This window comes from Beta vulgaris, chromosome 2 (assembly GCF_026745355.1).
Source record: "Beta vulgaris subsp. vulgaris cultivar EL10 chromosome 2, EL10.2, whole genome shotgun sequence".
NCBI lineage: Eukaryota > Viridiplantae > Streptophyta > Magnoliopsida > Caryophyllales > Amaranthaceae > Beta > Beta vulgaris.
Genome location: NC_079203.1, coordinates 17,225,300 through 17,297,388, shown reverse-complemented (window position 1 = coordinate 17,297,388; position 72,089 = coordinate 17,225,300). Strand labels below are relative to the sequence as shown.

Here is a 72,089-nt window from a genome sequence, read left to right as displayed (position 1 = left end):
AAGGGAGTTGGGGGAAATTAGTGTCATCAATCTGAGCAATACCCTGCGGGGTGAGGCGAGGGGTGGCCGGAAAGCGACGGTAGGGCCGTCTGCCTCTGAAAGAGCCTCTGAAGGACTGGACGCGGGGTTTACCCCGCCTTTGAGGCTTAACAAACAGCCAGTTAGCATCAAGGTTAGAAGGAGAGGGAGGGTCCAAAGAGCTAGCCTCCAACTTAGCCACCACAAAATCCAAACAAGCAACTGGTTTTCTAGGGCATAAAGATAAAACATGGTCCTTGACACCACACAGCGGACATACTTCATGGATACCCTCATACGTTAGAAAAAATTCAGAACATCCATGCTCACTAACCATGGAAATGGACCTCGGAACAGGCGAGGTGATACTAATATTAAGATAAACCCTAGCATATTGAGCTTTATCATCATTTTGAAGTGTAAACCAATCCAATTTTATTAAGTGACCTATCTTACGAGTCAGTTTAGCTAGGTAAGGTCAGGACCAGTATTCATTAGGAAGGAAGGGGATCCTCACCCACTGATTAACACGGGTGACAGAGCAAAGGAAAGGTTGAAACATAGGGCGCCAAGGGTGGAGGACGAAATTGAGGCCTTGGATAAACCAAGGACGCCTATCCTAGACCTCGGCTTTATCCATGGGGTCGATAAACTTGATGAGAAACCAACCATTTGAGATGTATCGGATAGATACATCTCCAATAATGAAGGACCAATCACGCCTCAGGCGGGTAATAATGGCAGTAGAAGGGATGGGATCACCCCAAATCTTCCCAAAGAGGCATGACGCCTCGAGGGTAGAGTGGGTAGTGTCATCTAGAGAGGGAGGGCTCTACAGTGACACTGGGGGAGTTGGATCCCCTGGTTGAAAGGCAGAGGGAGGTGGACTGTGACTGTGATCAACCAGACGCTCCGTTGTCCCAGAGGTTGTGGAATGATTCGAACTAGGATGGTTATCCATAGAGGTAGTTGCAGTGGATATGGTCCTATCAGGGTAAGAGGGAATGGGATGAATAAGGCGAGGGGACTTGAGGACATTTGCGTAAGACTCATTGGGGGGACGTCTGACATGAGGGAGGGGACACCAGCAGGAAAGAAGGAAGGGAAGCAGGAGGGTGGAGTAAGATTAGAGAAAGTTGGCTGGGTAAAAAGGGTTTGGATGGTCGGAACAGTTACAAGGGAGAAGTATTTATCGGCAAGGCATCCATGGCCATAGAAAAAGGCCACACTACGCAGGGTGGAGATTAGGGGCCATTGGGAGTGAGCGTAAGGTAGACGAAAGAGCATATTGTAATTAGCGAAGGAGGGCATAGAGAGAAACAGACAAGGGAAAAAGCCAAAATAATTTCCGGTGAATTAAGCAAATAAAAAGGGTGCATACAAGAACGTTAAGGCAATAACAAAAATAAAATGGAGGACAGTAACGAAACTTCCCTGGATTGGGTGAGGGGAGATCTGACAAAGGAGCTGCGAAGGGCAAGCGACACGCCAAGGAGTAGCCCATATCAGTAGGGATCATAATGTTAATTTTGTTGAAAAGCAGCCCAATTAATCCCATAAGCACTCTTAATTGCGCTTATCTCTAGAAAACCAATGCAAGCAAGGATTCCATCCATTGGATCGAAATCATCACCCCTTGAACTTCCAATACTCCAAATCAATGGGAGATTGGTGAGAGGTTGCAAAATAAAATAAAAAAGAGAAATATTCTTGGAAAGATAATGTTATTTCCCTAGGAACACTACAAGAGGGGGGGTGAATTGTAGGTGTAGAAATAAACGTAACTTTTTGCGGAAATTAAAACTTAAACGAATAAACAAGCTAAAGGAACACAAGGGATTTTTACGAGGAAAAACTTCTTGGGCCCAACAAGAAGAAACAACCTCGACCACTAGGGATTTTAAACTCAACACTTTCACTAATTAGGCCAAACAACTCTGTTACAACTTAATTCTAACTCGAGCCACACCTTGAGTTCCTAACCTCAAGTTCCTGAACCACTGTTCCCTTAACAGCAGTTCCTCTCAACTTCACTCGAAGTTTTCTCACACATACAAGCTTCACTCAAAGCCTTTCTCTTACAGAACTTCACTCAAAGTTCCCTTACCCCAAAAAACCAAAAATACAATTGATCGAAATAAGCTTAGTGGAATTAGAGTAAGAAGGCAAAGAACAATGGCTATTATGAGAGAATGAAGGCACTGACACTTAATAAGTTAAACTCACTTAATTACTTAGTCAGACACACTTTGGAACTTATCTAGACTTCTATATTTATAGTGTTAATAATAAAGATCGTGGGATTAATGTTAGAGTACACGTTTTAATCCATTTACCCATGATGTTCCTTCCCCTAAGGAACACGTTTTACATCATGTCCCATGATCCCATGAACTATAAATGAACGTGGATAAAATGCAGCCATTACTCCTAAATAATAGGAGTTCCTTGAGCATTATCCGAAAATCAGTTTTTATAAACTCTTTTTATCTTTAAATCTGAATTTCTATCTTTAAGAAAATAATATCTTTGAAATAAAATCTTTCTAACAACCGGATATTTATTTTCTTATTTTCCGAAAAATAAAATCTTTTCCAAAACAGATTTTCTTTTTAAAACTGATTTTATCATTTGAAATTAGAAATAACTAATTTCCTATAATCTAGGCATGACTTACTCCATTATCTTTTAACCGTTACACGCCTAAGTCTAGTTCCTTATATTAGTTCAGTTCCTTTAACATATTTGCTAAGTGCCACTGAGTTTGTTCCTTACAAAGGAACAAACGCTTCATTCTCAAATATTCTGCCACAGTTCCTTACCATTCTTTCTTTGTTCCTTTACATTGGAACTAGAAAATAAAACGCCTAGCTTCTATTATTCTTGATCCAATGCTTGCTCCAGTATCAACATAGAAACTTCTTTACTTAGCCTTTGAAATCCTCTCTTGACTTCTTCATTGACTTCGTATTCTCCCAGTTCCTTGCATTGATACCTTAAACACCATACACTTAAATAATTCATTAGTTCACTACTTAGTTTGTTCCTTTGTTTCTTTGTCATTATCAAAACTAGGGTTCAACAGATAAAAAGGCCATCATTATGATTAATGCTTAGAGGATAAGGCAATTTTTGTGAGACTCTTGAGGGAAAGGCAGGGAAGAAGGGAGTACAGGGGGGAGATGAGCGGATGAAGGCACTGGGTTTTCGTTATTTCTTTCGCTTTTTCTTCCTCGTTCTCTCACTAGAAATCCCTTGCATCGTATTGTTTCTCTATAAAATTAAGAAATTGCATAGTATAGGGTTTGATCCTGAGACCTCAAGTACATATACTAAAGTTCTAACCACTACGCTAAGTTGTATTTGGTACGCCTGGTTATCGTGTACACTTGATTGTAGGTAGATATGCTTATGAATGGTAGGTAATTTACCGGCCACATTGAAGCGAGCGTAAGCATTTCAAATCTTATCCCACAATGTTGCTGAAGGGATGTATTTTTAGAGAATTAGTTGGACCACTTCGTGCATATATTAATATACATTATAATTACGTAAAATCTGGAATAATATTTTGCATATAATAATCTATAATTCTTTAGTGATAGGTATATTTATTTATATTATACAGATGTAAAAATTGCATATAATAATCTATAATTCTTTAGTGATATATAGGTACATGTATTTATATTATACAGACGTAAAAGCTAAAAATTTAGTACAATTACATATGGGCTAAGATATAAGTATCGGATAAAAAAAACATAAATTATTATATTATATTGTTTAAATTTGTTTATATTATATCACAACGAACCGAACAGAATCTGTTTAAATTTGTACTTGCATCACAGACAATATTGTTAAATTCCCAAGGAATGCTCAACACTTTCGTAATCGAGTTAATAAACGTCATATTATCGCCTTCAATAAGGATGTCCGAAATACCCAAAAAAGGACCCCTCTAATGCCCTCCCGAATTCCCCAAGCTTCGGCTTGAAGAGTTGAGAGCGAGGAACCAATGGCTTGGGAACCTGCTAAAAGCACCTGACTAGTCGCATTCCGAATAACCAACCCAAAGGTAGCACTGCCATCACTAAGTTTAGAACCATAATTTAATTTGAAAACACTTGTGGGAGGGGAGGACCAAGTAGCCTTTGGGCCGAGCAGCAAGGCTCGAGACAGCGGACCTCTTACACTAGCGATGGGAACATCCGCAACTGAATCTACACAACTTGACTTGAGCCAATTGCTGGAAAATTTATAAATGAGACCAGCCCCTTGAATGTGAGAGACATGCTCATCTCTGAAGATCAGATTATTCCTGCAAAACCAAATGAACCACCATCTAATAGAAAACAATGATAACTCATTTTTGGCGACCAGCTCATTACTTCGAATAAGAAGGTCAGTAAAAAGAAATACTAGTCATTGACTGTAGACAATTAGGGAGGGGGGAAACCATGATGAACATGAAGATGAGAAAACAAAGGGTAATGAAAGCATAAAGGGCCGCAAATTCTGAGTGAAAATTACAAAAAACACATTCCTGAGGAATGAAAATATAACTTTTCTCCAATCGGGACTTCGTGGGGAGCCCATCATTACAGGCCTTCCACAGGAAATTCTTAAACTTGGGAGGAACATGGAGTTTCCAAATCCAATCAAATGGAACTCTGGAAACACGCTCATGAGAAAGGCCCTGGGCTAGTAGCGCTCCCGACCTAACCGAATAAGCCCATCCCCAGATAGTCCCTAAACAAGGGTATTAGATTAAGGATTGGACGAGACAAAAAGAGAAGAGATTTTAGAGACAAGAACTGGGAGAAGAAAATACTCTAATTTTGGCTGGTCCCAGGAACCACCCGGGTTTAAGAAGTCATAGACTCGCATATGCTGAGAACCAGGAGACGGGACGACCAAATCCTTAATAGGATATTGGAGAATCCGGTTATCAAACCAAAAGCTTATCTGAGTAACATCACCCACTTGCCATCTCAATCGTTTGCAAAAAATAGGCTGCAGTCTCATTAGGTGTTTCCATTGCCAGGATGCTACATTAGAATGTTTATGGGACATCAGACTTTGGTTTTTGACATACTTTCTTAAAACTAGTTTGACCCACAAAGTATCCTCATCCTTAAGAAGCTTCCAAAGAAGTTTAAGTTGCAGAGTAATATTATTTGTATCCGCCTTTCGAATGCCAAAACCACCAAAACACTTTGGTTTACATATATGATTCCAACCAATGAGGTCTGTTGAAGAGCAGAGGGGGTCTTTGTTCCAGAAAAAATTTCTATAGGTCTTATCAAGCTTTTCAAGAATAGGCTTAGGAAGGTAGAAACTTTGCATTTGGAAATTGGCTTTTGTGGTAAGATTTACCTGAATCAAAATCGTATGTCCCGCTTGAGAGAGGGAGTTAGCCTTCCATTTAGGGAATTGGGTGGTAACCTTATAAACAACACTACTAAATGTTTTTATCTTGACCTTAGATGCAATAATAGGACAACCTCGATAGGATCCCAAATCATTAGATTCCTACATGCCAAGAATTTCAGAGAAGAGGAGCTCATGACTATAAGAAACGTTGTTAGTAACTTGGAAAGAAGACAAATGGTAGTTTACGAGTTGACCAAATATTGTACAATATTTATCTAAAATAGAACGGATCATCTTACCGCTCTCATTTGTGGCCTTCGCATAGTATCATCTGATGTCAATACAAGAATTCTAATACCGGATTCGCCAATTGAAACACCCACAAGTTTATCTTGATGGCAGCATGCTGCAGTGAGTTGGCGAGCCAGGAGTTCTGCGCATAGAATGAACAAATAAGGAGACAAAGGATCCCCTTGGCGAATACCCCGAGAGGGCCGGAAAGACGAACCAGGCACTCCATTTACAAGGACTGAAAACGAGGGAGAAGATATGCATTCTTTATTCCAAACCGGACAAAAGCCCAATTTTTCTAACATGGTTAATAAGAAAGGCCATTTGAGCCGATCATATGCTTTTTCCATATCGAGCTTGATGGCAATCCACCCTGATTTTTCCCCCTTTCCTCTTAAAGGAATGAAAGATCTCATGGAATAGCAGAATTTTATCTCAGATAAGGCCTTCTGGCACAAAAGCACCATGGAGTGGTGATAACTTTGGAAATGATTTTATATATCGAAGAGCAAAGACTAAATGGTATAAAATGATTAGCACAAGAAGGGTTATTAACTTTAGGAATGAGCACCAAGAATGTATGATTAATTTCTTTAAGCATCTTCCTAAAATGAAAGAAAGCTTGGACAACACGAATAACTGAATTACCCAACAAAGGGCAATACTTTTGGAAGAAAAAAAGAGGGAAACCATCCGGTCCTGGCGATTTATCTGGAGCTAGATCAAAAAGAAGCATTTTTTATTTCCTCCCCTGACACCACGTCAGAAAGTAACTCATTGTCTTCATGGGGGATGATTGAAGAGATAAGATCGAAATCCTCCAAGCTAATGAAAGAGAAACTCGGGTTAGAAACAAACCTTTGCGTGAACTCAAACGTAATTGCACTAGAAATTTCTGTTGGGGACGAAAAATGTTGTTATATGAGAGGTGAACTCTAAAATTTGATTTCGGTTGCGGCGGATTGAAGCATGAGCATGGAAATAACTAGTGTTAGCATCTCCCAATTTTAGATAGTTAGTTTTACTATTTTGTTTCCAATATTTATGACTAAAAGCAATCAGTTTACTTCTCTTTAAAAGAAGAAGGTCTTGCTTTTTTAGGAGGGCTAAATTAAGTTGATCTAAAATCAGCTCAGCTTGAATGGTGGCTAATTTTAAGTCGTGATTTCGAATTTGTCTAAAGATGTTACCGAATTGAGTTTGATTCCAAATTTTAGATTTAGTTTTGAGAAGTTTGCATTTACTAACAACACGAAACATATGGGAGCCCTCAAATTGGGTACACCATGGTTTTTTACTAGATTGTCATAATCCTTACGGGAACACCACATTTTTTCAAATCGAAGGGTGGGGGGAGGGGGTTAGTTATGCCTGGATTATAAAAGGCTAATGAAATGCAACAATGATCTGATGAAGTAAACTTATGATGTTGTACTTTAGCTTGAGGGAACTTTGCTAGCCATGAAATACTACCAATTGCTCTGTCTAGACGTTCAAAAATATTATTCGACCCTCCCTTCTTTTCCCTCCAAGTGAATCGAGAACCAGAAAAAGGAAGATCAACACAACTTATTTGCGAGAAAATATAAGACAACATAGATCTAGATGACGAGAATGTTGCACCCCCCAATTTATCTCTAGAGCAACCTATTTCATTAAAGTCTCCAACTATAAGAAAAGGGGTGGATAAAGAGTTAATATACAAAATAAGTTCTTGCCAAAAATCAAGTTTTTGTTCTTCACTAGCAGGAGAGTAAAAAAAATTGTTGTATGATTAAAATCATGAGAGAGTAAATTAATATTGCATGCTATAAATCGACTAGACTTGTGAATATCATGCAAGCGAAAAGGATTAACATTACAAGACTTCCAAAACAGCCAAATCCACCCGCAAAGCCTTGCGTTGGAACATATCAGTACAAAAGGAGGGAGGAGATTGAGCTTTGACTTCATAGAGCATAATGATACTAATGTGGCAGCTCATACAAAAGTCCTTCACCTTGGGAAAGGCATTCTTTCTACTAGTTCCACGAATATTCCAACAGGCAATTGACGTTTTAAAAAACTAACAAAAATCATACCATTGTAGGGGGGGCTAAAAAAATTAATTTCTTTTCCTCTTCAAGGCTGAAAAGGCATCATCACTCTCCATGTCTTCTTCCCTGCGCCTAGTAGAGCTAGACTGGGATGAGAGAAGGACTGGACGAGTTGAATCCATCCCCATCTGCTCAATATGCTTCACAATAGAGCTATCAGAGTGAAGAGAGTGAAATGAATTTTCAGCAAATGAATTCAGGTCACCCATGCTACCTGAGTCAGTGTTGTGTAAGAGAAAAGTAGTATCATCGTTCTTATTAGTAAGAGAATAGAGGAGCACATTAAGGCCAGCGGCCTGGAGAACCAGATTCTAGGGAGCAGGAGAGCAAGTAGGGGAGTGACTCTCACTAGCCACTTCAATCTCAGGACCAGTTGACTCAAAGCGGTGCAGGGGGACTAGAGGTGCCAGTAATGTAGCCTCATCATCAGAGGAGCTATCACACAACACAGGATGGGCTACAATTAACTTACCCTTACCTTTACCATGAACAGGAGGAGGGGCAAGATGACCAGCAGCAGACATACCAGCATGAACATGTTCTTTAATTATAATACATCTCCCAAGGGGAGTAGGTAGAATACCAGCTTGGGAGGACTTGTCATCTTTCTTGAATGAGGGTAAAGGGGGGGGGGGTAAAACCACTTTTATTAGCATACTTAGACTTGGCATGAACCACTCTTGCTTGCTCAGCAGTGGGTTCATGCATTTCTTGCCCAGACGCCTTGGCCATAGACATAAAAATATCTTTCAGTTTTGGATTTTTCAACAGTTGCACTATAATTCATTCTTCGGAGCATTCAACAAAGGACAAACATCTATCACATGAGCAATCTCACCACAAAAGGAACAATCCACTGAAAAATCCTCATAATAAATCACATAGCCATGAACCAGATGGCCAACACGATAAATTTCAGCAAACTCAAGGAGAGGGGCTTGAATGTTAACTCTCACACAAGCCCTCGCAAAACGAATTTTATTCTCAAGCAAATAACTTTGATCCAACATAATCAAAGCCCCAATATCATTAGCAACTAAAAGGTTAGCAATAGAATCAAAGTGTAAAAGCTCATTTGGGATACGGGGGATTCTAACCCATAAATCTACCCACTGAATCTCTTCAAGATAGGGGTCGAAAAAAGGTCTCCAGGGTTGCAACACCAGTAAGTCACATTGAATATGCCAAGGTCTTTGGGATCACACAAGGGAGAGGTCTTGGGGATTAGCAAATCTAAGTAACCGAGGGAGCTGATCCATGACAAGAGACTCAGGGAAGGGGGGGGGGGGGGGGGTCCTGATCAGACTCAAGACATATAGAAGAGCTTGGGGGACAATAGGATGGGGAGCTGAAAGGACAAGGATGGGCTCATGCTCATTTAGAACAGCAGCATTACCATTTTCAATAGAAACAGACTCAGAATTAGGGTTAGGGTTTCCTATCAAAATTTCTTTAAATGTAGAAGGGTGAGCCATAATAAATTCTAACAACCAGAATAAGTAATAAAAGCCCGATAGAGGGAATGAGAAAGAATAAATGAGACTATGATAAGGAGATGTGAAAAGAAATATACCAGACTTTGCCTTTTATAGGCAAAGTTAACTACCTGAAGAAAAAAAAAACTCCCAATAAGGGATCCAGCTACCACGTTGATCCATTCTATCGCATTAGATGCCATATAAACTTCAATGGGCAAGAGAAAATTCAAGTTCAGAAGCAAAGCCTCTAAAAGACCTCCAACCGGCACAAGAAACCAACAATCATGAACAACATTAACACCATTGCAGCACACAAGGGATGGCAGAGCAAAGGAACTCTCATTCTCATCAAATGCAAGAACCCAGAGAACCCTAGCTTCACTCCAATTTTTGAATTTATAGCAGAAATAATAAATCCATCGAATCCAATTTACAGCTTTTTGAGAGGCTCTATAAAGGGGAAATGAAGCATCAACACGCTAAAAGAACACTTTGGTAGGCTGACACCCTAATTGCAATGATTTATTAGCCGAAAGTCTATGCAATTGATTTGAGGAAACGAAAAGGACGCCTATGAAGAGTGAGATTTCAAGTAATCCTACCACTAGTTTTTTAATAGGGATACGTAAAGCTGAACTGAAGATGATGCTGAGAAAACCATAAAGAAAAATTTGCTTACAGGGGGAGGATTTAGGGAAATCGATTTGGGGGTTCTTTAGTTTTTAAGTCAGTTTGAGTTATAAACACCTTAAACATCATATATAAACTTAGTTTAATGTGTTCCATTCTATTTTTGCTTGAAATTGCAAAATATAGAAAAGTTAGAACCAAATATAGGCCAGTAAGCTCATTTTAGGCCATATTGCTTGAAAATGAATGAGTTTGAGAAGTTCTAAGTTTTTTTTGAGTTATAAACAGCTCAAACAGCAGGTGTATACTTAGTTAAATATGGTCGATTGTAGTTTTTCTTGAAATTACAAAATATAGGCAAGTTAGAACAAAATATAGGTAATTTCAGCTCATTCTAGGCAAAAATATTGCTTGAATATATATGAATGAATTTGAGTATTCTTAAGTTATTTTGAGTTATAAACACCTTAGTGACTATATATATATACTTAGTTTAATGTGTTCGATTGTAGTTTTGCTTGAAATTACAAAATATAGGCAAGTTAGAACCAAATATAAGTAATTTAAGCTCATTTAAGGCCATATTGCTTGAATATGAATGAATATGAGTAGTTTTAAATTATTTTGAGTTATAAACGCCTCAAACATCAGATATACACTTAATTTAATGTGTTAGATAGTAGGTTTGCTTGAAATTAGAAAATGTTGACAAGTTTGAACCAAATATAGGCCATTAAGCTCATTTTAGGCCATATTTCTTGAAAACGAATGAGTCAGAGAAGTTTTAAGTAAGTTTGAGTTATAAACACCTCAAAAATCATATATATACTTAGTTTAATATGTTGGATTTTAATTTTACTTAAAATTAAAAAATATAGGCAAGTTAGAACTAAATATAGGTAATTTTAGCTCATTTTAGGCCATATTGCTTGAAAATGAATGAGTTTGAGAAGTTGTAAGTGAGTTTGAGCTGTAAAATCCTCAAACATCAAATATATACTTAATTTAATGTGTTAGATTGTAGATTTGATTTAAATTACAAAATATAGGTGAGTTAGAACCAAGTATAGGACATTGAGCTCACTTTAGACCATATTGCTTGAAAATGAATGAGTTTGAGAAGTTTTTAAGTTAGTTTGAGTTATAAACACCTCAAACATCATATATACTTAGTTTAATTTGCTTAATTGTAGTTTTTATTAAAATTACAAAATATAGGCAAGTTAGAACCAAATATAGGTTACTTAGCTCATTTTAGGCCATATTACTTGTAGATGAATGAATTTGAGTAGATTTAAGTTAGTTTGAGTTATAAAACACCTCAAACATCATATATATATACTTAGTTTAATGTGTTTTATATATACTTACTTATAAAGCAAATGATGGATTTGTGTTATAACAACATCAAGGAAGGATAAGAACAGGTGCTAAAAAGGGGTTTACAAAGTTAAAGTTAAAATAAGGGAATTATAATTAGGGAAGCTATGGGTAATAATATAGAGATAAGTTGGTGGGTTACAAAACTTATAAATTCTGGAAATCAAACCTCTCAAGAATAATATGGATCTCAGGGAAGCATTAGTATAAAATGGGCGGTCCAATCTTGCTGCAAAAACGGGCCAAAAATAGAAAAAAATATAAGATGTAGCTTAAACGCACAATCTAACTACTACTCCCTCCGTTTCCTAAAGATCTTCCCTCTTTCCGTTTAAGTGTGTTTCCAAAAGATCTTCCCTCTTTTACTTTATTCCTTATTTGGGATTTTTTTCCCTTTTTACCCTCTTATGTCCATATCATATGGTCCACCAATACATTATTAATTCAATTTTACTCCCTTTCTTTCTCCTACTTTAACCTCTTTTTATTTGTTTATTTATATTAACCCCTTTCTCTCTCCTAGTTTACCCACCCCACACAAATTAATTCTCATTGGTATCTGTAGTAATAGTAACAAGGAAGATTTTTAGGAAGCGGAGGTAGTATATATATATATATATATATATATATATATATATATATATATATATATATATATATATATATATATATATATATATATATATATAATTTAGTCAAGTAATTTATAAAATATATTTACATATATTATTTATAAAGTTGAAAAAATATAAATAATATGATACTTTTAAGAAGTAAAATACTCAATTTTAAGAACATAATAATTAAGGGAGAATAAGCTGAAAAATTAGGAGCGAATTATCGGGATGTTACATTAAAAATCCAAAATTAGGAACGAAATTAACCAATTGATTGCGATCATAATAAAAAATTGGATCTTTATTAAAGAAATTCGAGCATTAAAACATATAAATCAATTTTTTTTAATTTTAATCAACATAACAACTGTAAATATAAAACATGATCATATGAATATTATGTTAATTAGGCAAAACTTATACCATATGAAGAACTTATGGATGCATATATAACAAAATTACAAGAAACTATATATTTATTTCCTAACATCTATATAGGATCACATACATAATGAAACATATGAATCAATCATTAGGGATTTGATATATAACCTTTGAACCGTGAATTCCCTAGTCAGTCCGCAAGCGCAGTTGAACACCAATAATATCTGCTAGAACGGAAGAGAAAATCTATAACTTTTGGTGGTTATAAGCGCCAGCTTTAGGGAAGGTATTAGGGTTTTTATAGCTCTCTATTTTGTGTAAAAATACGGTTTAATAATGTGATACATATATTTCTACATCACATACTCGATTTTTGATTAAAAAGGGAAAATAGTCAAAACACAAACATCAATTTAAAGAATAAGTTGGATGTTCAGTTTCACTCAAAAAGGGTAACATCTATAGCGCAAAAAGGAAGACTTTTTGTATCTTGGAGTCGTGGCCTCGTGGGAGTATGTCATATGGGTTTAGATAGGGGAAAAAAAATAGGTGAGAAAAGTTATTACTTTTGATACTCCTGAATCCCTTAAAGATAGTCTCATGTAGTCATTTGACTGAAGTATTTAGAGTGAATTGAAGTTAATTTATCTCAACTAAAACGAACTGAACTTCCATTAATGCAGTTCAAAAGAACGTGAGTTTAGATTTGGAAAATAAAAAAAAGAAGTTGAAAAAGCAATTCATTATTTTTGGTACAAAACGTTTACCCATATTTTTCTGTTGAATTTACCCATTAAATGCAGATCAAAAACAAAAAATCGACGAAGAGGCACGAGCCCCCACTACCACACTTTTCTCTCTCCTTTACATTCCCTCAACCGTAAGGCTCTCTCTTACCTCCCCTAAACTAGACTGAAGTACCTTAGCAACTGTCTTGGAAGGCCTAGCATGGCCTCCACATGGAAGGGAGTGGGAGTGCTTCAGAATTTCATGTACATCTTGTTCTGGGATACATCACCTGTAGAGGGTGTCAGTACAAATCTTATAAAGGACAGGATCATCCCAAAAGTAGTTTTTAGCCTCATGGAGGAATTTCTTCCCCTGCTGGTAACTCAACTCTGGGGAGTCTGTCTGCTCACCCAGAAGTTGGCGAAGTCCGCATACCACGGGGTGACTGAAGTGACTGACAGGAGCTTATCATCAGGATAAGAGTCATCAATGGGTAGACCCTCTTCCATATCCTCATACTGTAATTTGGACAAGTGATCAGCCACTACATTTTGTGCTCCATTTTCATCTCTGATATCTAAATGGAATTCTTGGAGCAGTAAAGTCCTCCGAAATGAGTCTAGGTTTTGCCTCCTTTTTGGCTAGGAGGTACTTAAATGCAGCATGATCGGTATAAACAATGACCTTAGACCCGAGCAAATATGGCCTGAACTTGTTCAATGCATATACCACAACTAGAAGCTCTTTCTCTGTTATGGCATAGTTAACTTCAGCTTTATCTAGTGTCTTGCTAGCATATATATTGCATGAAGGGAGTTGTCCTTCCTCTAACCAAGTACAACTCCCATAGCATAGTCGCTAACATCTCACATAATCTCGAATGGAAGGGTTCAATCATGAGATCGAATGATAGGAGCAGTAATCAAAGCTTACTTGATCCTGTTGAAAGACACAAGACACTCACCAGTATAGATGGACGGGGCATCCTTGAGGAGCAACTGAGTAAGTGGTTTAACAATTTTAGAGAAGTCCTTCATAAAGCGGCGATAAAAACCCGCATGACCAATAAAGCCTCGAACTCCTTTGACATTCACAAGAGGGGGTGATTGCTCAATTACTTGAATTTTTGCTTTATCCACCTGGATGCCTCATTCAGAGATAATATGACCAAGTACCACTTCTTCAGTAACCATGAAGTGGCACTTCTCCTAGTTTAGTACAAGGTTGACATCTTCACATAATTTCAAAACTTTAGCCAGATTTATCAGACATGCATCAAAATAAATTCCATACACGCTAAAGTCATCCATAAACACTTCCATAATGGACTCAATGAACTCAGAAAATATAGCCATCATACAACGTTGGAAAGTGGCGGGGGCATTGCATAGTCCAAATGGCATCCTTCGATAAGCAAAGTACCATAAGGGCATTTAAAGGTGGCACTAGTGGAGAAAACCTTATATGTGACTTAGTAACAGATCAATTTTTGCAATATCACATCAGAAAATCAAATAAGAAATGGGAAGGAAAGCTGGGAGAAAAATCTGATGCGGTACTAATGTAGACCCCATCAGATTAAAAAACTGATGCGGTTTTATTGAAATCTGATGCGGTTCCTAGGCACGCATCAAATTATCTCATTTTTCTTAAAAAAAATGTAAGCTTGGCCCAGTACTCTCGTCGCCCATTTCTTTCCCTTACAACCCATCCTATTTCCCTTATGCGCCCTCTCTCTCTCCTCACTCAACCCTAATCCCTCCTCTCTCTCAAACCCACATCGCCCTCCTCTCTCTCTCCTTACTCAACACTCAACCCTAATCCCTCCTCTCTCTGATCCTCATATCTGCTCTTCCCTCATCTCTCTGAAACCCACGACACCCTCAACAAACACAACAACAATGCACTAACTTCATCACCTTCTCGTCGAATTCATCGTTGTTCATCGTTGGTCATCGTCGAATCCGTCGTCATTCATCCTCGAATTCGTCGTTGTTCATTGTCGAATCCTTCATCGAAAGGACAAACTACGAACGTCGAATTCATCGTCGAAAGGACAAACTACGAATGTCGAACTCATCGTCGAATCAAAGACATCATCTTCACCAGATATTTTCATCTCCATTTTTTTCGATTTTTTTATCACGAACCGACATCATTTTATCGATTTTTTATTTCGTTTGTTCCTCTTTGTAATTCGTATATAATATAATGAAATTCGTTTTTAATCTCTATAATCTAATTTTTTTTGTTTGTACAATATTTGTTCTTTAATTTAGTTTGCAGATCTGGTTTTTTTCGAATTTTAATTTATTTTGTTTATGTTTAATTGCTGTAAATTCGTCCTTTTTAATTAATTAATTTCGTAAAAATGATTTAGTTATGGCTCAACCGGATCATCCTTAGGCATTGTTGGACCATGATATTATGTTCTACTCCTAAGAGTGATGGCATTGGTAGTATCTCTTAGTTGCATTGGTTGTGAAGGTAATGACCCGGATGGCCTACTAGCAAAAGAACTAGCCCACTAAGCTAGTTGAGTCTCCAACATCTTGTTATGTGTACCCAAATTTTCCAGTTGAGCTTTTGTGTCGGCTTTAAAAGCATTAAAACCTGTCTGCCTATGAAACATCATGCTCTTCAACTCTGTTATGGTTGGGTCGGCAGTAGGAGGAGGTTGTTGAGGAGCTTGATTTCTCTAGAAGCCAGGAGGAGCTTGTTGTTGAGATTGATATGGTTGAACCTTATTTTAGGCACATATGGTTGTTGAGGTTGAGGATTCAATACATTATTGCTCCTATATGAAAGGTTCGGATGATTTCTCAACCCTGGATTGTAAGTGTTAGAATATGGGTTAAACTGATTCTTGGGTTGTGACTAAAAACATCACAAGTAAGAACATTGTAATTAGAAGCACTAGCCATCGCGTTAACACTCATATGGGAGGAGTCATTACCTAACTTCAAAGAATCGATCTTATGGGTTAGAGCAACTAGTTGCCCTAACAGTAAGGAAATGGCTTCAACATCAAGTTTACCTCCCTTTTTCATAGAGGAACGAATAGTAGATGCTTGATTACATGCTAGTTTCTCCAGAAGTTCATACCCTTCATCAATGGCCTTATCCATGAAGAACCCGCAGATGCTCCATTACTTACCCGCTTTGTATCTGCATCAACTCTATTGTAGAAAATCTTACACAAATACCACTGGTCAAAACCATGATGAGGACAAAGACGTTGCAGATCCTTGAACCACTCCCAAGCTTCATACAAGGACTCACCAGGATCTTGGGTGAAAGTCACTATGGCATGTCGCATATCTGCAGTCTTTTGGTAAGGGTACCACTTGATGAAAAAAATCTTTTATAGTTCTGCCCAGGTTGTGATGGTGGAAGGCAGCTTATTATACCAAAATAGAGCTTTGTCGTGCAGAGAGAAGCCAAATAAGATGAGTTTCATCTCATCAACAGTAACACCCGCTTGTTTCCGAGTAGCACAACATTGTAAAAATCGCTGATTCGGGTCTTCATATGGTAACCCAGCAAACTGATTATTCTGAACCATATTCATAACATGATACTTGATCTCAAAATTCGTATCAGCGATAGTAGGCATCCGTACCCCAGTGGGCATATTATAAGGAGGTTGTTGTGCATAGTCCCTGAAGGTTTGTGTAACATTCTCACCTATTTTGAGAGTAATAGGTGAGATGGGGAATTCTCTTTGTGGTGAATGTTAGTCTTGGACAAACACTTAAGCAACTACAAGAGGGGGGGGGGGTGAATTGTAGTTGGAGAGATTTTCAAACTTTTTGCGAAAATAAAAGAATGAATAAGTAAGAAGGTACTAATTGCACGAATAAAGAAAGAACTAGGGACACAAGATTTTTACAAAGAAAACTTCCTAGGCCCAATAGGAAGAAAAACCTTGACCACTAGGGATTTTGACTCAATTCTCTTTAATCACTTTTAGGCCAAAAGACTCTATTTTGTACAACCTAAACTTGGACCAACTCTGTTCCTCTAAGAACTTGTTCCCAATCAGCCTGTTCCCCCTGAACAGTTAAATTCTCCCTTGACTTCACTCGAAGTCTTCTCTCTTTCTCTCTTCTCTTTCTCTTTCTCTGTTTCTCTCAAGAATGATTACAGATTTTGATTCTCTCAACCCAATCTATAATACATCAATGTCTAAGAAGAAGAAAAACCGAGCAAACTTTCACTAAGAATATTACATAAAAATTCTGAAAGTTATTCTAAGAGATCATTACAAACATCTATTTGTAGAGACCTATTTACTTGATTTCTTCTCCATGTTCTTCTCCATGAACACACGTCCTCCTAGCCACTTCTCCATTTTGTCCGTTGTAATCTATCCGTTGGCAGTTTAGTTTGATGGGCTTCCACGATCTTCTCCATGATCTCAGCCACTTCTCCATTATCGTATGCCTTACATATAGTTAGGTTGTTGTGGTTCCTTAATTCTAGGAACTACCTCAACGTTCACTTGGTTGGCGCTGTTGCTTAGGTTAATGTTTGGCGGCTCCATATTTCTAGGAAAATATTAATGTTGCGCATACATTTCACTAAACAAGATATTATGGAATCTTCATATATTTCATTAGTTATCACCATAATATAAATCGGATAACACAAGTAAATAATAAATAATTTTAAACTTGATTAAATACTTAATCAAACCTTCATAAAATATTTACCATTTTATTTGTGAACCTTAAGAACATTTATCCGTATTAAAACTAGACAAATAAAATAAATAAAACAAAACAAACTAGAGAACTAGAACTAAGACATAAACAAGTTACTTCTAACAAGGAACCTAAAAACCGAATTAAACTAATAAATTAATTATATGTCATTATCAAAATAGTGAAATAACAATATTCCCTCTTTTTGATTATGACAATTAATTAAAAAAAACTTAAAGGTTTTTTTTTGTTTTTTTTTGAAAAGCAACTCCAAGAAAGAAGAAAATAAACTACACAAACTAACCTAGTGTAAACAACGTTACAGACTGGGAACAAAAACAACATAGGTAGGAACAGAGACAAGCAGAATATAGAAGGAACTATGATAAAAATTTTGTTTTTGTGTACACACTGTATCTCTTCCCCCTTTGTCATTATCAAAACCAAATGTTGTACCTGCAGCACTAGAGAGTCAACAGTCTAGGCACCAAGCAAGTTGCTCAAACAGATATCTCATAATATTAGCCATCCAAACACACAAGCATAATAGGTAAGCAGAAAGAAGTATTAGGGACAACAAAAATCAATCAATATGCAGAGTAATGAGAAAGAAAATGAAGAAAGCAAAGAAAATATTAAAGGTACTTCATATGTCTCAGAAGGACATAAAAAGTAGAATCCAAAAGAGTGTTTAATAATTACTGCCCCAAAAAAATCGTTCAAAGTAGCCAAAGATAAGAGAAGTTAGGATTTGGTTCGTTTGAAGAGAGAGGATACCACCGAATCTATCTTGGAAAGCACACCATCCACCTTGTTCCTGATCCCAGTATCAGCATTCTTGAGTGCAAGTAGTTGATCCTGCTGCTGAGAGTCGAGAACATGAACAGTAGCTTCAATTGCATTGATCTTGGTGTGTAGGAGGGTCAAAGAATCCTGAATCTCCCGGAGCATCTTGTTAAGTCCAGTTGTAGAAAGTAAAGGGAAATCCACGGCAGTAGAAGGAACATGATCAGAATCTAGGTGAATAAAGATAGTTTCACCTTGATCTTGTTTCTTCTGGAACTTGGACCCAGCCAACCGTTGGCTTTTTCTGACAGACCCACTGGCAACCCCTTCTTCATCCAACTTTCTTTTACTCCCTACCTCAACCTTAACCGGAGTTTCTTCTCTCTCACACTCTAGCTTCCCATTTACCAACCTCAAACTTAGTCTTGATAAAGTTACTTTTGTAAGATAATTTTCAGGCTCAAGAGAAAAGGAGGGGCTGGAGGGGAGTTTAACCTTGCATTGTTTGAATACATAGGACAGAAATTCATCAAATGTTAGTTTGATGTTGTGGGTAATGCAGTGAGAGAGATGGGCTATGATCAGTGAGGGAAGGTTGATTTTGATGTTTCCAGCAAGGCAATACATAATGGAAAGATCCATTAGGCTTGCCTGGGTTCTTTTGGAAGAGCGAGGTAAAATAAAACGCCAAACAAACTGAAAGAGCAGCTTATGAAATGGAGACAACTCCTTTTGATCCTTATAACCCTCATTCGGAATATCAAACCAGTCCCCAAGTTTCTTCTCAGTGATTGTAACAAACTAACAACTGACCCATTAACAAGCGACACACACACACCCTCTGTTATTGCAAACCCATAACAAAATTCTTTCATCTCCTTTTCATAAAGACCCTCATCTATGCTAACAATTTTCAACCACTTCTGAAATTTTAAAATTTTCAACAACTCATTCCATTTAGACTTTTTGCACCATGCAATGTCTACACAAAAACCCACAAGAAATTGTGAAGAATTTGTTTTCTTACCTCTTTTTGTAGGTATAGCAAGTTCTTGTTCTTGTTCGCTTTCAATTTCATGATCATCATCTTCCTTTTTCGGGGAGAGAGAAATTGGTGAAGAAGATGCCGTTTTTGACCCAGAAGAATCTGCGTCATTCTTGGAGGATTCTTGAGCACTTTCTTCTTCAGAAGATGGAGGTTTCTCTTTCGGTAATTTTGCATGTGCATCAGAGGTTTGAGTTTTGGAAGACATGTTGACAGAGATTTTGTGAGATTAAAGATGAGAATTAGGAGAAAGAGAGAGAGAGACTTGAGTTGATGTGTGAGAAATAGTGAAGGGTCGGTGATTTGATGTGTTAGGTTTATAAAGTAATCATGATGCCGTGTGAAAAGAAGTGGAAGGATTGGTTTAAGGAAGCGGTTTATGGGTTTTCGGAAGGAAATTAATGAAGTTACTCCTCTTAACTCTAGATTAATTGAACGCTTAATTTTGGGCATAATTCAAAGTGATGTGTTTAATTTTTGGACGGAAGGTGCGAAAAGAAAAAGAAACAAGGAAATTTTGAAAAAATATTTACTCTTGCATATGATAAAATTTTCGGTCCATAATATACAAACTACAAGCACACCAAATATGTGCAAGGACACTCAGGGTAATATTCAGAGACATATGTGAGTCCTTATACTTGACCCTAGGTGTATGAAAATTAATTCATGAAGATTGCAGTACATACTTAGTAAGAAACAATTTGGGGGAAACCATATCATGTGCACATTTAAACGATCTTTATCATTCCTAGTTCCAAGCGTATCTTTTCAAACCTGTCCTTAGATAGAGGTTTAGTCAATATGTCAGCTATTTGATTTTCAGTAGGACATAAATCAACTTTGACTAACCCTTTCTCTACATTGTCTTTTAGGAAATGATGTCTAATGTGTATATGTTTGACTCTAGAGTGATGAACTGGATCCTTCGAAATACAAATAGCACTAGTGTTGTCACAAAATATAGGAACAAACTTGAATTTTATGCCAAAGTCACGTACATGTTGCTTGATCCACAATACATGAGAACAACATGCAGCAGCAGCCACGTATTCAGCTTCTGCTGTGGAAAGAGCAATGGTATTTTGTTTCTTTGAGCTCCAAGAAACCAAGCTTGATCCTAGGAACTGGACAATACCAGATGTGCTTTTGCGATTCATCAAGTCTCCAGCATAGTCAGCATTGGAATAGCTTACAAGATCAAAGATGTCACTTCGAGGATAGAACAAGCAAATATCATCACTTCCTTTCAAATATCTAAGAATCCTTTTAATAGCTGTCATATGGGATTTCTTAGGATTTGATTGGAATCTTGCACATAATCCAACACTAAAGGATATATCAGGCCTACTTGCAGTTAGATAGAGTAAGGAACCAATCATACCTCTATAGAGTTTCTGATCTACGGACTTACCACTTTGATCCTCATCTAACCTTGTACCTGTTCCTATAGGAGTATGGTTTGTTTTTGCTTGATCCATTCCATATTTTTTCAATAACTCTTTTACGTATTTTTGTTGATGGATCATTGTTCCTCTCTCAGTTTGCTTGATTTGCAAGCCAAGAAAGAAGTTTAATTCTCCCATCATACTCATTTCAAATTCACTACGCATTAACTCAACAAATTCTTTACAAAGAGATTCGTTAGTTGCACCAAAAATTATATCATCCACATAAATCTAAACCACTAGGATGTCTGTTCCTTTGGATCGATGGAACATGGTCCTATCAACTTTGCCTCTTATAAAATCATTCAAAAGTAAGAATTTTGAAAGTCTTTCATACCATGATCTAGGAGCTTGCTTAAGCCCATAAAGAGCTTTATCTAGCTTATAGACATGGTTTGGAAGATCCGGGTTTTCAAAACCAAGAGGTTGTTCCACATAGACGTCTTCAATCAAATATCCATTAGAAAAGCCACATTTGACGTCCATCTGATACAACCTAAAACCCATGAATGATGCAAAGGCAATCAAAATTCTTATTGCCTCTATTCTTGCTACAGGGGCAAAGGTTTCATAAAAATCAATACCTTCTTGTTGATTGTAACCTTTGGCTACGAGTCTGGCTTTGTTTCTTATGACTGTTCCATACTCATCTAGCTTGTTCCTGAAGACCGATTTTAGCCTAATTACCTTTTGGTTCTTAGGTTTGGTCTCTAGGTGCCAGACCTTGTTCCTCTGGAACTCATTCAGTTTCTCTTACATGGCGTTTATCCAGTCAGACTCCAGTAGGGCATCATTGTGATCTCGTGGTTCTGTCATAGACAAAAAGGCATGGAAAGCACATAAATTTTTCAATTGGGATCTCGTTTGAGTTCCCTCTTCAATATCACTTACTATTAAATCCAATGGATGGGATTTTAAGTGTTTCCAAGGTCTTGGTTCAATTCTTCTTATATCTGCTCCTCCAATTTGAGGAGCTTCATTCGTCTCGTCTTCTGGATGAATTTCTGGTGCCTGTTCCTCCCGTATAACAGGATCAGGAACTGTTATCTCTTCTTCAAAAATATGCTTTTTATCGTTACCTGCAGGTGTTAGTTCCTCATCAATGTTTACTGACTCCTTAATACGAGTCAGTCCTATTTCAAAGTCATTTTCATGACTTGGTTCCTGCAGAGAGTTAGTTTCATCGAAAATGACAGAGATGCTTTCCTCAACACACATTGTTCGTTTGTTGTAAACTCTATATGGCTTACTACTTAAGTTTCATCGAAAATGACAGGGATGCTTTCCTCAACACACATTGTTCGTTTGTTGTAAACTCTATATGGCTTACTACTTAAGGCGTATCCAATAAAAACAGCCTCATCGCTTCTAGCATCAAACTTTCCTAAATTGTCTTTACCATTATTATGTACAAAGCATTTACAACCAAAGACTCTAAAGTATGAGACATTGGGTTTTCTTCCTTTAAGTAGCTCATAAGGGGTCTTTAAGATGATAGGTCTTAGCATGACTCTATTGATAATATAGCATGCCGTATTCACTGCTTCGGCCCAGAAATTCTTCGGAAGATTGCTTGCTATTATCATCGTTCTTGCCATGTCCTCCAAAGTGCGATTCTTCCGTTCAACCATGCCGTTTTGTTGTGGGGTTCTAGGAGCTGAGAAGTTATGATCGAGACCTTCATGCCTGCAAAACTCATCAAATTTTGAGTTTTCAAACTCTCTACCATGATCAGAACGCATGTGCTTAATCTTAAAACCGCTTATTCTTTGAGTTCTTTAAGCAAAGTTAACAAATTCATCAAATGTTTCATCTTTGCTATGAAGAAAAATAACCCAAGTGTACCTTGAAAAATCATCAACTATTACAAGTACATATCTCTTACTAGATCGACTTTGGATTCGAACAGGGCCACACAAGTCCATATGAATCAATTCAAGGGGACTTTGTGAGCTTACCATTTTCTTTGACTTGAACGAGGATCTAACTTGTTTACCTTTGGCACAGGGTCCAAAAACTTCATGGTTTGAGACTTTGATAGTTGGTAATCCAATCACCAAGTCCTTACTACTTAGCTTCTGGAGTAATGTCATGCTTGCATGACCACATCTTTTCTGCCAAAGAAGTGGTTCATTATCAACGGCACTTAAACATGTTAGGTTGTTCCTAGGAACAAGGTTGAGATCAACTACATAGGTGTTTCCTTTCCTTGTTCCTTCTAGGATTTTGGTACCTGTTCCTGTATTGCTTACTATACAATGTTCATCAGTAAAATTTACACTGTTCCCTTTGTCGCAAAATTGAGAAATACTAAGCAGATTATGTTTTAAACCCTCGACTAAAAATACATTGTCTATGGAATGTGACTTAGAATTTCCTACCTTCCCGATTGCAACTATGTTACCTGTAAGATTGTCTCCAAAGGTCACAGTTCCTCCATCAAAGGCTGAAATCGAGAGGAATTTCTCTTTATCTCCTGTCATGTGTTTAGAACAACCGCTGTCGAGGTACCACATGTTGTTCCCCCTCACTTTAGCCTGCATCAAAGCAATCAGTCAGTGGTAGGAACCCAGTTTGACTTGGGTTCCTCTGTTGGGCTAATATTTCTCTTAGCTTTCCAGACTTGTTTGATTAAGTGGGTATTCATTTCAATATGTTCTTCTCTGGAGGAACAATCAGACACTAAGTGTCCACTATTCCCACAGTAAGAGCATATTCGGCTGCTTGGAAGATCAACATATTTTTTTCATTTTGTTTTTCTTCTTGTGATTGAAACATAGCCCACTTCTTCCTTCATTTTTATATTTTTGTATCCAACTTGCTGGACCAGGAAGAGTTGTTCTTGAAGCTTCCATTTTCTCTTTAAGTACAAGATATTTACTCAAAACTTTTTCATGTTCAAATTTTAATTTTTCGAACTCGGATCTTGTATTTATAGAGGAACTGGTTCCTTCAGGAACAAATAGTTTCAATTCAGCTATTTCCATATTCAAGAAATAGTTTTCATTTTTAGCATTTTTAAAAGCTTCTCGAATACGTCGGTTTTCATCAAATACTTCAAAGAATCTTTCTTCAATGTTTGCATTAAACCAATTTGAATGTCCTTTGGTGACTTCCAAGGCTTTTTCTAAATTTTCTTCTCTAACACAAATTGCCTTGTAGTCATCTAAGGTTTCCAAAAATAGTTTTATTAGTTGATTCTTTGAAAGTTCTTTTAACTCTTCTTCTATAACATTTATGCGTACCTTGTTGTCTGGCAAGTCTTCTTCTTCGTCTGTTTTTGCCATGAGACATAAGTGTGCTGTCTCCTCTTCTGGTTGTTCCTGCTCTTTGTCTGAGTCGGATTCTCCCCAGGCAGCTTCCATGGCTCTTCTCATATCAACTTTTGAGAAAGGTTTTTGTTGTTCCTTTCCCTTTTCCTTGTACTTGCTTTTGCCTTTTTCATTTTCCCAGAGAGGGCATTCTTTTATGAAGTGATCTGGACTTCCACACTTTTGACAGCTTAACTTTCCAGGCTTTTTCAAGTTCTTCCCTTTGTAGTTCTTGCTGAAGAACTTTTTGAATCTCTTCATGATTAGTGCTGCTTCTTCATCATCAATATCTGAATCCTCCAGATCATCGGACTTGAGAGCCAAGGCCTTAGGTCTATTTGAGTCAACTTCATGAGTTCCTAGATGGATTTCATGAGTTAACAAGGAACCGGAAAGTTGCTCGATATTGAATGTGGTGAAATCTTTAGTTTCGAGCAAGGCAGTGACCTTTGCCATCCATTTTTCATCCCGAGGAAGACTTTGTAGAACTTTACGTACTTGTTCCTCGGGGTTGATGATCTTTCCTAGAGATTCAACTCATTTATGATGTTGGAGAATCTTGTGAGCATCTCTTGAACAGATTCCTTAGGTTTCATTTGAAATAGCTCATATTTGTGCATGAGCATGTCAATCTTCGATCGCTTGACTTCGCTTGTTCCTTCATGAGTAACTTGAAGAAGTTCCCACATTTGCTTGGCTGACTTGCATCCCATGATTCGATTGTGTTCGTGGGGACCAAGACCACAGTGAAGAATTTTCTTCGCCAAGTTGTTCATCTCCTTTTGTCGAAGTCATCTTTATCAAATTTGGAGAGAGGTTTAGGGATGTCTTCACCTTTTTCATTTTTCTCTGTGACTTCGAAGTCACCAATCTCTCTTACTCTCCAAACTTGATAGTTTTCGGCCTTGATGAAGATTTCCAAACGGTTCTTCAAGTATGGGTAATACTTGCCATTAGACATGGGTGGACGCTGAGTTGAGTAACCTTCTTGCAATCTTTCTCCTGATGTGTTCATCGTTTCCAAGAACTAGCTCCTCAGTGTTAACTGATTTTGGAGAAACTAGGCTCTGATACCAATTGTTAGTCTTGGACAAACACTTAAGCAACTACAAGAGGGGGGGTGAATTGTAGTTGGAGAGATTTTCAAACTTTTTGCGGAAATAAAAGAAAGAACTAGGAGCACGAGATTTTTACAAGGAAAACTTCCTAGGCCCAATAGGAAGAAAAACCTTGACCACTAGGGATTTTGACTTAATTCTATTTAATCACTTTTAAGCCAAAAGACTCTCTTTTGTACAACCTAAACTTGGATCAACTCTGTTCCTCTAGGAACTTGTTCCGAGTCAGCCTGTTCCCCTTGAACAGTTGACTTCTCCCTTAACTTCACTCGAAGTCTTCTCTCTCTCTTTCTTTTTCTCTTTCTCTCAAGAATGATTACAGATTTTGATTCTCTCAACCCCAATCTATAATACATTAATGTCTAAGAAGAAGAAAAATCGAGCAAACTTTCACTAAGAATATTACATAAAAATTCTAAAAGTTATTCTAAGAGATCATTACAAACATCTATTTGTAGAGACCTATTTACTTGATTTCTTCTCCACGAACTTCTCCATGTTCTTCTCCATGAACACACGTCCTCTTAGCCACTTCTCCATTTTGTCCGTTGTAATCTATCCGTTGGCAGTTTAGTTTGTTGGGCTTCCACGATCTTCTCCATGATCTCAGCCACTTCTCCATTATCACACACCTTACATATAGTTAGGTTGTTGTGGTTCCTTAATTCTAGGAACTACCTCAACGTTCACTTGGTTGGCGCTGTTGCTTAGGTTAATGTTTGGCGGCTCCATATTTCTAGGAAAATATCAATGCTGCGCATACATTTCACTAAACAAGATATTATGGAATCTTCATATATTTCATTAGTTATCACCATAATATAAATCGGATAACACAAGTAAATAATAAATAATTTTAAACTTGATTAAATACTTAATCAAACCTTCATAAAATATTTACCATTTCATTTGTGAACCTTAAGAACATTTATCCATATTAAAACTAGACAAATAAAATAAATAAAACAAAACAAACTAGAGAACTAGAACTAAGACATAAACAAGTTACTTCTAATAAGGAACCTAAAAACCGAATTAAACTAATAAAACATTAATTATATGTCATTATCAAAATAGTGAAATAACAGTGAAGATGGTGGAGAAGGTGTCTTTTGGGAGGGTGTCCCTACATACAACTTTGCTTGCTTAGTTTTCTTTCTGATTCTACAAGCATTCTTTTCAATCTCCAAATCAAATGGAATGAGATTTGGGAATTTCAATTTCCTGCTCATACACCAAAAACACTAAAACAAACGTAAGATGCTCCAAAGAACATGTGTTCTTCATAGTAGAGGTTAGTGTAATACTATAATTCAGACAAAATAAAATTAAACCGTCTCCCCCACAACGGCGCCAAAATTTGAGAGGGTAAAGTCGTATCACCTAATAAAAAATAACCTAAGGTCCACTAACTTGTAGTTAGGGAAGTCGGAATCGAATCAACAGGGAGAAAGTTATATTATGATATCTAAACTCTAATATTATACTAACAAAATCATATGAAGATGGTTGTATTACTAAACTAAGCAAATAACAGAATTAAACACGAAGGTATAAATCAATTAATAAAGAACTAGGAATATGGATCACTATGCATAAAACTCGGGAAATCAGGGACGAATAACAACCACATAATAAATCAATTTATCTAGGGCACATGTAGTTTTTCTCGAACATTACCTCCCTCAAAGATCACCTAGCCGCTCTCGCATGGTTAAGGGTCACTTTGTCTAATGATTGAAAACATATATGGCATCTCTCCTCTCGAAGCAAATTTAGTATTGCGATATTAGAAATATAAATCATGCCTAACTTATAAATCTAGCATGAACGATTAAACCACAGGAAACAATTGAAATACAGGGCAATTAGACTAATATATCAATCCCTCATTGCATACATAGATCCCCACAATCCTAGAAATAGAACTACTCACTCATAATTATGAAAACAATAACAAAATCAATACAAAAACTCATACTTTGAAACATTGCAAATAGCTAGGAAAGTAATCTAATTAACAATAGGGAAAGTAATAAATAAATATTACCGAATTGAAGAATTGTATTGAACTTGTTAATAATCCAAAGGTTTGATCTTGAATTGATAGCAAAAAGCAATAAACTAGGGTTCTTAAATCACTCTCGAGAAAACAATGAAAGCTAATGTAAAAACCAAGATGAATAATAGAAATTCCAATTTGGCTATTTATACAAGTCCTAAAACAAATAGCAAAAAGTTTTAAAAAGTAGCCCAGAATTATTAAACGCGCGTGTCGGGTCACTGCCCGATCAGGCCAACTATGCTCGATGCAAGTGGGCTCAAAGAACAGGAAGCAACATAAAAACATAGGCGCCCGATACAATCGGGCCGACCTGCCCGATGTCATCGGGCCGCCTACCTCAACAATGTGCGCAGCAGAATATTCATGGGCGCCCGACTTGATCAGGCCGAACCGCCCGATTGGGCGTCAACAACAATTTTGCGACATGGCGTGATCGCCCGATCGGGCCCACAACAAAGTTATATGTATCTTTGTGGCTCTCAATCGGGGTAAACCACCCAATTTGATTGGGCCTGGTGTATTTCCTCGTTTCTTGGCTCCATGTGCCAAGTCTTCAGCTTTTCTTTTGGTCAAGGGTCCTGGAAAATGTCCTCGGAACCTCGAGACTTAGCATTAAACCTCTCCCATCTATTGTAAGGATCATATAATAGAAGAAAATAGGGAATAATTCCCTAAAACCTGCAATTCTACACAAAACAGCAAACCACAACTAAATGGAGAAAGTTAGTATAAAATGACTCCTAAGATAACCATAAGCATCGCTTTTAACATATAAGTAAGGGGCAAAAACTTTATATAAAATCATAACATCAGGGCCCTAGCCCACAAGGTTATGATTTTGTGCAGAACCTTAGTCCTACCCAAAATGCCTCTATTAGGTTAAGGTGCCGACCTCTATTTAAAGAAGTCTTCGTTCTCCTCGACTTCCAATGTGGGATAACTACGATCTTAGGCACCTTCAATTATGGTGCCCTGTAATGTTGGTCGGTCCTAAATGTACCTTAAAATACCGCAAGTGTACGGGTCAATTAAAGTAAATATAGATTAAGCAAGATATCGTTTCCCACAAGGAGGTCTATAGTCAACTACCAAATTAAGAGATACTAATATTATCTAGACGATCCGAAAATAGTGATTGTTGGTGATAAACTAGACTAATAAAATAAGAACTATACTAATTCTAACACTAATTGGTAAGAATCAAATATGAGAAACAGTTCCAGGACTTAGATTTCGCCAATTACTTTCTACAATGAAATTAAACTAATTGCTGGGTTAAAGACTATTGTATTGCAATGATCGAATTTCCTAATTTATATTATCTCCTCTTCCAAGGTAGAAAACGTATATTTATAATAACTTTACGCCTACTTCCGTGGTCGTAAACATTACCATAAACTCATTACGAGCAAGAAATTCATATAAATAATCACCCCAAGTGTATAACTATTCCTAAAATTATACTACTTGACGTTTGATAATTCCACGAACTAATATTGAATGTTCGCTCCCGCTACTAATCCAATACCTTAAACATATAATCAACTGGCCAAATCAATTATACGAAATCAAACCAAAATTATCAAATTGCAATAAAAATATATCAATCCAAACAACTTAGTTCAACTCATTGACTAAAAAACTAAAAGACTACATCTAGTCCTAGAATATAGAAATTTAGCTAGACATAAAAACTAAATCAACCCAAACAATTGAGAATAAAAATCTGAAATTTAACATAGTAATTAACAGAATTCAATAAGATAAACGAAGAGAAGAGATAAAGAAACTCCAGATTCGTATGAAGAATCAGATGAAACGCCCTTGCTCCCGCGCTGGCATCTCGCATCTGATCTCGTCTCTCTGCGTTGCTGCTTCTGGTTTTCTTCGTCCTTTTTCTTCTTCGTAGTCTGCTGTGTTCTGTCTTCTCCCTCAATGCTGCGTGATTTCACAATGCCGCCTCCTCCTCTTTTAGTCTTCCGTAGGATTCCTTTTGATTGTTGTAGTGGGTTTTCTAAAACCCATAAACCCCTCTTGTGGCTGCCTTGTTCTTTCTCGGCCCAGCACCATGTTTCCTTTTCTTTTTGTTTTAGTAATTTGCCCAACTCCATCATTTAGTAGGCTTCTTTGCTGTTGTGCTAATTTCTTTCCCTTTTCTTTTGCAAATTATACCTACAACACACATATATAGTAATAGATCAATGGCTCTAAAATATAGTATTCACAAAGAGAGTGAATTTCATATATTAATAATCAACTTTGTTACCAAAATAGTTTAATTCTGCCAATGTCAAAATATAAGATAAAAATATATCACAAGTCTCGTATTTTAACCCAAAAGTAATAATAGAAGTGAATAAAATATACGTAAAATAGATACTTATCAACTCCCCCACACTTAAGGTTTGCTAGTCCTCAAGCAAACTAGGAATAAATACTAGCATCTATTTGTCATTATAAATTTTAACTTTCCAATTGACTGACTTTTCAGGCAAATCCTATTATAAGTAGCCGTAACTCAACTGAAAGTTTTCACAAACACCAAAAATATGATTTATCAAAATAATTTTAGTTCGAAAATATTCTTTAGACGTCACAAGGAATGAGCCAGAGACCAACTAACTCTTCAAAAAGCATAGTACTTCATGTATTAGTGTTTCCATTCAGTCTTACCACAACCATATTCAAGAATTGAGTAATTGAGCAATTAACTTGGTGAACCCTCACTTTAGTTGTGCAAATAAAAATAAAATATTATAATCACTCATGTGTTTAGGGTATAATAATTATCACTCAACACTACAAGGTCGACTCGAAATGAAAATATATTATCTTTAATTTGCATATCGTTCAATTCTCCACCACTAAGAAGACATAGAGCATAAAAAATCAAAAGGACTTTAGTAAGGTTGTAATGTAAGGCTCGGGTAAAGGGTAGGAAGTATTTAGTATTTGGTGCACAAAATCTTTAAGACTAGTGGAGTACACAATCTCTAACAAGGCCAATTGTAATGGTCACAGTCAAAACTCCAACTACTCAAATGTTTGTCATATATCTAATAATAAACTTTTCCGAACTCATTTTCATTCTCAATATCAACCTTTTCTTTCTTTTTTCTTCTTCTTTTCATATTTTGTCATTTCTTTTCTTCCTTCATATTTTTCATTTCATTTTGATATTTTCCTTTGAGAAAAATTATAGTTGGAAACTAATATAATAACCCACACATAGAAGTATGACGTACAACCCCATTTAAATCATGTCATATATTCCACTAGCTCAAAGATTAGGTAAAAGTCATGTGTTTAGGAAATAAGCTTGTAATGTGGTTTAAACAAAAGAAATAGGCTTAAGGCTCCGAGGGGCTTTAGAAAGAGATATGATAATGTAGGTGGCTTAGGCTAAATGTGGTTCAACAAAAACAAATGCCTTTATCATTTTAATATATGCTCATGTTTCAATGTAGTCTCGAAGAAACCAATGCAAATTCAAGAGTTTATACTTCACCAGGAACTAACACACTCTCATAAAAAAAATAGAGACTAATACAATTATTTTAGTCTACTAAAAGGCTCAAAAGGATCTCACAATGGTTATAGATGTCCATAAAGTAAATCACAATCAAATCATGAATAATCATTCTTACCACTTGCCAAACACTTACACAACGATACTATGCAATTCTCCATATCAGTTCAAAAATACCCTTTAACTTGCAACAAAATGGAAAACGTAAGAAAGTTCATTTTCAAAAACTCATTTTGTTTTCATTTCAGTCGAGTTTTACCAATAGAATTGCCTTGAAGTCAATGTTAGACAACAATTGTAGTATGTGCATATTAATATGATAGTCTATGCAAATTTTGACAGAACCTCCCCTATAAAATAAACATATCCAAAACAGCAAATCAGAAAGTTGTTTCTTAAACCTGTACTTCAGCTATTCCCAGCGCTATGTATCACATCATAAAGCGATAATTCAAAAAATTTAGGCTCAAGCCTCTCCCCCACACTTATTATAAACATTGTCCGCAATGTTGGGAAATCAAACTAAATTCACAGGAAGGGAAAACTGAATCAGAATACTAAAAGATGGAAAGACACAACCTGGTGTATGATGCAGGAAGTTCTTGTGCAGTAGCAAACAGTAATCGCAGCAACAGAGTGGGAGCATCTGGTTCACGGTCTGAATAAAATACAGAATGGCTGTCGAAGATGTGGCCTGTGGTATGGCACCAGATGAGTGAGTGAAGCAGTGACCGTATTCCGGTTGAGTTCTTTGAAGTGGGGATGACTCTGATTTGGAAGAAAGAAGCTAGATTATATAGTGGTTGCACAGGGCACAAATGCAATCGCATGATAACAACTTTGCTTCATGTCCAACTGTTATTATTAGCATATAAACCTACAACCTGTTTCAGTCAAGCATACTCAAGCTTATCACAATATGACGCACTGGCAGAAAGAATTACAGCTCAATCCTCATGATCTTGAGTTGAGACATAAAGAGCATGAAGCAAGGAAGGACTATAATGCAGCTCACAAGCATTACAGTGCGTTCCTTAGTCAGAAAGCAAAGCTGAGATGGTTAACTGAGGGTGATGATAATACTAGAGCTTTCCATCAGAGTATTAAACAAAGAAGAATGCAGAATAGAATAAATACAATAAGAAGAATAGATGGAACTTGGGCTGCAAATTCTGGGGAAGTTGTGGAGGCTTTTCTAGAATTTTATCAAGGTCTATTGGGGAGCAATAGTGCTACCAGGAAGATAGAACCTAGCATAATTGCAAAAGGGAAAGTTCTGGATAGTAGACAACAGCAAGCTCTCAACATGAAGTTTAACAGTGAGGAAGTCAAGGCTGCTCTCTTTTCTATTCCTGATGATAAGGCGCCTGGGTTAGATGGGTATTCAAGCTGCTTCTATAAGAAGAGCTGGGATATAGTTGGGAGAGACATTGTGGAAGCTGTGCAAGATTTTTTCAGGAATGGGAAGATTCTAAAAGAAATTAATGTGACTGCCATCACATTGATACCAAAGAGTTCAAGCCCTGCAGATGTAGGTGACTACAGACCTATTGCTTGCTGCTCTATACTCTATAAGATCATCACTAAGCTAATTTGCACACAGCTTGGGAAGATCTTACCAGAAATAGTGTCACATACACAGAGTGCATTCATTAATGGAAGGAATATCATAAGCAATATCCTCCTGTGCCAAGACTTGGTTAAAAGATTTGGCAATAAAAGTAACCAAGTGAAGGGTCTGATGATGAAGATTGATTTAAAAAAGGCATATGATTCTGTTGAGTGGACATTTGTCAAAGAGCTCCTGGAGGCTTTGAATTTTCCTCTTCAGTTCATCAAGTGTGTCATGGCTTGTATAACAACTCCAAAATTTACACTTTTGATGAATGGTAGTGCAGAAGGTTTCTTTGAAGCAAAAAGGGGGTTAAGACAGGGTGACCCTATGTCTCCCATGCTCTTTGTACTATGCATGGATTATTTGTCAAGGATCCTTGACTATATAGGAGAGCAACCAGATTTCAAATACTTTAAGGGCTGTGCTGATCTGAAGATAAATCATCTATGCTTTGCAGATGATTTAATCCTCTTTTGCAAAGGAGAAGCTAAATCTGCTTACCTCATGATGCAAGGGTTGAAGTTATTTACTGAGTCTTCTGGATTACAAGCAAATAAACACAAATCATCCTTGTATTGCTCAGCAATAGAGGAGAGTGAAGTTAACAGAATAGCAAGTTTTTCAGGGTTTGTTAAAGAAGAACTTCCTTTTAAGTACCTTGGGGTACCTATAAGCACTAAGAAGCTAAAGATAGCTGATTGTGAGAAGCTGATTGAAAAAATGGTGCTTAAAATCAGATGGTGGAGCACTAGAAACTTGTCTTTTGCAGGAAGAGCTCAGTTGGTGAATGCTGTCTTGATGAGCTTACATAGTTATTGGGCACAAATCTTTATTTTGCCCAAGGCTATCCTGAATAGAGTGAATGAAATATGCAGAAATTATCTTTGGTGTGGAAATGCAGTGGGTGGGAAGAGTGGCCACATTAAATGGTCCACTGTTTGTACACAAAAGAAGTATGGAGGTCTGAGTTTCAGGAATATCAATGTGTGGAATAAAGCAGCAGTTGGCAAGCTTGTGTGGCATATTGGGTGTAAAAAAGAGGAGTTATGGGTAAAGTGGGTACACTCAATATATATTAAAGATGGCAGCTGGTGGGACTACAAAGCACCAGCAAGTGCCAGTTGGATCCTGAAATGTTTATGCAAGGTGAAGGATCAAATGCAGCAGATTGCAATGAGGACATGGAGAGCTGATCACAAATATGTTATCAGTAATGTTTATGACATGCTGATGGAGGATTCTAGCAGAGTCCATTGGGCTACTGGTGTTTGGAATAGGATGTCTCTTCCTAAACACAGGTTTATTACATGGATCTGTATCCAGAATAAGCTCAGAACCAAGGATAGGCTATACAAGTATGGTGTCAGTACTGACAATCTATGCTGCCTATGTGGAATTGAAGTTGAAACTCATGAGCACTTATTCTTCCTGTGTGAATTTAGCAAGCAACTATTGACTAAGCTTTGTGGCTGGCTTGGAATAATAGCACATAACAAAACACTTCAGCAATGGATGCAATGGATTAGAAGAAGCTACAATGGCACAAAAATGAGAAGGCAGGTTCTATACTCAGTGCTGGCTGCTGTAGTATACCAGATATGGAGGGCTCGAAATGATGCATTATGGCATCTAAGAGTCAATAGAATAGAAAATGTATATAAGGAGATACAATGTATAGTACATTACAGGAGCAACATGTGTCAGTCCACCAAGTGGAGTGACAGAGATAGGGCTTGGTTAGCTAATCTGTAAGTAGGGGCTGTTTATGGCCTGAGTTTCTTTTCCCAACTTGGGAAGATAGGTTGTATGGAGTGCTGCATCAATATACTTGTTTACTTACCAAAAAAAAATAATAAACCTACAACCTGCAAAATTTTGTGTAACAGCAGATGGAGCGTAAAATAAAAGCAAAATATGTAAAGAAACAACTAAAAGTGCTTGGGTTGCCTCCCAAGAAGCGCTTGTTTAGAGTCTATAGCTTGACTTCCATCAAGTTCCGTTTAACCAGGATCAAATGAGGAGTTAGTCGCTCCTTTAGTGGTCGTCTTAGTTATGAAAGGAGACTTACCTTTTGTTTTGAATTCACCCTTTTTCCTCCATGAAAAACATTCCTTGATTGGAGGAAAAACTTTTCTTACCTTTTCTTTCTTATGCTTAGGAGTAGTACCTGTTTTACTCAAACACACTTCAAGTAGATCATTAGTAGCATCAGTTACATGTTTTTTCTTAGTCATATCTTCAATTGTATCAACTTTACAAACAAGATCACGTTGTGAATTGTTTTTAGGAGAATTGAATATATTGAAGTAAACTTTCTCTTCACCAATTTCAAACGTTAAAATACCATTCTTAACATCTATAATAGCTCTAGTGGTAGCCAAGAATGGTTTACCTAAAATAATAGGTACCTCTATATCCTCATCCATATCAAGAATAATAAAATCAACAGAAATAATAAATTTATCGACTTTAATTAGCATATTTTATAGTATTCCTATTGGATATTTGATAGATCTATTGGCAAGTTGCAAAGATACAGTAGTAGATTTTATATTATGCAATCCTAACTTCTTGCAAATAGATAAAGGCATAAGAGAGACACTTGCACCTAAATCACACAAGGCTTTAGAAAATTTATTATCACCTATAGTGCAAGGAATGGAAAAACTTCCTGGGTCTTTCAGTTTAGGAGGAAGCTTTTTCTGAATCACAGCACTACATTCCTCACTCAAAGCAATGGTTTCATATTTTTCCAACTTCTTCTTTTTAGACATAATTTCTTTAAGAAACTTAGAATAAGAAGGAATTTGCATTAAAGCATCAATAAAAGGAATGTTAATATGCAATTGCTTAAACATTTTCAAGAATTTATGAAATTCACTATCTGATTTAGTTTGTTTAAGTCTTTGTGGAAAAGGAATAGGGGGAACATAAGGTGTCACTGGGGGAAGAGGTGTCGATTCAGGATCTTTTTCAGCTTCATAATTCTCTTTCTCTTTTTCACTTTCATTGGCCACCTCATTTTCTTTAATCGTACTTTTTATGCTACTTAACTCCTTGCCATTTCTAAGAGTGACAGCGTTATAGTGTTGTTTAGGATTAACTTCAGTTTTACTAGGCAAAACTCCTTGACTTCTAGAATTGATGGCATTAGCTAATTTTCCAAGTTGAAGTTCTACATTTCTATTAGAAATAGCAATTTGATCAACTTTTGTTTCCAACTTTTCAATTCTTTCAGAAGTAGCATTAGCTAATTTTTCAATAGCTAGTTCCCAAGATGGTCTAATTTCTTGTTGGGGTTGTTTTTGATGGAAGCCAGGGCAATGTTGTGAATTAACATTAACATTTTGTTGGCCTGTATTCCTCCAAGAGAAATTAGGGTGGTTTCTCCAGCCTGGATTATAAGTATTAGAATAGGGATCATTTTGTGGGTGCTTATTAAAATTATAAACATATTGAGCTTGCTCCACATTCAGCAGTTTGAGCACCTCCACACAAATTACATGGCATAGTAGTAGACATAGAATTGACATTACTCATTTTAGTAAACAAATTAACTAAGTTGTCAACTTTTGCATTTAACATGTTAATTCCTTCTACTTCATACATACCAGCAGCATTCTTTGGTTTACCCCTATTATTAGACCAATGATAATTATTAGAAGCCATTTCTTCAAGTAACCTATTAGCTACTTCAGTAGTTTTACCCATTATTACACCTCCTGCGACAGCATCTATAGTGATTCTAACAGATTCATTCAGACCATTATAAAAAGTTGGCACTAGTAACCAATCAGGAACACCATGAGGAGGACATTTACGTTGTAAATCTTTAAACCTTTCCCATGCTTCATATAAAGACTCCCCATCACATTGAGCAAAAGTAGTTATATTATTTCTAAACTTAGCAGTTTTTCCCGGAGGAAAATATGTACTAAGAAAAGCTTGATATAATGTAGCCCATGTTGTAAATGAATTAGGTGGATTAGATTTTAACCACATTTTAGCTTTATCTTTAAGTGAAAACGGAAACAAACCAAGTCGAATAACATCGTCAGTCACTCCATTTAACTTAACAGTATCGCATTTTTCAAGAAAAGTGGTTATATGTTCATTAGGGTCTTCATTATCTAGGCCACTAAATTGGTCTTGCTGAATTATTTGAATTAAAGCAGGGCGAAGCTCAAAATTATTAGCAGAAATAGTAGGCCTTACAATACTTGAAGATGCTCCACTAGCATTCGGCATTGCGTAGTCACGTAGTGGCTTTTCGTTGTTGTTATACCCCATATCTAATGGCTTATTGTCAGATTCTTCAGAGAAGATCTACTCCAAATCAAAATCTGGCAGCTCTTGTATTTTCTCTAACCTCTTCTGTTTCCTTAGTGCACGCGCTATTTTTTCAATCTCAGGATCAAAAGAAACCAAAGCACAATTAGTACGTGGCATACACTAATAAATATCAGGAATATTGAACTTAACTTAATAATTCTATAAGCACAAAGAAAGAAAAATCACCAAATATGCAGCAACTTCTATGCTAAAAAATTAAGAAACACAACTCCTAGTGATTCGACAAAGAAACTAGTTAATAAAAAAAATTGATACTAATAACTCAAGAACACAAAGATAGCTCTAACAAATTGTTTATGAGAGGAAATAAAAAAAAATAGTATTTTAAAGGAAAATAAAACAAGTGTTAACAAGAAGTAAAAGTCTAAACTAATATTAAAAATCTCTCTAGTATGATATTGAACTATTGCCTCCCCGACAACGGCGCCAAAAACTGGGTCGGTCCTAAATGTACCTTAAAATACCACAAGAGTACGGGTCAATTAAAGTAAATATAGAGTAAGCAAGATATCGTTTCCCACAAGGAGGTCTATAGTCAACTACCAAATTAAGAGATACTAATATTATCTAGACGATCCAAAAATAGTTATTGTTGGTGATAAACTAGACTAATAAAATAAGAACTATACTAATTCTAACACTAATGGGTAAGAATCAAATATGAGAAACAGTTCCAGGACTTAGATTTCGCCAATTACTTTCTACAATGAAATTAAAGTAATTGTTGGGTTAAAGACTATTGTATTGCAATGATCGAATTTCCTAATTTATATTATCTCCTCTTCCAAGGTAGAAAATATATTTATAATAACTTTACGCCTACTTCCGTGGTCGTAAAAATTACCATAAACTCATTACGAACAAGAAATTCATATAAATAATCACCCCAAGTGTATAACTATTCCTAAAATTATACTACTTGACGTTTGATAATTCCACGAACTGATATTGAAAGTTCACTCCCGCTACTAATCCAATACCTTAAACATATAATCAACTGGCCAAATCAATTATACGAAATCAAACCAAAATTATCAAATTGCAATAAAAATAAATCAATCCAAACAACTTAGTTCAACTCATTGATAGAAAAATAAAAGACTACATCTAGTCCTAGAACATAGAAATTTAGCTAGACATAAAAACTAAATCAACCCAAACAATTGAGAATAAAATCTGAAATTTAACATAGTAATTAACAGAATTCAATAACATAAACGAAGAGAAGAGATAAAGAAACTCCAGATTCCTATGAAGAATCAGATGAAACGCCCTTGCTCCCGCGCTGGCATCTCGCATCTGATCTCGTCTCTCTGCGTTGCTGCTTCTGGTTTTCTTCGTCCTTTTTCTTCTTCGTAGTCTGCTGTGTTCTGTCTTATCCCTCAATGCTGCATGATTTCTCAATGCCGCCTCCTCCTCTTTTAGTCTTCCGTAGGATTCCTTTTTATTGTTGCTGTCTTCTTGTAGTGGGTTTTCTAAAACCCATAAACCCCTCTTGTGGCTGCCTTGTTCTTTCTCGGCCCAGCACCACGTTTTCTTTTCTTTTTGTTTTAGTAATTTGCCCAACTCCATCATTTAGTAGGCTTCTTTGATGTTGTGCTAATTTCTTTCCCTTTTCTTTTGCAAATTATACCTACAACACACATATATAGTAATATATTAATGGCTCTAAAATATAGTATTCACAAAGAGAGTCAATTTCATATATTAATCAACTTTTTTACCAAAATAGTTTAATTCTGCCAATGTCAAAATATAAGATAAAAATATATCACAAGTCTCGTATTTTAACCCAAAAGTAATAATAGAAGTGAATAAAATATACGTAAAATAGATACTTATCAAATGTCTAAGGGGACACATAATTTATGGACGAGAGAATGTTCTATAATCTTGGCTATCCACATTGGAGATTGAGGAGATCGAAACTTTCTTTATATAGAGGTGGATACCTCAACCTAGTAGAGGCCGAAAGCAAAACCTTGCAGGCTAAGACCCATAGACGACTATATCTACTAATGGTGTAATGAACACATAGGGGTGTTACACCAAGATCACCCTATCTTTTCATCATCGGATCCTTAAACGGGGAAACACGGTAATGCGTCTACTAAAGCCCCCACTTTGACGAATGATACAAGTGCATCATGACGAAACAATATATTAAAATTAGATGATCTTTTCAATTATTGGATTTGGTTCATCTTACAATTTGATGTCGCAAAAGCCCTAGTCTGTCACATGCATTATATGAATACAACGTGAGAAGGGCCAAGTTTTGGTTGCGTGCTTGAAGATGGACATGACAAGGCCCAAGTTTTATTTGGGTTTTTAAAACATGGTTGTAAAGGAAGCCCGGGTTCTGTTTGGGATTCTTTTTATTTTGTTGTTTTATTTTTAAGCTTAAAATAAAGCCTTATGATTACTTATAACACTAAGACAAGTATGTGTGTGTAGCATTAGTTTTAGACTTACATCATTTGGTATCATAGCTTTGGTGGAAAGATTCGAAGATTTGACGCACTTTTGAAGAAGAAAACAAACTGCTGTAATTCAAATAGTTTTTCGGTCGAATTTGAAGGACGATTTCTTGGGATACAGGAATCGGATTTGGGTGTTTCTTTTTTTGATTCTGCATATTATTTTGTCTAGAATACTCAAAAAAAATTCAGATTTTTTTAAAGGTTTTTGATATGAAACTGGGCACGTTTTTCTGGAATGCGACAGAATCGGAGGAAATCAGCACAGTGGATTTCAAACGAAGATTTCTCCTTTGTCGGAGAAGATTTCAAGGAATTTCTTTTTTTGAATCTGCTTATTTTTTCCTGAATTTTAAAAATTTATAATCCTTTGAGAGTCTCAAGGCCTTTTACATTTGTATTTTGTTGTTTGAAGTTACGGGTAGATTCATGATTATAACTGTAATAGTTTAGCAATTTAGCGAAATCATGGCTGGTGGGGATCAGGTTAGGATGTTACAAGTTATCATGATAAGTTAGATAATTTTGGAGAAAAAATCAAAAAAGAAGGATGAGAAAAGTGAGGAGGAGAAAAAAGACAAGATAAAAGATGGGATGCTATAGTCAAAATGGCTTTGCAAGTAAATAGAAAACATAATTTCCCAAAAAATGATGGGACTCCAATCCTTAGGCAACCTAAAGATATTCAGTCTACTTTTTGTGAAATAAAAGAAGCAGTGAGAATTTCTCAACAACTAGTTCTCGATGCTTTTCCTCAGACCAATATCACACAAAAAATTGAGGATGATTTCGGTTTTGTAGAGCATCCTACGAAAGAGGATATTGATGTTGATCAAATTCAAGAAAAAACTAAGAAAGAGGAGATGAAGGAAGATTTGGTGGTTCCTTCTTTGATGGTCGATGATGGTTCAGAGTCACCCAATGACTCTATTATCTTGAACTTACAAAAAAGGATGTTTGTGAAACATTTCGATACCATTTTCGAACCCCCTCCGAATTGATTAAATCATACTTTTGGGGTTCATGAGAGAATTGTTGATCATGACTATGATCATTAAGTTGGGGTTCAAGATGATGTTACAAGAAATTGTTTTGAAATTTTTTGAGTTTTCCGATGCATCGTACACTATTTGATAAGGTTCTCATTTCTTTTGATAAATTTGTGCTTTTGAGAATTGGCCAAATTCGTGGTCGAATTTTTTTCAAAGAAAGAGAGAATGATACAAGTGCAACAAGACAACACAATATATTAAAATTAGATAATCTTTTCAATTATTGGATTTGGTTCATCTTACAATTTGATGTCGCAAAAACCCAAGTGTGTCACATGCATTATATGAATACGACGTGAGAAGGGCCAAGTTTTGGTTGGGTGCTTGAAGATGGACATGACAAGGCCCAAGTTCCTTTTGGGTTTTTAAAACATGGTTGTACAGGAAGCCCGATTTTTGTTTGGGATTCTTTTTATTTTGTTGTTTTATTTTCAAGCTTAAAATAAAGCCTCATGATTACTTATGACACTAAGGCAAGTATACGTGTGTAGCATTAGTTTTAGGCTTATCATTTCCTGGAGTAACAAAGCTTGTAGCAGCAAAATGATTAAAGCTTTAAGAGGATGAGTGAATCATCCAATCCTTTGGACGGTGTATTTAGACTTACATCAATAGAGGTTCAGGAAATCGAAATTCAAAGTATATGGTGTCGGGACAGAGACCGATTCTAAACGCGCAGCAGTTTAGATCTGATCTATATACGTCGGTCTCTACAAAAACAAAGATATTATGTAGGACAATAACTACAAGTAATTTGATTACCCGCGGAAGAAGATGTTAGCAGATAGGTGCAAACAACTCAGATAAGCACATAAGAATGCAATAATGCAAACTTAGAGTCTATAAGGATGCATGAGACGCAATGCAAGGATTAGGCTTACGCACACCTAAACGATGACACATCATGCAAGGTCAAGATTATGCAAGAATAGAATATATGTAATGTAATGCAAGTTCAGGGTCTTGCAAGGCTCAAACGTATGTAATGCAATGCAAGGTCAGGGTTCTGCAAGGTGCAATACAAGGTCAGGATTTTGCAAGGCTTAAAGATGTGTAGAATGATAGAATGATTAGGATTGAATAAAATGATTTTCAAAAATCGTTTCTAATAAATAATCAGGGTCCACAAACGAGGTTCGCGTATTAAAACGTTTCAAAAGTTTGATTTGGAGGAACCACCACACGTAGGAAGCTCCCATTTTGGGTGAGCTTGCCTTGAATTAGGCATTATGAGCCTTGATTGAAATGTACTCGATCTGACATATTAAAATGTAGTAAGTTGTCGCTGGGGATTCTTCTTTGGGAAGGTTATATAGGCAAGGTCGAATACCACCAGAAACCATGAAATTATCGTAGAGTCCTTCGGGGAAAAGGAGAGTTTGTATTGAAAAATAAAAAGTTCGAATTTGTGACTTGAATGAATACAGGTAGGGAAAGACTTAAATGAGGCTAGGTGCATACTCGAGTCTATGTCGGCATCTAGAAAGAATATGAATTCTAGAAAGTCAAATTATTAGAACTTGATTAATTTTATTTTATTGAAGCGATTGGACCTCGACATGAGGATTCCTACATATCCTTGCGGAATCAGATCATTCGTTGTTTTCGATCTGATTTCTCTTGTTTATTATTATTTTTTTACGCCCTAACTTTTGCCTAGGCCACCCTTTCGAGTTTGCAACCTAGCGGACATGGACATACCTTGAATAAGCAGTTAGGTTGATGAAAGGTTAAAAGGTTTTAGGTTTGATGAAGATTTAATTGGATGGGCTAGGGTTGGATCATGGATTTGAATTATATAGGCTAAGGTTTTGATAGGTTGAAGGATTTGAATGAGGGGTAAAACTTGTGAAGGATCTCTTTTCTCTTTTTTGCCTTTGACTTTTTCTTTTTTATTGCCTTTGGCTTTTTCTTTTTGTCATTTTTTCTTTTTGCTTTGCGTTTTTTAGCTTTTGCTTTTAAAATTTTATTTTTTCGCACTTTGAATTTTTTAATTTTTTTTTTTGTTTTTGCCTGGCATTTATTTATTTTGATGTAGTAAGGCTTGCACACAAGCTATTGGTTATGGGTGGCAAAAGGTTTGAAGGTTCTTTGTGGAGCTTTGCTTGGAGATGATGGTTTATGGATGATGGAGGGAAGGATGGAATAAGTCCTGATCCAAAGTATGTCCATTTTTTCATTTTTTCTCTTTTTTATTTATTTCAGATCTTCATTTTTTATTATTATTAGTCAAGTTCGTTAGGTGATTTAAGTTTCATCATTGAATTTGAAGCATAAATAAAATGATGGAAGGCTAATGAAAATGAAAATAAAATGCAATTATTTTATTAATTAGAAATAATGGAACAAGGATTATTATAAATAAAGACCCTAAATGACATAGACTCAACATGAAGGAAAATGAAGGAGCTAGGGGAGGGACTCTCCGACTCAACTTAAAAAACCAATGTTAAATGACTAAGCCTCCTGCACTATTGATACGATGCCCAAGGGGTTGTTGTTGTTGCTGACTTTCGTGCCGGCGGGATCGGAAGTCTACCACTATCAACCATGCCTTGCAAAGTATTCCTTAGGGCCCAACACGCAGATGTTAGGTGTCCATTCCCTTGGTGGTACTTACAATAGGTATTAGGGTTCCACTTCTTTTGCTTATTTTCGGGTGCAGGGTCTGGAGTGGGACTGATATGCAGTATTTGTTATGGCTGAATTTTGCAGGGTGACATTGACATGATGACATGACGACGTGACGACTATGACGTTAAGACGCAACGAAGAGATACGAAGACAAAGCCAGTTGAAAGTCAGTAACTGATTTTCCGAAAAAGGAAGGAGTTCAATGAGGCATCAAATCAGCCATGAAAGTCGTTGATGAAAGCAAATTGCACGAAGGAGAAAAGGAGATTGCGGCGTTGGAGTTTAATTAGGAGGATCTCCTATAATCAAGGGATCGTTATCATTGTAATAATCTAGGAATTTAATAGTGCATTCATTTGGAAAAAGCCAAAGGAGAAAAATATGGCAAAGGACATACGAAAGAAAAACGAGTATCATTAGACTAGACTACTGGACATTTTTTACTAAGAGCAAAAGAGAGCATAAGCTGTAACGATTGTCACTAACTTGTAGCGACAGTCAACAATAGTAGATTGGTGGATCCATATCCACCAACGGTTTTTACCCACCATCATTGGGGTTTTCCGCGTCACTATCTTTGTGTGTTCATCCCCTTTGATCCCTATTGCATTCATTCCTTGCATTGTCATATTCATAATCTGGTTGAATCGTCCCAAACTTTAATTCTGTCGTAAGAGAAAAATTTTAGCATAAACAATTTGGCGCCCACCGTGGGGTAAAACCAGACCAGTTACTGTTCAGAATCCATCAAATGGGAGAAACACCAAATCTCGACGAAATGCAGAGGCAATATGATCAAATGAGAGCAGAGATGCTCGAAATGAAACAAGCTAATGAGCGGTTAGCTACTGACTTCACGTCATCGTAAGAAAGGATTCAAAAATTACAAGAAGAGTTAGCGTCGTCCAAAGCTTCAAAGGTCCGACGTCGTGCTAATATGAACGACATCCCCTATATGAGGGATTTCTCTAATTCAGACGATGACGAGCCAGAAAATGACGAAGGGCTCGAGGATGAAGAGCCCTTGAATAATGAAGAGAATGACCCTAGCGAAGGAGAAGCAAATCCTATGGCGAAGCGTATGATCATGATCGAAAGGCAGAATAGGCGCTTAATGAAGCTCATATCCCAGCTATCCGGAGCTCCAACGCCAAGCATCATGGAGCATACTGATGGCTATGCTGAGTCACCGTTCGTAGAAAGAATCGCAAGGGACGTGCTCCCCAAAAAGCTCAATCTGCCCTTCCTCGCTGCCAATTACGAAGCTTCGACTGATCCCGGCGAGAATGTCGCCCAATACAAGCCGCGGATGTGGCAAGCGTCAATTCCTTGACATCTGGTGGAAGCTTGTATGTGCAAATCTTTCGGAGCCATCCTCACTGGTCCTGCCCTCAAATGGCTTGGATCCATCAAGCCAGGAAGCATCGGCAATTTTTCCACTCTGGTCAACAAGTTCTATGAGAAGTTTGAAGGCAGTCGCAGCCTAGAAAAGCAGACGAGCGACCTATATGGTCTAATTCTGCGATCAAAACTCTAGAATCGTCTGACGAAGTATCCATGTCAAACGTTCGAGGAAGTCAAATCACGAGCATTAGTACATATGAGGCTGGAAGAAGATGATGCCATCCTCAATACCATATCAACTCGTCGTGCACCGGAAAATCCCAACGATCGGAAGGCTTTCGTCCCCAAAAAGAATAATTGGCGAAACCACCCATATAGTCGCTCAACTTAGGTAAAAAATGTTGCTGACGTTGTCGATAGTGCAGGTAATGATGCAAGGACGGAGGCACCAACCTTCCCATATCTTGACTTTTATGGATTCTCTGTCGATGTCGAAGGCGTCGTAAGTGCCTTGACCAAGATCGAAACACCCGTCCGTTGGCCAAAGAAGAGTGACCGACTGGAGGCGCAAAAAGATCAAACAAAGTGGTGTCAGTTCCATCATGATCATGGTCATAAGACAAAGGAATGCATTGTGTTGCGACGCGAGGTCGCGTTCATGCTCAATAGGGGGCATCTCAAAGATCTCCTAAGCGACAAAGGCATAGCGTCCTTCGAGAGGAATCCTGCGCAGTCCATCCCGCCTATGTCACCAACGCACGTAAATGTAATTAATGTTATTTCTTGTGGATCGGATGTATGTGGACTAACGTACTCCGCAGTCAAAATGCTAGCACGAGAGGGCACCCCCTCGTCCGCCGTTTTTAAATCTTACAAGTCAATAGAAGAACGCAAGGTGGAAGCGATGGCAAGTACCTTTGACGACGACGACGTCTAAGACGTAGAGCACCATGATGGACTAGTCATATCCTTGACCGTCAGTAATTGCTTGTTAAAGAGAGGGTTTGGTAGATGGGGGCAGCTCAGCTAATATCATATTCAAAAGCGCCCTCGAAGGTATGGGATTGTGTGATAAAGATATTACTAAAAAATCTACTATTTTAGTTGGTTTCAGCAGAGAGGCCCAACACAGTCGGAGAGGTCATGTTGCCAACATTAGCCAAAGGCCTCAACCTGCCGACCAGATTCAACGTTGTGGATTGCCCGTCTGCATATAACATCATTCTCGGCACCCTGTGGATACACAAGATGAAGGTTGTCCCGTCAACTTATCATCAAACGTTGAAGTTCCAACCAAGTGGGGCGTCCAAGAAATAAAGGGCGAGCAGAAATCCGCGAAGAGAATGCTACAGCTCATCGCTCAAGCCTCCAAAGGCAACCATCTAGCAATTAAAGAATGGATCAGCGCCCGACGCGCCCAGTGAGCAGGACGTGGATGAAGTAATGCTCGATCCGTCCATCCCCGATCATGTCGTTCGAATCGGAGCGACGCTGTCGCAAGAATACGAGGTCAGTTAATTGATTTTTTAAAGGCTAATCAAGATTGTTTTGCTTGGTCCCATGAGGATATGACAGGAATCAGTCCCGACGTCATAACACACAAACTCAACGTCGATCCCGATCACAGGCCAATAAAGCAAAAAAGACGCAAATTCGCGCCCGAGAGGAACCAAATCATCAATGATGAAGTCCAAAAGCTGATTGACACTGGAAAAATCCGTGAAGTGAAATACCCGCACTGGCTAGCCAATGTCGTGGTCGTGAGCCAGAAGAACGGGAAGTGAAGAGTTTGCATACACTTCACAGACTCTAACAAAGCGTGTCCCAAAGATCTGTTCCCTCTACCTCATATTGATGCGATGGTTGACGCGGCGGCAGGCCACGAGCTCCTGACGTTCATGGACGCATATTCTAGGTACAATCAAATACTGATGCATCCGGACGATCAGGAAGAGACAGCGTTGGTCACTGACAAAGGTATATATTGTTATAAGGTTATGCCTTTTGGTTTGAAAAATGCAGGTGCCACTTACCAACGATTGGTCAACCAAATGTTCAAAGACCAATTGGGCGACACCATGAAGGTATATATAGACGATATGCTCGTCAAATACAAACAAGCAAGCGACCACGTCCAACACTTGTCGGAAGCTTTCGACGTCCTACGAAAGGTATGACATGAAATTAAATCCCACTAAGTGTACATTTGGATTGTCTGCAGGAAAGTTCCAAGGGTATGTCATTACGCAACGAGGGATCGAAGCTAGCCCGTATCAAATAAAAGCCCTTATCAACATCCAATCTCCAAGGAACGTCAAAGAGGTGCAGAAATTGACCGGTCGTGTAGCCGCGCTAAATCATTTCATATCCCGGTTGTCCGAAATACGTCACTTATTCTATGACTTCCTGAGGAAGAATAAAGGTTTCAATTGGTCGCAGCAACATGAAGAAGCACTGCAAGAACTCAAAAATACCTAGCGTCACCACCACTGCTTTCAAAGCCTAACGACGGAGAGACGCTGCAGTTTTATCTCGTTGTGAGCGGTGTGTCTGTCAGTGCTGTCCTGACGCGAGAAGCATCGGCAATTTTTCCACTCTAGTCAACAAGTTCTATGAGAAGTTTGAAGGCAATAGCAGCTTAGAAAAGCAGACGAGCGACCTATATGGCGTCGTCCAAGGACCTAAAGAATCTGTTCGCGATTATTATAATCGCTTTAATAAAGAAATGATTAGCGTTAAAGATCTTGATACTAATACTGCTATTGAATGTTTCAGGAAAGGTCTAATTCTGCGATCAAAACTCTACAATCGTCTGACAAAATATCCATATCAAACGTTCGAGGAAGTCAAATCACGAGCATTAGCACAGATGATGCTGGAAGAAGATGATGCCATCCTCAATACCATATCAACTCGTCGTGCACCGGAAAATCCCAATGATCGGAAGGCTTTCGTCCCCAAAAAGAATAATTGGCAAAACCACCCATATAGTCGCTCAAATGAGGTAAAAAATGTTATTGACTTTGTCGATAGTGCAGGTAATGACGCAAGGACGGAGTCACCAACCTTCCTAGATCTTGACTCTTATAGATTCTCCGTCAATGTCGAAGGCGTCGTAAATGCCTTGACCAAGATCGGAGCACCTGTCCATTGGCCAAAGAAGAGTGACCGACCGGAGGCACAAAAAGATCAGATAAAGTGGTGTCAGTTCCATCATGATCATGGTCATAAAACTGAGGAATGCATTGCGTTGCAACGCAAGGTCGCGTTCATGCTCAATAAGGGGCATCTCAAAGATCTCCTAAGCGACAAAGGCAAAACATCCTTCAAGAGGATTCCTGTGTAGTCCGTCCCGCCTGCGTCACCCACGCACGTAAATGTAATTAATGTTATTTCTCGTGGATCTGATGTATGTGGACTAACGTACTCAGCAGCCAAAAGGCTAGCACGAGAGGGCACCCCCTCGTTCTCTGTTTTTAAATCTTGCAGGTCAGCAGAAGAACGCAAGCTGGAAGCGATGGCAATTACCTTCGACGACGCAACGTCTGCGACGTAGAGCACCATGATGGACTAGTCATATCCTTGACCGTCAGTAATTGCTTGTTGAAGAGAGTGTTGGTAGATGGGGGCAGCTCAGCTAATATCATATTAGAAAGCGCCCTCGAAGGTATGGGATTGTTTGATCAAGATATTACTAAAAAATCTACTGTTTTCGTTGGTTTCAGAGGAGAGGCCAACACGCAGTCTGATCTCGTCAGCATATAACACCAGATTCAACGTCGTGGATTGACTGTCTGCATATAACATCATTCTCGGCACGTCGTGGATACACAAGATGAAGGCCGTCCAGTCAACTTATCATCAGACATTGAAGTTCCCAACCAATTGGACGTCCAAGAAATAAAGGGCGAGCAGAAATCCGCGAGAGAATGTTATAGCTCGTCGCTCAAGCCTTCAAAGCCAACCATCTAGCAATTACAAGATGGATCAGCGCCCGACGCGCCCAGTGAGCAGGACGTCGATGAAGCGATGCTCGATCCGTCCATCCCCGATCATGTCGTTCGAATCGGAGCGACGCTGTCGCAAGACATACGAGGTCAGTTGATTGATTTTTTAAAGGCTAATCAAGATTGCTTTGCTTGGTCCCATGAGGATATGACAGGAATCAGTCCCGATGTCATAACACACAAACTCAACGTCGATCCCGATCACAAGCCAATAAAGCAAAAAAGACGCAAATTCACGCCCAAGAGGAACCAAATCATTAATGATGACGTCCAAAAGCTGATCGACACTGGAAAAATCCGTGAAGTGAAATACCCGCACTGGCTAACCAATGTCGAACAGGAAGTGGAGAGTTTGCATACACTTCAAAGACTTGAACAAAGCGTGTCTCAAAGATTCGTTCCCTCTACCTCATTGATGTGATGGTTGACGCGACGGCAAGCCACGAGCTCCTGACGTTCATGGACGCATATTCTGGGTACAATCAAATACTGATACATCCGGACGATCAGGAAAAGACAGCGTTCGTCACTGACAAAGGTATATATTGTTATAAGGTTATGCCTTTTGGTTTGAAAAATGCAGGTGCCACCTACCAACGATTGGTCAACCAAATGTTCAAAAGACCAATTGGGCGACACCATGGAGGTATATATAGACGATATGCTCGTCAAATCCAAACAAGCAAGCGACCACGTCTAACATTTGTCGGAAGCTTTCGACGTCCTACGAAGGTATGGCATGAAATTAAATCCCACTAAGTGTACATTTAGAGTGTCTGCAGGAAAGTTCCTAGGATATGTCGTTATGCAACGAGGGATTGAAGCTAGCCTGGATTAAATAAAAGCCCTTATCAACATCCAATCTCCAAGGAACATCAAAGAGGTGTAGAAATTGACCGGTCGTGTAGCCGCGCTAAATCGTTTCATATTCCAGTCGTCCGAAAGATGTCACCCATTATATGACATCATGAGGAGGAATAATGGCTTCGCTTGGTCGCGGCAACATGAAGACGCACTGCAAGAACTCAAGATATACCTAACGTCACCACCACTGTTGTCAAAGCCTAACGACGGAGAGACGCTACAGCTTTATCTTGCTGTGAGCGGTGTGTCTGTCAGTGTTTTCCTGACGCGAGAAGCAGAAAATCAGCAACTCCCTATCTATTACGTCAGTAAGTCTCTGCTAGACGCGGAGACCAGGTATTCTTCATTAGAAAAACTCATTTTGGCTATAGTAGTCGCTGTTTAAAACCTTAGGCACTATTTTGAGACACATACTGTTATGATTATGATTAATTACCCTGTTAAGTCTGTCTTGCGACAACCCAAATTGACAGGACGCATGAGTAAGTGGGCAATAGCGCTCAGTGCGTACGACATTCAGTTTCGTCCCAGGACAGCCATTAAGTCCGAAGCCTTGGAAGATTTTGTGGCGGACTTTAGCCCAGAGTTAGAAAAGCTCGCAAATGACGAAGTCGCGCAGCTTAACCATGTAAACGACGAGCCTTGGGTATTGTTTGTTGATGGATCTTCTAATTTTCGTAGTGCTGGTCTAGGTGTTGTGCTAAAGTCGCCATAAGTGGGCAAGGTGGTACGAGCCATTTGTTGTGAATTTAGAGCGACGAACAATGAAGCCGAGTACGAAGCACTTATAGCAGAAATGACGTTAGCAGAAGACATGAGAGCGAAGGCGTTAAAAGTCTTCAGCGACTCATTGTTGATAGTTAGAAAAGTCAAGGGAGAAATAGTTCAGTGTAAGAGTAAAGTATTTAACCCGTTTGACATTTTGCAGATACCAAGAGACCAGAATACGCAGGCAGATGCGTTGGCCAACCTCGGATCCTCCTTAAGGGACATTTCATTCACTTCAGTCCCTATAGTCCATCTGGCAAACCCTGCAGTCGCCAGGGGTGATGGAGAAATCGTCGCGACAATGATTGAACGACTTCAAGGCGACCACGATGTCGTTAGTGACGCAGGCAACGTCGCAGCAACGAGCAACCCCGACGTGAAGGAGGTAAGTGTCAGTTGGACAAAACTATTTTATTACTATCTAACTAACGATGTACCAACGATACGTGCTCATTCAAGGAGCCGCAGGGCCCCATTTGCGCTGTTTGGAAAAAGATCAGTGGGGGCAAGTCTTAGAAGACCTGCATTAAGGAACATGTGGAAATCAATCAGGAGGGCGTAGATTGTCCAATAGAGCTTTGCGTATGGGGTACTATTAGCCCACAATGAAGAAAGACGCGATAAGGTACGTCACCAAGTGCGATACCTGTCAACGACATGCAGGTATGATGCATAAACCTTGTGAGATTTTGCATCCTATTTTAACACCTTGGCCTTTCATGAAATGGGGCATGGATATAGTTGGCAAGTTACCTCCAGCCCCAGGTCAAAAGGTCTTTATGTTGGCACTAACTTGTTACTTTTCTAAATGGATAGAAGCAGGTTCTTTTCAACAGGTACGTGACAAGGAAGTGATTTCTTTTATACATACTAACATAATTTGCAGGTTTGGTGTTCCGTCCGAAATAATATGCGACAATGAGTCGCAATTTATTAGCAACAAAATAAGACGTTTCTGTGACGAATGGAACATTCGTTGCTAATGTCAACGCCAAGATATCCGCAAGCCAACAGACAGGCTGAGTCCTGAAATAAGACGATCATTGACACCTTGAAGAAACAACTTACAGCCAAAAAGGGTAAATGGGCAGAGGCGTTGCCTTCCATATCATCGGCTAATCGCACGACACCACGCACTACGACTAGACAAACACCGTTCTCATTAGTATATGGGTGTGAAGCTGTCCTGCCTACAGAAGTGAACGTCCCGACTGCGAGATATGGTCTAACGATGGAGCAGCAGAATTGCAACGAGCTTGTCAACGACTTGGATACCATTGAGGAGTTGCGCGACGCAGCACTGGTACATTTGGCAGCCCAGCAACAAATAGTCACAAGGAGTTTCAACAAAAATGTTCAAGCCAAATCCTTTGTTGAAGGTGATTGGGTCCTAAGGAAAGTATTTCAAAACACAAGAAGCCAACGCTGGTAAGCTAGGGCCTAAATGGGAAGGACCGTACCAAATTAGTAAGGTAGTAGGCAATGGAGCCTACCAATTGGTCTGACACGACGGAAGCTTTGTGCCACACATCTCAAATGATACTTTTTCTAAGTAAAGTAATTCGTTTTATTTTCTCTATATTGTAAAAAAAAAAAAAAAAAACAGTAAATGATATTGCCATCATGTCTGCGTCGCTAACTGTTAGCAACCTTAGTGTTCTCTCACTGTGTGCTGTTGTCTTTCAGGAAAGTTACTCCCATCGGTTCCAAAAACATTGCGATGGTCTTTACGACGCGACAAGTAGACTTACATCTCATTACACAGTAAAACAAGAGGTGACGGTTGTCACAATTCAAAGTATTTCGATTTTTTCCTGCCCTAGCAAAACGTTACGACAGGGGCATTGCCCTTCAAAGCCACAACTGTTTGCGACGTTCCATTTATTTTTCTGGCAATCGCATGTAAGTGTTTATATATTTCCTATGTGTATTCTAAGTTGCTAAGTCCAAACGTTACGTCTGAACGACCAATGAAGGCTGGCTAAGCGCTTGACTACGCCCTAGAAACGTCAGAATAACGACTGAAACACACGCATGTTGCACAAGGAAAAACATAAGATTATATTTTCTAAAAAACAAAAGCATAGTTGTCAAAGTTATGGCCACCCCCATGGACGACCCAAAAGCACAATTGTAAAAGTTATGGTCACCCCCACAGGTGACCCAAAAGTACAGAAGAAAGAGTCACTCCCTTGAGTGACCCAAATAAAAGTTTGATAAACTTTTAAGGAAAAGAACATAAAGAAGAATGATTAAAGAATAAGCGTCAAAGATCTTGTTAGCTTCCTTCTCCGGCGACGCGGTAGCTGACGAAACAACGGTTGGGACCTTCTTCTCAGTCTCTGGGTCGGGCGGCACGTCCGACGCAATAAACCCAGCACAGGATGGAGCGTTCTCATCCGTCTTCGGAGGGGAATCCGCTGTCGCAGCTAGGTCATCTTCATCCATCAGGTCTTTCATAGATCCCATAAACTTGAGGTATAAGTCTATGTCTTTTTATGGCGTCCACGACGCCGTCTTCTTCATCAAGAACTGATACATGAGCTTAGCCCTAACCCTAATGGTCACCTCAGCCTCAAGAAGGTCCAGTTCATTCTTCTGTGCGTCAACGCTCGCTTGGAGATCTTCGATCTCTCGACGCGATGATTCTTCCAACTTAGTCGCCTTCTTCCTAATCTCCTCCAGCTCTTCTCCATTTTTCTTTAAAGTTTCCCCCATGTCCTCTATGGTTTTCTTGTAAGACTCCAGTTCAGTGTCTCTGGACTTCGCGTCCGATCCGGCTTTGTCAACCCTTTGCTTCATGGTCAGGTGACCCTTTAGCAACAACGAAATCTCCCTTTTCGCCATAAGGAGATGTTGGGATGACTGTGTGAGGAAAGGAGAATGCGTGTCAGTTGGCAGTTACAAATTATTGTCGTAATAACACATAGTCTTAAAGTAAATTGAGCAACTATACCTGGAATAAGAGCTCTAACCCATCTGACATCATGCAGGGAAGAGTGTGTTCCTTTATCCTTTCCGCAGCACTAGGAAAAAGAAACCTGTCAGCTTATGGCCATATGGACCTCTCCAACGACATAAAGTCGTTGGGGACGGTCACAGTATATGATGGCCCACCCTTGTCAGGAAGGGCCTGGAAGTCAGTCCTGCGCGTCTTAGACGCAACATCTTGTTCGTCGTCCAAGTGAACGACGACTATGGTGTCTTTTTTTGTCGACGTCGTCGATGCAGACATAGTGTCAGTAGAGGATTCCCTGTTGCGTTTACGCAGCATTTCGGCCAGTGCTTGACTGTCCATACTCCCCCTAGGACACGATTGTGATGAACCTGTCAGAACACGTTTAGTCAGTAAGTAAGTTTTTCTAATGACGTTATAACCATAAACAGAGAGAAAAGACAAACTTACCAAATGCCATAGATGAACAACTGTCTTGGGTAGCGAATAGGATTCATCTAAACTGTCTATCTACCTCTGAGACTTCTAGAAATTTGTTGCAGAGCCTTTGAGATTCGTCGCGGTGCTTCAGTAACTTTGGATTTAGACCTGCAGAAGAAACGATGTAAGAGTAGTGTTAACGACACGACACAAAAGAAAAAATGACTAGAATTCAACAAACTTTCAATATTCCAGTCGTCGATAACGAATTTTCCAGCTTCCCTAGCGATGATTTCTTCACGAACACATATTTGTTCTTCCAACCTCAGTCATTTGATTGAACTCCCCCAACCAAAGGTTCTCGTCTCGCTATTGCATGTAGGGCTATCCTATTTTTAGCCTTAACCCTAATTTCATAGTAGAGCAGGAGGTCGTGCAGAGTAATGGCTTCATCCCACGACGTCGTGACTCTGTCAACGACGCTTAGAATTCGCCAAACATGGGGCATTATCTGCCCAGGCCTGATCTGGTAAATTTGCATTAAGTCTCTAGCTAGCGGGGAGAATGGAGTCTCATGCCTATTTTGAAAGGGTACACATAAAGCACCACCCAGGTGGCGGGGCATGTCTCTAGTTGTTCGTTGGACTCTGCGTTCCTAATAACCGTGTTGTCGGGGAAAATTTCCTAACTATAGAAACCTCATCAAGTCTTCCTCTGACATCGTCGACAGTTCGTCCTCATTCTCGCTTCTTTGTTCTACGACTTTTTCCTTACCTCTCGATTTTTCTTGGTTTTTTATGAACGTCCTAATGCTACGCCTACTAGGTGCCATAGGTGCAGTTAAGGAAGAAAGGAAAAGTGCGAATTAAAGAAATTGATGAACGGAAAGTAGAAAGTATACCTGGTACTAGAGATCGTTTTTTCGGCGGAGAGAATTATGGAAGTTATGGAAACTATCTTGCTTTAGATAGAGAAAGATTTGGTGGGTTGACGTTTTCAACGGCCCACGATATTTATATCTCCAAGGGCAATCATTACTTTGGGCCAACGATTAGAAATAAACGGCTAATTGAAGAACTACCTTTTTATTTGAGACCTTTGGGCTGCCTAATGGAACCACTTTCCTTTTTTGTTAAGTTTTTTCGTAGGATATTTTCTATACCTTTCGTGCGGGATTTTTTCTAAAGAATCTTGATTACATTGAAGATATTCTGCTTGATCCTTTGATTTTCTAACAATTGTCTCATGGTTTTTGTGTTACCCCGATTCGACAATTGGGGGCAAACTGTTATGGCTGAATTTTGCAGGGTGACATTGACATGATGACATGACGACGTGACGACTATGACGTTAAGACGCGACAAAGAGATACGAAGACAAAGCCAGTTGAAAGTCAGTAACTGATTTTGCAAAAAAGGAAGGAGTTCAGTGAGGCATCAAATCAGCCATGAAAGCTGTTGATGAAAGTAAATTGCACGAAGGATGAAAGGAGATTGCGTCGTTGGATTTTAATTAGGAGAATTTCCTATAATCAAGGGACCGTTATCATTCTAATAATCTAGGAATTTAATAGTGCATTCATTTGGAAAAAGCCAAAGGATAAAAATACGGCAAAGGACATACAAAAGAAAAACGAGTATCATTAGACTAGACTACTGGACAATTTTTACTAAGAGAAAAAAGAGAGCATAAGTTGTAACGATTGTCACTAACTTGTAGCGACAGTAAACAATAGTAGATTGGTGGATCCATATCCACCCGCGGTTTTTACCCACCATCATTGGGGTTTTCCGCGTCACCATCTTTGTGTGTTCATCCCCTTTGATCCCCATTGCATTCATTCCTTGCATTGTCATATTCATAATCATGTTGAATCGTCCCAAACTTTAATTCTGTCGTAAGAGACAAATTTTAGCATAAACAGTATTGCTCCTTTTTCATGAAGTATAGTGAAGGCTTTTTCTAGAGTCATGCCCAATGGAGCGATCGCTCCATTGAGGCTTTTGATAACCTCCCTTTTCAGTAGTTAGGACATTGACATTAGAGTTAAAAGGGTTATTATTAGTCTTCTTGAAAGAGATGTTGTTGTTTAAACCCTTGTTCTTGTTGGCATGTACCTCTTCTTCAACTAGGAGGTCTACCTTATAGTGCTTCCTGACAAACTCTATGGGTCGAACTTGATATGATCCCCATCCTTAGACTGTAGGTTACGAATCACTTGTCGGTATTGATCCTCGTTCAACTTGGCTTTGTTCAATGATCTGAACCAGTTGGATGGGTGTGCATCCAAGGTTACAGGAAATACATAAGCAAACAGGTCCTTGCTCATGCCCTTGACATCCATATAAATGGAAAAAGCTCTCAAGTGGTCATTTGCGTCTTCGACCCCTTTGAATTTTGGGAGGTTTACCTGTTTAGGGAGCTTGTCCCTTAGTTCAGGATCAATCATGTCATGGCCATGAGCTTGACTCTCGAGTGCAGGAATCAACTAGATCAATTGCTCGAGTTTCTCAAACATCCGTTCTGTCTCGGTCTTATCGGGAGGTGGTGGTGGCGGAGGAGTGTCATCTTGCACTTCTTCCTCAGTTAGTTTCTCTCTCAATGCCTTATTCTCTTTGTCTTGTTCCACAAGACGACAGTTCATCAGTTGAAATAATAACACTAAGTTGTTCATTAGCATCTCTCATTTCAAATGATGATTCAGACGAGTTAGATGATTCGTCTGAGAATGTGAGAATGCGTTTAAAGAGTCTGGGAGTAGGTTAACTTTGTATCCTCTCTGTCAGTCTCTTCCAAGTTATAATCTCATAACCCTTCTTGAACCGAAATCAAATGGATTTATAAATTTTAAGAAATGACGTTTTTGAAATGAGAAATGGTGATGAGAAAATGGAAATGGGAAATTGGAGAATGGAAATGGAAAGGAAGATAGGAAAGGATTTTGAAATGGAAATGAAATGATTACGGGTTCTTGGACTTGACCATGATGGAGGCATGGGCCTAACTATATGTAAATGCAGACATGGATTAGACTGGACTATGTAAGCAGATTGAATGATTGGACTTTGTTGAGTACTAGACTTTGCACATACAATAAGTAGACTAGACTCTGAAGGACTGACTTTTATAGTTCGTAGACTGACCAAGGTTTACATAAAATGCAAACTATACCTATGGAAACTGAGCTTTTATAGTATGTAGACTGACATTATAGTCCTAAGATTGAGCTTTTATAGTCTGTAGACTAACTAAGGTTTACATATAATGCAAACTAGACCTATGAAAACTTTATAGTCCTAAGACTGAGATTTTGTAATCCGTAGACTAACTAGGGGTTACATATAATGCAAACTTGACCTATGAAAAGTTTATAGTCCTAATACTGAGCTTTTATTGTCCGTAGACCGACTTCATAGTCCTAATACCAGGCTTTTATAATCCGTAGACTGACTTTATAGTCCTAAGACTAAGCTTTTATAGTTCGTAGACTGACTTTATAGTCCTAAGATTGAGCTTTTGTAGTGTGTAGATTGACTTTATAGTAATAAAACTGAGCTTTTATAGTCCGTAGACTGACTTTTATAGTCTGAAGACTGACTTTATAGTCCTAAGACTGACTTTTATAGTCTGAAGATTGACTAGGGTTTGCATATAATGGAAACTTGACCTAGGGAATGAATTGGGCCTAAATAAACCTAAGATTTGGATTGGACTAGACTTAGACTTGGATTGGAGTGGATTAGGAATAGACTTGGACTAGAATTCACATAAAGATATAGATGGGCCTAGATTTGGAAATGAACCTTATTTATATGGGCCTAAGATTGACTCTAATGCTAGCATATGTATGGACTGAAATGCACATGGGCATAAATGAATGCAAATGAATTCTAATGCATATGGGCCTATGATGAATGCAAATTAGTTGGATTGAATTTGATTGATAGAATTAAATGAAGGTGCTTGGAGTGCGCTTAGAATTTTCGAAATTCATTTTTAAAAGGAAGCCCTTTTTTTAATCTTTTGTTAGGAAAAGATGATGGATTAATTTTGAAAATATATATTTATTGAATGTCGTGGTATGATGATGATTAGTAAATGTTTTCGAGAAAAGGTAGAATATAATAGGGTGTAGGATTGAAATTGATTGAATATGGTAAAGTAAGATTGATAGGAAAGGTTATTTGAACAACAAGGATGAATTGGAAAGATGTAACACCCCGATAATTATCTCTTTTTAGAAATTACTCTTATATAATACAAGTAGAGAATTACCCAAGCATTATCGCCCGTGTGATAACGTATCGGCTTATTCAGAATTTTGCAGCGGAAAAACATTAACTAAACTTTAACTTTATTATAACTCAAAATGAATAACAAATGTTTAGGTCTTAACAAACCAACTTAATAACTCAAAACTCAAATAAAATATGTTCTAAGTAAAACAAGAATTAAACTAAGCTAGTCACACAACTCTCCACTCCAGATTCCCAATGAGATGCACATCTGCGAACCTGTAATGTCAATGTTATATCGACTCTGCTCACCAGAAGGATCATCACAGGATCAATAGGCAAAGCCACGATCACACACACAAATAAAGCACGTAATCAGCAAAGCTTAGTACTACATATCAAACATAAACATTCCTAAACATGATACTAAATAATTAACATGCCGGGATAAATAATAATATAAACATATAATATCCTGCAGACAACTTTTACTGAACTAGACTCTAAACCTCATTTATTCCTTTAAATGGAATAGTTGGGACCTTTAGGTTATTTTAAGACTTATAGGCGCCTAACTAGGTAGCTAGATTACTAGTTATTTGAAGGAAACTTTAGAATTGCTCCTACTTATTCGTTTTGAAAATTTATACGGATGTATAATTTTTAGAGGAATCAAAATTTTTTTTAGAGTCCGTTTTTTTTTCATTTGACCGAAAATTTAATTCGTTCGAAATTTTCATTAATTTAGAAATTTTTGCGTTAGTTCGAAAAAAAAAAATAGTGCGAATTTTTTTCCAGAATTTTGGATGTTTCGAAATTTTCGAAAATTTTCCTTTCGAAATTTTTTTTCCCCCGACATATAGGTCCAAAATTTTTTTTTATACACTTAATTATTATTAGTTATAAAAAGTGTCTGCATTATATTTCATGCCTTTTCAGTTTATATTATTGCATTGTGAGAATGGGTAGTATAAGAAGGGCATATAGGATAGAAATATTATATGCCTGCATTCAGTAGTTAGTTCAGCACCATTATATTTTTCTTCCCTGTTGATAATACATTATTATCATTCTTTCCTGCTAACAATGCATTATTATACTTCCATGCGAATGATGCATGAATGTTTTTCTTCCCTGCTAACTGTTTATATTTTCTTGCCTGTTAAGATGTTATGATTTCCTGCCTTTGATTGGTACTTACTCTTATTGTCTCTTGTGGGAATACGTTAGAGAGAGTTATAAGACATTATAGCTTTATTTGTTATATATCCCTAACCATGTCTGTCAGGCAAGTTAATAGAATAGGAAGCTATCATAACCCAATTGTATTGAGTGATGATGAGAATGTTCAATGTCATGAGCCTGGAAGTTATAGTTACACTAGCTTAGAGAGCATTATATGTTATGTGTTAAAAGTAGACATCCCTGTTAGCGATATATGAAGTAATTTAAGAGTTTGATTGTACTAGAGTGCAAACCTGAAAGTACATCTACAATGTTATTTGGAGACCTTATTTGAGCTAGAGATGGATGAAAATGGACATCAATCCAAAAGGATTTGAAGTTATACTAGATCTAGGAATTCGAGTTATTATTACTATTATTATTATTATTATAGTGAAGATTCTGGAGACTTTGAAGATGAAATGTTTACTCCATAAAAGTATAAAGGAAATAAGGATGAGAATGATGGGGTAATTCCATAGAATATTTATTTATGCTTTAAGATTAGTTGTTGGAAAGTAGTCAAGCTACAATGGGTTAAATTTCCTTATTTAGCATTCTTATATTGTTGAGGAATAAGTTGGTTATTTTGGATTGGGAGAATGTTCTTATTATCGATTGATGAATAAAAGCTATTATTTATTTATTTGAGTGAGTAAGAATTTATTCTGGGCAAGTGATGGGAATATTTTTATTATTTAAATTTTCATTATGTGATCATATTCTTACTTACTCGTTTCTACTTTCATGTTGATATAAATATATTTTACATGAACGATTATGTGTTTATTAGAGAACATTTCATGTTGAAACTAGTGAAATTGTTTGTTGATGCGATCTTTAATGATCAAATCAAATGTTGCCTTATTAGATGGACATATAAGTTATACTGGAACCTAAGTAGAGTTATATTACTTTCAGGTCCCGGAGTAGAATGGCTAACAATATTGATCTAGCTGCTACTATTCGCCTCTTGGCGGAGAAATTGACTCAGGAATAAGTTGAGCGTCCTGAGACTGCTGGAGAAATGTTCGAACGATTAGCTAAAGTTAAACCACCCTACTTTAAGGGGCAATCTGACCCGACCTTCTTAGAGAATTGGATTAGGGAGTTCCAAAAGCTATTTGAGGTAGTGAACTACCCTGGTGAGATGAGAGTAGGTCCAGCAGTGTTATATCTGAAGGATGAGGCTGACCTATAGTGGAGGGAAAATGGTGCTAGACTGAGTGCTGCTGAAGGATTTAATTGGGAAGCATTTGTGATTGTCTTGAGAGGAAAGTTTTAACCTGCCTTTATGAGGAAGCAAAAAGCCCAAGAGTTCACTAACCTTAAGATGGGTAGTATGACCATCTCTGAGTACTATAGCAAGTTCATAACCCTGTGATTGTAGCCACTGAGAAGCTTAAGGCTTAGAGATTTAAGCAGGGTTTAACTGATGAAATTCAATTGGGATTAGGAGGTGAGACCTTTACATCCTTATATGTGGTGTATGGGAGAGCTTCTCATATCTATGGTTTGCAGACAAGGAGAGACAAGAAAAATGGGGTAGTGGGTGAGAAGAGGAAGGATGTTAATGTTGGGGGAAACCAAGGGAATTTCAAGAAAAACTGAAATGGTAATAATGAGAACTTCCAAGAGAGAAACAACCAAGATAACCGTAGTCGGGGTAGACCTGATAGAGTTTACCATTGCAAAAAGTGTGATAAAAATCATCATGGGAAAGACTGTAAGGGGAATTAGTAACCTGCAACTATTGCCAGAAGAAGGGCCATAGGGAGTATGAGTGTTACTCCAAGCATGGTAAGGATCAGAAGAGTCAAGGAAATGGTAACCAGGTTAGGTCAGGGTCCAACTAGTCAGGGAACCAGGGTCCTAAGCCTGGATAGGTCAGCACAGTAATCAGGGGAGCTATAGTAAGCCTGCAAATGAGAACCCCAACCAGAATAAGCTTGCGGGAAAGATGTATGTGAAGAGTCGAAAGGAAGCTGAGAAATCTGCCGACGTAGTTTCTGGTAATTTTTCTATTAACTCGGTCCTTGTTAAAACATTGTTTGATTTAGGGGCAACTTATTCTTTTATATCATCACCTATCATAAAGAGTCTGGGGTTAGTAGACTTTGAAGTAATTGACTTATCTATTAGCATTCCTACTGGGGAAATCATAAGGTGTACTAAGTTGTTGAAAAACCTGCCTTTGAAGATAGGAGGTTGTGTCTTTCCGTCTGATCTAATAGAATTCGATCTACGAGACCTGGATGTGATTCTTGGAATGAACTGGTTAAGTCTTTAAAAGGCTAATATTGATTGTGAGATTCAAAAGGTAGTGTTGAGAAACCCTTTGGGAAAGTTGACCTCCCATAGACGTTTTGGGAAACTTAAGAAGTTTGGAGTTATCTCTGCTATGCAAGTGAGGAAATTGATGAGAATGGGGTGTGAGCTATTTTTCTGTAGTGTGCAGGATGTGAGTAAGGAAGCTGAGTTAAAACTTGAGGATGTCCCAATAGTGAAAGAGTTTATGGACGTGTTTCCAAGTGAGATTTCAGGTATGCCACCTGCTAGAGCTGTTGAGTTCACTATAGACTTAGTTCCTGGAACTGCACCTATATCTAAGGCACCCTATAGAATGGCACCTCCTGAGATGAGTGAATTGAAGGTGCGATTGCAAGAACTCTTAAATAAAGGTTATATTAGGCCGACTGCATCACCTTGGGGAGCTCTTGTGTTGTTCGTGAAGAAAAATGATGGAAGTATGAGGTTATGCATTGACTATAGGGAGTTGAACAATGTAACCATCAAAAACAAATATCCCTTGCCTAAAATAGATGACCTATTCGACCAATGAATGGAGCGAGTGTGTTCTCAAAGATTGACTTACGTTCAGGATATCATCAATTGAGGGTAGCCGATAAGGATGTACCTAAGACTGCCTTTAGAACGCGTTATGGTCACTATGAGTTCACTGTAATGCCATTTGGGTTAACCAATGCTCCTGCTATATTTATGGATTTAATGAATAGGATCTTTCATGAATTTATTGACAACTTTGTAGTGGTTTTCATTGATGACATTCAATATATACTCGAGGAATGAAGCTGAGCATGATGAGCACTTGAGGATTATTTTGGAGACATTGAGGAAAAACCAATTATATGCCAAGTTCTCTAAGTGTGAGTTTCGTTTGGAGAAAGTAGCATTTTTGGGTCACTATGTGTCTAAGGAAGGAGTCTCAGTAGATCCGTAAAGATTCAAGCTGTGAGTGAGTGGCCAACTCCAAAGAGTTGTCAGACATTAGAAGTTTCTTGGTCTAGCTGGCTATTATAGGAGATTTGTGATAGATTTCTCAAAGATAGCAAGACCTATGACCAACTGGATGAAAAAGGAGTCGAAATTTGAGTGGAGTGAAAAGTGTGAAGAAGCCTTTCAAATTTTGAAGGATCGTTTAACCTCTGCACATGTTTTAACTCTGCCTGATGGAAATGAGGGGTTTGAGGTATATAGTGACGCTTCGAAAAATGGTCTAGGATGTGTGTTACAACAAAATGGGAAGGTAATTGCGTATGCATCGCGTCAATTGAAACCTTATGAGGCTAATTACCCTGCCCATGATCTAGAGTTAGCTGTCATAGTGTTTGCATTGAAAATCTGGAGACATTACCTATATGGAGTGACTTGTAAGATATTTACAGACCATAAGAGACCTATGGGGAAGGTTCAAACGTTAGAGGTCCTTGGACGAAAGTGGGATTCTATTTCTATGGACTTTGTGACTGCCTTACCTAAGACAATAAGTGGAAATGATACCATTTGGGTTATTGTGGATAGATTGACCAAATCCGTGTTTATACCTATTAAGGAGACATGGAAAAAGAAGCAGCTCGCTAAGACTTACATTAAGCATGTGGTGAGACTACATGGAGTTCCAAAGGATATCGTTTCTGACCGTGACTCTAGATTTCTATCGAAATTTTGGAAAAAAGTCCAACTAAATCTTGGAACAACATTGAAAATGAGTACAGCCTTTCACCCAGCGACTGATGGTTAGACTGAGAGGACTAATCAGACTATGGAGGACATGTTGAGAGCATGTGCGATCGACTTTCAATGTAGTTAGGAGAACCAATTAGATTTGATTGAGTTTTCTTACAACAATAGTTATCATGCGAGCATTAAGATGGCAGCTTTTAAGGCATTATATGGACGGAAATGTAGAAGTCCCATTTGCTGGAATGACTTTAGTGAAAATATAGTCTTGGGGACTGAATTTATTGAAGATACCGTCAAGAATGTCAGACTAATTCAGGCTCGAATTCAAGCTGCGCAAGATCGGCAGAAAAGTTATGCTAATTTAAAACGATGCGAAGATGAGTTTGTTGTAGGTGATAAAGTGTTCTTGAAAGTATCACCCACTAAAGGCGTTATGAGATTTGGCAAGAAGGGCAAGCTAAGTGCTAAGTATGTAGGCCCATATGAGATTTTGGAGCGTATTGGGAAAGTAGCTTATAGATTGGCGCTGCCAATGGAGTTTGAGAAGATGCATGATGTATTTCATATTTCCCAACTTAAGCGATATATCCCTGATGAGCGTCATGTCCTAGAGCCTGAAAGAGTTCAGATCGATAGTAGCCTCACATATGAGGAAAGACCTGTCAAGATTCTCGACAGGAAAGTGCGTAGTACACGCAATAAAGATGTCCAAATTGTCAAAGTCCTTTGGTCTAACCACGAGTCTGAAGAGGCGATGTGGGAAGCCGAAGATGAGATGAGAAAGAAGTATCCAGACCTATTCCTTGAGGTGAGTTACGAGGGCGTAACTTGTTATCCTTAAGGGGGGTAGAATGCGATAAATTTCGCGCTTGTTGTCTATTTTTTTTTATATGAAATTTTCATTGATTTGTATGCCTATGTTGGGCAATTTGCACATGTTAGTGCAAAAGAAGTAGATTCTCCGCATAAGAAAATGTGTTCATAAGTAACACAATTGTTTTAAGACTAGGAAAAGTGCACAAGTGGCACGATTCTTTTTAAACTTTTGAAATGATGAGTTCAAACTTTTGAAAGTATATGAGTTTTTGTGTTAAGTTTCGGGACGAAACTTCTTTTAAGGGGGGTAGACTGTAATCCCCCATAATTTTAAAGGATTTTATAAATATATTTAAGTATTTATATATTTATATTTAAACCCAAATGAGTTTGGAAATGATTTGACTATTGAAAAAGGTTGACTATTTTAAAAGTCAAATGAAATTATTTTCATGGCCTAATAAAATTGAGAATATTTTAATTAAGCATGTTTTGATAAAAGTTTTAAGTACTAAATTATATTGAAAAAGAAGTCTAATGGAACTGAGGAACCCAAAAATCCTAAAAGGATAAAAAGGAAAAAGAGTCATATTGATGATTAAAGTCTCAAGTTATTTATCTTGATGATCATCAAATTTCATTAAACCTTATCTCTTTTTCCTAAACCCAAAAAGGAAGCCTTTTTATAAATATCTTAATACTCAATTATTTTATTCCACACAAAGATTTTTTTTCTCTCTCTTCTCATCAAATCTCATGCCACTCTCTATTCTTTATCTCCACATGGTTTTCTTTCTCTCCCTTCACTCGTTTTTTCTCTCACCCGAATATAATTGACCCGATTTTTCATAGTTACGTTAATTTTTAACCAAAACTTCCTTCTTGAAAGTTGTAGATCTCGAAAGGTTATTGAATTTAGGCTCAAGAATCCCTCAATTTCGATTCTTATTCTATTAGTTATGGCTTCTGCAAGTTTCGCAATTCTGCTACCATATTTCACTCGCGATTTCGGTATTTCACTCTTTTCTCCCTTTTTCTTTTCTTCTTCCTCAAGTTTCCATTAAAGACTTTTTTTTTATGTTTTCTATTATTTTTAATCATGTTTATTAGTTTTAATTACTGTTTTCAATAAGTAATTTCTGATATCTATAGTTTATCATATAAGAAAAATTTCAGATTTGTTATTATGATTAGATTCTTAGTTTTAATCATGAAAACATGAGTTTTTAGGGTTTTAAATTGCTAGAAAACCATAGTAGCATATTATGTATTATGAGATTAACTTATTATATGATTTTAAATATGCTATACATGTTTTAAGGAGGTTTATTAATTTTTAAAGATGCTGTAATTTTATAAAAGGGTTATTTATAGAGTTTTTTAGAGTTTTTAATAACTAGAATAGTAGTACGATGCTAGGAATTAAAAATAATTCAAGTTTGATACTTAAAATCGATTTTGAAACGTATTTAAAAGGGGTTTTAAATTAGTTAAAGATGCTGTAATTTTTATGTAAAGTTATTAATTTTAGTTACCTTGTTTTCTTGGCGGAGAATATCTCGTAGGGAACTTTTAAGGGATTAATATAATCAAATAAGGTGCACAACCTTCATAATATAATCAAAATAATACTTCTCATGAAAGAATACATGCAAAACATGATTCAACTTCTATAACATATACTAATTCTCCATGCGAATTAATAAATAAACTTTCTTGACATGCTTGCATCAATTATTCCATACAAACATATAATCCGATATTCATAATAAATTCTAAATCACATGTTGTACACAGGCATAAAACATGTAAAATAATTACTAGAAATCACATATATGAACAATGTAGGTTCCTATACATGATACTAAAATTTAAATCTTCCTTAGAACATGATACTAAGTCACATAGCACGTAATTATGTACGTACCTCGTGTATACTAGCCTGTAGGCCACTTTTAATCCCATAAAAGTTCCCTACGAGATATTCTCCGCCTAGAAAACAAGGTAACTAAAATTAATAAATTTACATTAAAATTACAGCAGCTTTAAATAATTTAAAACCCACTTTAAATACGTTTTAAAATCGATTTTAAGTATCAAACTTGAATTATTTTTAATTCCTAGCATAATATTACTATTTTAGTAATTAAAAGCTCTTAAAAACTCTATAAATAACACTTTTATGAAATTACAGCATCTTTAAAAATTAATAACCCTCCTTAAAACATGTATAACATATTTAAAATCATATAATAAGTTAATCTCATAGTAGATAATATGCTACTATGATTTTCTAGCAATTTAAAAACCTAAAAACTCATGTTTTCATGATTAAACCTAAGAATCTAATCATAATAACAAATCTGAAATTTTTCTTATATTATAAACTATAGATATTAGAAATTACTTATTAAAAAAAGTAATTAAAACTAATTAACATGATTAAATAATAGAAAACATAAAAAAATATAGTCTTTAATGTAAACTTGAGGAAGAAGAAAAGCAATAGGGAGAAAAGAATGAAATACCGAAATCGCGAGTGAAATATGGCAGCAGAATTGCGAAACTTGCAGAGGCCATAACTAATAGAATAAGAATCGAAATTGAGTGACTCTTGAGCCTAAATTCAATAACTTTTTCGAGATATACAACTTTCAAGAAGGAAGTTTTGGTTAAAAATAAACGGAACTATGATAAATCCGTCCAATTAGATTCAGGTGAGAGAAAAAACGAGTGAAGGGAGAGAAAGAAAAACATGTGGAGATAAATAATAGAGAGTGGCGTTAGATTTGATGAGAAGAGAGAGAAAAATAAATCTTTGTGTGGAATAAAATAATTGGGTATTAAGATATTTATAAAAAGGCTTCCTTTTTGGGCTTAGGAAAAAGAGATAAGGTTTAATGAAATTTGATGATCATCAAGATAAATAACTTAAGACTTTAATCATCAATATGACTCTTTTCCTTTTTATCCTTTTAGGATTTTTAGGTTCCTTAGTTCCATTAGACTTCTTTTTCAATATAATTTAGTACTTAAAACTTTTATCAAAACATGCTTAATTAAAATATTCTCAATTTTATTAGGCCATGAAAATAATTTCATTTGACTTTTAAAATAGTCAACCTTTTTAAATAGTCAAATCATTTCCAAACACATTTGGGTTTAAATATAAATATATAAATACTTAAATATATTTATGAAATCCTTTAAAATTATGGGGGATTACAAAAGAGGTAGACATGCATGACAATTCCAACTGTACAATGACCACTTTAGATGCACTTTTTAGGAGAGACTCGAACTTGCATGAAAAGATTGATTTTTATTTTTTTGAATTATGTGATACCTTTGATTAGACTGCGTGCTACATGAAAGCAGACAGATAAACATAGGACTAAACGTAGGATCGTCCATTACGACCACTAAATCGACGAAAAGCGTGTGATGCCCAGACTGCATGCCGCGCAGCATTACTGTGTGCCGCGAACAGCCGTGTGTCTAGCGCAGGAGTGGTGCGCAAGGTACAACTTAATGTGCTTGGCGCACTACTCCCCGAGACGTTTTTCGGGGTTTTAGGTGACGTATTGGCCAATTGATGATTTTTAATGTTCGCTATATGCGATTTTAGGAACGACGCATAATAATAAAAATTGGTGTGGATAACAACAGGCAAAAATTGCAATAACAGGCAAATGTCATATAAGATGGATGCCAAAGTTGCAACCTAAAGTCCAGTTCTATGTTTGAAACATTTGGTTAGGTTTAGGTTCTGTCCGAAAAGGGTCCATGACTAAGACATTGATCTCACTCTTCGTAACCCTGCTTAAGAGATGGCCATGTGTAAGACGCACTCCAATCTCAAGTCAAGAATAACAGAACAATGCCATGGTTGGGTAGGTTTTCTTATGACTAAGATCCAACACTATCGCTCAGGAAGCTTTTCGAAGGATAAAGCGCAAACCCCCAGGGGGTGACCTCACACATAGAACATGTGCTAACGACGCAAGGTAGATTGTCCTTAGGCTAATCAAAAGCCATGCACATGCAAAACTCTAAATTATTCGAAGGCATAAAAAAAAAGAATGACTCGTATTTTTCAAGTTTCACCCACTCATTTAAAAAAAAATTAAAATTCTCCCCAGTGAAGTCGCCAAATTGTAGGCGTGTTTTTATTTCGCCTACGTGGGATGAGCGCATATTTGTATTTGACTACCCCATTGTAATGGTTTTTTTGTAATGAAAACGTTTTGAAGTCATGAAGAATTGTTTAAAGGAAGAATCATAAACCTAATAGGATATTGGAAATCGTAGGGATAAATTAGGGACTTATCCAATGTAGATTTCCTCGTCATGACTCCATAGATGGTCAATGTGAACCAATGATCGAGTTCGAGGTTGAGCGTACAATACAGGCAGGAACCATATTTCCCATTGCTAGCCTCTACTAAATATTGATTCATTACGAATTTTATGCCAAAGAATAATAAAACAACATTTTGAACACCCTAAAAATAATTAATCTAAGTTGGTTCAGGAAACACATAAAAAGGCTAATTATTTAGTGACAAGTTATTACGTAATCATAATACAAGGTTCCTAGCAGATTATCCAAATTATCTGAATTAATTAGAACAGTTGTTTAGGTCTTGTTTAGCAATAATAACACGTGGGTGATAAAAGCAATGACGCACGACAATCATATAATATTCATAGAATAACCATGCATGCATATAATATACAAAGGCAAGAATAATAATAATCATAAACTAAAGTATCTAAAAGATGTTAGAATATACGGTAGAGCGATTTTATGTTAATGATCACATCAGGAAAGAAAATTGTTATTAACTTCAATATAAAAATATTTAATTTATTTAAGGACCTCAAGATTATACCATGGCTGGGGTCTGCGAGATTCACAACATTCGGGACAAGCAATCGTGAAGCCTGAAAATCTGAATGAATGTCTCAATGTATGTAGATTGAATGTGTTTGTGTTTGAAAGTATCAATTTTTTAGGGAGGTTTTGTAATTTGTAGCACTACTACGAAAAAAAGCCTTGGAAACTGGTTGAAAATGGCCTAGGAAACCGGACTATACCACATTTTCATCTCACAGGTGTCCTAGGTTAAAAGATCGGTTATAATGCCTGGTTTCTTTGTTTTATTTAGGAGACCAGTTGACAGGTAAAACCAGTCTCTTAGATAAGTGTATATATAATATGTAAAGAGGTTAGGAGACCATTTAACATTGAAAACCAGTCTCCTTACCTTACCCTTTGAAACCATTTATTGGCTACAACCGGTTTCTTAAGTTTATTATACGTTTTTTTTAAGAAAAATGTTACAATATACATAAATTATCTTGTATTTGCGGCTCCTTGTGTATACGCTTTTTTTTAGTTTTTTTTTTTGATTGGTTTGTATAACAATTTATAAATAGCCACAATAATATTATTAAACATAAATTCTTACTTGTTTTATTCATCATGTCAAAAAAATATTTGCTACATTTAATTTATATACAAAGCAAAAAATTTCATTTAAAGCATAAATTTCTTCTAATAATGTCTTAAAATAAAGCTTCTATAATCTAATGCTAGCTACTAAAATTAAAATTCTAAAATAATCAAATAATATGTACAATTCAAAATTGACCGTCGCCTTCAATCTCCATCGTCTTGTGTTTGATTGTTTAGATAATTCACCTACATATCTCTTAGCTCGTCAATCATTTCTTGGGAATAAGTGCTAGGAATCCCTAGAAAGTACTAAAAAATAATTTCAGATAATTATAATTAGAATTAGTATAAATATGTATTTTATAAGTTTCAAGAGTGAATTAGATAATGATTTAGCTCCTATTTCATATCATATAGGCTAGCTCCTAACTCATATCATGTAAGGCTAGCTCTCCTAATTAATGATGGAAGGTAGTCTAACAGTTCTACCTCATGTCTCATGTGCTTCAAACACTTTACGGATCACCAATTCAATAAAGACAAAAAAAAAAAAAAATGCCTCTAACGTCAATAATCATATCACAAAACCAACTTCTTAAATAATCTCATTGTTTCAAAACACATACAGAGATAACAAGGTATGAGCATGAATGATTCAAGTGGCATGCGTGTCATATGTACAGGAAATTTAAAGGACATCAACTACCTGCGCACAAACTTTATATAATAGACTTTTAATTGTGTTTTTTTTTTAAATGCGATTGTAAATGAAGTATGAGCTATAGTAAAATTCTTCTCGTTCCTCACAAATAGTTTCAATCCCAAAAAATTATTAGATGTTAATGAGTGACGAAGTTACCTTATCAGGAATTAATTGTCGTCTACTTGCGATAGTTTCAATCATGTATCGACAAACATAATAACCATAATCTTTGGAGCCCAGAGCTTAACGAGAACACTGTCATGAAAATGTTCAGATAAATCAACAATTGACATAACTATTTCAATTCAAATGTGTCATTACATGTAGTATATTTTTAGATATATTATTACACAAACTTGTATTATGTTCCACCTTACAGGATTCTTTTTCAATTTGTTCACATCCTTTCGATGAACCATGCTAAATTTTACAATACCTCTAAGAAATTTTCACCTAATTAGATGAAGACATTGATAATAGAATAACTATAAATATTAATAGACTATGATTAGGTCACATACTCATTAATGACCCGTTCAACAAATTCACGGATATAGTCTGCTCCACTAGGATCAAGCCAAAGAAAATGTTCCGTTCCAAGGGGTTATGGCAGCTAGCATTTAATGTCGTCTATATGCAACTTATTAGCAAAGGCAAAAAAAAAACTGATATATGCTAATTTAGATCAAATTTCAATATATTACGCATACACACTCAGTTTTCATAGAAAGGTGCACAAAATAGTTGATTAAGGTTCTTGCCGCCATTGCACCCAAAAACACGACATAAATAGTCAGATCGGTCTTCTTCTACGGTTGGAGTCCAGGAAGCTAGATAATTAGGATCACAAAATCCATACACTCCGAATATGCCATCTTTCGGACATGATTCACGTAAGTGCCTAGCATAACAAAAAAAATTAAGCTTATAGAGACACTTACTGAAATCATCAATTATTTTTTAAAAAAAATCACAATTAAAAGTCAACTAAATACATACTTCATGTCCCTCGAAAAAAAAATACATACTTCATGAGAATCGACATGTGAGTTGATCCCATCTCTCTTTGCATCACTTCATGAGAATCACATACATACTTCATTCTAATATTTGTTACTATACTACAACAATTAGAGGAAGTATGTGATTATTTGGAAACATTAGTACTAATATAAACACTATAATTAAGAAATGGACTGAATTATTAGTGTTAGTTATGTTTTTCAATAGATTTATTATCTACTTTATGATGCATTTTATATTAGAGTATATATAATATTAAGATATATGCACAAAAAAATTAAAAAATATATATGTACATTACGTAAACAAAATTACAGTATAGCTTAAATAACGGTTAATGGTTAACCGAAAAACCGTACCTAAAAAAATAATAGTATATTTTTAGATAGATTGGGTGTAAGAATGATAAGATGCCCTGGTAAAAGGTTCCAATTGGAGCAGGCATGCACATTCTTCTCGCAAACGGAATGTAGAATGTACATAGAACATTAGATAAGAAAAATACTGATTGGAATGTATGATTTCAGAGTACATTACTTTTAAGGTGTGAGAATGTGACTTGCGGAGGAGAAGGGTGGTCGCAAGCTGGAGAGGTCACGAGTGGCGAGCTGCGTCCCGAGGGGCGACGCAGCCTATTTTTCACTTCGTGGCAAACTCGTCATCGCGAGTCGCGACAAGGATCGTGAGGGCTTCGCAAGGTGGTCGCAAGTCGCGACACTGATCGCGAGTCGCAAGCTTGGCTCTGTTTTTCCGCGAAGCGCAAGGGCGATTTACTTCGTTCGGTTTTTTTTACAACTTAGGGCTTGTATTCTAGACTTCATATAAATATGTTATTTCTTATTTAGGGCTAAATAACCACAAAATATCATAGAGAGATTAGCTTAAACACAATAGAGAAGATTAGAGAGAATCTTTGAGATTAAATTGCATTCAATTGAATCTTGCCTATTGTGGTTGTAATCGTCTCGTTCATAGTGAAACAATCTTTTTCTGTGCCTTGAGGACGTAGCTATCACATGTGTGTTCTTTATTCATTTTCTTGTGTTCTTGTTTGGGTTCTTGGTATTTGTGCATGCTTGTGTTGGTTAATTAAACGCTTCTGCATAACAAGTGGTATCAAGAGCTACAGGTTAACACCGG

General features: G+C 37.2%; 1 protein-coding gene, 1 non-coding gene and 1 pseudogene across 2 annotated transcripts; 2 read left to right on the top strand and 1 right to left on the bottom strand.

Annotated features, from left to right (window-relative positions):
- Window positions 1–16,217: 16,217 nt before the first annotated feature.
- On the top strand, window positions 16,218–16,332 carry LOC125495305 (small nucleolar RNA R71; annotated as a pseudogene).
- An 18,776-nt stretch (window positions 16,333–35,108) lies between these two features.
- Window positions 35,109–36,915, bottom strand: LOC104887343 (uncharacterized). Its single transcript, XM_048638462.1, has 2 exons — window positions 36,129–36,915; window positions 35,109–36,019 (listed from the first exon to the last, which is right to left on the bottom strand). Exons 1-2 carry the CDS (start codon window positions 36,913–36,915, stop codon window positions 35,109–35,111), a joined length of 1,698 nt encoding a protein of 565 aa, XP_048494419.1.
- Window positions 36,425–36,531, top strand: LOC125495399 (small nucleolar RNA R71). Its single transcript, XR_007272036.1, has one exon. It is a non-coding gene; the product is annotated as a small nucleolar RNA R71 (small nucleolar RNA).
- Window positions 36,916–72,089: the final 35,174 nt, after the last annotated feature.

Excerpts from the sequence above, each read along its gene's own strand:
- LOC104887343 (XM_048638462.1), bottom strand. The coding sequence starts at position 36,915 with ATGGGGTATAACAACAACGAAAAGCCACTACGTGACTACGCAATGCCG. Across the intron at positions 36,020-36,128 it reads TATGTCTACTACTATGCCAT|GCTGGAGAAACCACCCTAAT; the intron begins GTAATTTGTGTG and ends CTTATAATCCAG.